Raw genomic sequence first — 72,089 nt, forward strand, 5'->3', positions numbered from 1 at the left:
GGAGAGGAATACTTGATATTATTTATTGACGATTTCTCCAGGTTTGTCTGGTTAGGACTTATGAAGCACAAAGATGAAGCATTCGAAAAATTCAAGTCCTTCAAAGCCTTGGTTGAAAATGAATCAGGTCACAAAATTAAGTGCCTCAGATCCGACAGAGGTGGGGAATTTACTTCAAATGAATTTTTCGATTTCTGTGATGAACATGGGATAAGGAGAGAATTCTCTACAGCTAGAACTCCTCAGCAAAATGGAGTTGTTGAAAGAATGAACAGAACAATCCAACAAATGGCTCGTGCTATGCTTGATGAATCACGAACTCCCGCAACTTTCTGGGGTGAAGCTGCACATGCTGCAGTTATTATTCTCAACAAGACAAATGTCCGGGTGAACAACACCCAAACTCCTCATGAGCTCTGGAGTGGTAAAACTCCTTCGGTAAAGCACTTCAAAATCTTTGGGAGCAAATGCTATATCAAGAATACTGATGAGCAGCTTGGAAAACTTGAACCTAGAGCAGATGAAGGCATTCTTCTTGGCTATTCTCCACATAGCAAAGCATACAAATGCTACAATAAAAGACTTGGCAGAATTGTTGACATCATTGATGTAGTGGTTGATGAGAAGGGATATATTCCTAGGCAAGTACATCATGAAGATATAGAAGAAGATGAAGGCTACCCTCAAAGACAGAATAATGAAGAAGAAGAACCCCAAGGAGAACCTCAAGAAGAACCAGAAGAGCAAACAAGAATAGAAGAGAAAACTCCATCTAGATATGTTCAGAAGAATCATCCAGAATCTCAGATTGTGGGGCAGAAAGAAGCAGGTGTACAAACAAGAAGAATAGTTGCAGAAGCCTCAAGCTATTTGGCATTACTCTCCTCTACTGAACCACAAAATGTGAAAGAAGCATGCAAAGATGAATGTTGGGTGAAAGCAATGGATGAAGAACTTGAGCAAATCGAAAAGAACAACACTTGGGAGCTGGTTCCTAGACCAAAGGATAAGAATGTTATCGGAACAAAATGGGTCTTCAAAAATAAATTGAATGAAAATGGAGAAGTAATTAGAAACAAAGCCAGACTTGTTTGTAAAGGGTATGCGCAGCAAGAAGGAATAGACTTTGAAGAAACTTTTGCTCCTGTTGCAAGACTTGAGGCCATCCGAATGTTCCTTGCTCTCTCAAGTTTTCAAAACTTCAAAGTATTTCAAATGGACGTGAAATCAGCCTTTCTGAATGGAGACTTGGAAGAAGAAGTGTACATTGAACAACCAGATGGGTTCATTCTTGGAAATGATCCAAATCTTGTATGTCGATTGAAAAAGGCTCTCTATGGTCTCAAACAAGCTCCAAGGGCTTGGTACTACCGGTTGGACAAATATCTTCATCAACAAGGCTTCTCAAAAGGTTCAGCAGATAGCAATCTGTATATAAAAATTGAAAATGACAAATTACTAATACTTGTTGTGTATGTAGATGACATTATTTTTGGCAGCAATGAAGAAGCTATGAGTCAAAGCTTTGCCTCGGTCATGCAGAAAGAATTTGAAATGTCCTTGCTAGGAGAACTGACATATTTCCTTGGTTTGCAAATCCAACAAAAGGAAGGAGGAATCTTTTTATCTCAAACCAAGTATCTCAAGCAGATTTTGAAGAAATATGGCATGGAAGATGCAAAACCAGTATGTACACCCATGGTCACAGGATGTAGTCTCAGTGCAAATGATGAATCTGCAGCAGTACATCAACCAACCTACAGATCTATGATTGGAAGTTTACTATATTTGACAGGTACCTGACCAGACATCATGCATGCAGTTGGAATAGTTGGAAGATTTCAGGCAAATCCGAAGGAGACTCATCTTCAGGCAGTAAAGAGAATTTTCAAATATCTTCAAGGGACTCAAAATTATGGCTTATGGTATCCTAGAGATACAGATCTTACTCTTCATGCTTATACAGATGCAGATTGGGCCGGAAGCGTGGATGACAGGAAAAGCACAAGTGGTGGTGCGTTCTTTATGGGTTCCAGACTGGTATCTTGGTTCAGCAAGAAACAGAGTTCGATTGCCTTGTCTACAGCTGAAGCGGAATATGTTGCTGCTGCATCTTGTTGCACTCAACTCCTCTGGATGATGCAGACTTTGCAGGATTTTCAAATCACTTGTACACCACCTATCCCCATCTTATGTGATAACACAAGTGCAATCAGCATCTCAAAGAATCCGGTTATGCATTCAAAAACCAAGCACATACCAATCAAGTACCATTTTCTCCGGGAACAAGTGCTTGAACAGAAAGTCAAGTTGGAGTATGTTCCTTCCAAGGAACAAGTTGCTGATATTCTTACCAAACCATTGCCCAGGGACACGTTTGAATACCTCAGGCAAAAGCTGGGGGTTGTTGATGCATCATCTTGTTGAACCTCTTCTTATTGGTGGTACAGGCTCAGGGGGAGCACATAATGCATTGTTGGCATTATGGAGAAGGAGATCTTGGAAATAGCTGCAATATGTCTCTATCTCTTTCATGGTGGTGCGTTGCTGCAGATCTGGTTCATATTCAGGGGGAGCATGAGCTTAGGGGGAGCATACCCTTTGCCCTTGATGTCAAAGGGGGAGAATGAAGCTGAAGTTTGTGAGGTTGCCATCAAGTCCAAAGGGGGAGATTGTTGGCATTATGTTTTCTGGTATGACTGTATGTTACAGATGTTGTACTTGATGGCAACTCCAGTGGTAAGGCTCTCAGTTTGTAAAAAATTAAGAAGGACGCAGACTATCGGTTCAGAAAGTGCGTCCCCACAGGTATACCATGCAAAACCCGCGTCCAGGGACGCCGACCAGCCGTTCAAGGGGTGCGTCTACCCAGTGCACACATTTCAAGGCAAAGAAAAGCACGTGGGGGTTTCTTGTGTGGTATCTAGCCGACGGTTTTGTGTTTCTATGGTGTCGGCTCGTGGTATTGTTCCATGTTTTGGGGAGGAGCTTACCTATATAAAGCAAAGGTGTTCATTTGGATTGAGCAATTGTCTTGGGTTGAATATCTTATTTGGTGAGATCTAGTCCAGATCTAAGAGGGCGAATCTTCTAATGGACTGTGATCTCTATGGCGCATGATCAGATCTGTAGATCTGACTGATTGGGTTTGTCTTGAAGTCTTCATATCATTTATATCTGAAGGGTCGCAGGATCAGTGAAGGGAAAGTGCGCCGGGACGCAGATACTGTAAAGGGCAAGTGCGCCGAGACGCAGCACAGTATAGAGAGACCTGCGTGTGGATGCAGGGAGATCAAGGTTCAGGTGCGTCTCTGAAGCAGAAGGACGCGGCGCGATAATGTTTTCAGGTGCGTCTCTGTAGCGAAAGACGCGGCGCGATAGTATCTTTGGGTGCGTCCCTGAAGCAACAGAACGCAGAGCAGTCACAGGAACAGTGCGTGGGCACGCAGCGGAGCAGAAGGATATCTGCGTGTGGACGCAGAGTAGCAGAAGGTTAACGGCGTCTGGTCGCAGGCCATTGAAAGAAAAACCGCGTCTCTGTTTTAAGATGTTCTGTTGATTGAATTTCTCTGTTGATAAGGTGTTCTGGGTTAGTTCTGTTATTGCTGATCTGATATCTGTAATGGTCTATATCTGTTATGTATTTGTTGATCATCTGATGCTTTATGAAAAGAAGTAGGGGGTTGTAGCTCCCTTCCAGCAGTAGACTGGAAAACGAGAAAGAGAGAGAGTTGTAGCTCTCCGCAGGTTGCAGCCTGCGTACTGGTAAAGGACTGCACCAGTACAAAATCATTGTAAAAGAAGTTTCTAAATTGAAAGAAGATAGAGACATATTGCAGCAGGTGGTTTTCACCCACATTGGGTTTCCACCTTACATCTTGTGTTCTTTGGTGTGACTATTTGTTTTTCATGCTCATTATTTTATGGTACTGATATGCAAAAATAATTCAAAGATCAAATAAGGAAGATTTATTCAAATTGCTTGATAATACTGATTCACCCCCCCTCTCAGTATTATTTTCAACACAATCTTCCATTGATTCATGAAACAGTTGTTATGGAATATCTATCTAGTAGAATTCGGCATGTCTAAAGATTGTAGAAGGTTCTAAATTGTAATGGGTCAGATCTAAGCATAGGGTCAAAATGGGCAAATCAAGAAAACATCCAATGTAAGTGAGATTTTTTTTAAAAATAGAAGTTTAAGGTACCCTCTAGATGCGAAATAAAAAGCTACTTGATATCAATTTGGATAGCCATATATTTTCTCCTCTGTTTTATTATGCTGTTTTCGGATACGAGGTTTCATAGCTGCTGTGATTGCAAAGAATGTTAAGAATGTTGTGCGGTGTAAGAATCTTGTCATAAAGCCCCCCAAATTCTTGTTGCAGTATTCCTGTTATATATGCTCCACTTATCATCCCAAATGCTCTCCATCTCCTCTCCTCCACATATTTCTTCAGTGCTACTTCAATTCTTTTGTATTCTTCTAGACCATTCGTGATTGGCATTGCTTCTCCCAAGCACCTTCCTAGCACCACTGCATCCTCAAGTGTAGAACATCCACCTTGTCGTAAGTCTGGAGTCATAGGGTGCATTGCATCCCCTGCAACACAGACATTTCCCTTACATAGTTTTCCGAATAACATTGCCCATGGCCACCTCATGTTGAGTGCGTTAATTTTAAAGTGTCTATTGAGTTTTCTTTACTATATCCAAAATCTCCTCTGGATAGTCTCGAAGTCTTTCCAATGCATTTTCCAATATACTCTTTGGATCACGTCCAATATCTGAATCCGCAACACATCCAATTAGGCATGCCTTATATTCTTGTTATTTTATGTCAAATAGTTCATAGAGCTTATGACTACTATATGAGGATTATAATATCAAGATAAAAAATTCAAACGCAACGCAGTTGTTCAAATTTATCTGAAAGGAATATAATAGAAGGTTTCAATAATTTTTGAAGAATCTATTTTTAAGATTGATGATTTCTTGCACCTACACATGATCCACAGAACAATTATAACAAAGGGTGCTATAATATTATACCACAAGGAATCGAACTCTGGGTTGTGAACCAGTAAACATCCTTCTCATTGCATGGAACAAAACCTGCCCTCAAATGTTCTCCCCAAAATAGCTGCGCCTTTGGCCCAAACTTATGTCCTTCAGGGTACGTTGCCAATCTCGTAATAACAGATCTCCCAAAAAGACTAGGGGCTGGAAGACCCAGCCATTCAGCGACTACGGAATTCCCTCCATCACAACCTATCAGTACCTATGAGTAGAAACAAATTCCAAATGGTTGAGAGAAACATGATAACATAGAAGATATATTTAATGATCAAACTTGCATTCAACAGACCCCTGTCGTTTTTTTCAAATAAAAAAGGACATATAGTACTCGTGTATGAGAGAAACCACCAGAGAAATTCGTGTCTGATAGAAACTAGCGCATATGGGTTATTAATATTACCTTTGTTTAGCAAGAGGGGATTCAATTCATTACTAAATTTACGCCCACGTTTTACTACTTCCAATGGGAGTCAGAAGTTTGGATTTAAGATGCTACCTTAGCTTTGATAAGCGTTCCATATCCTAGTTTTACTATAGTTAAAGAAGAATCTGTAGACTGTTGAATGGAAACAACTTTAGCATTGAATCTGATCGTTCCTGGAGCCAATTCTTTTGCAAGGGTATCTAGAAGGACACTCCTTTGCATGCATTGAACTTCATGATTTCCGTTGATAGACAAGAAAAGTAATTAGTATTACAAAGCATGTGAAAAAAAGATGACCAAAATAGTTAATGGGATAGAATGTACATCATGTCATAGTGGCAATGATGGAGTGCTGAAGCCATCTCCTAGATGCAGAAATGACCAGGAACAAAAATAAAGAATACAAACAGGTATACCCTAGACAAAGAAGCAACAGGTGAAGCATTAAAGCTGAAACAGAGAAGCAGAAGCATTAATATGAAAGAACCAACCAGACTAAAAAGTGAGGGATTTGAGACGAGAAGCATTGGATAACAAAATGGGCAAATCAAAAAGTCAACCGCGCTGATCAACGGCTGAAAATAGTTTTTGCTTCCTCTTCCTTCAGTTTTCCCTTTTCGACAACCGGATTGAAGAGCTCATTGTCTGAGTTCTCATATGGGTCTTTACCTATGCGAATTGAATACCTACCTACCTGCAACGAATTCATCTTTACCAATACCTACCTACTTGCAACGAATTCGTAACTATTTTTATGTGATCGAATGGTTCAACCTTTCTCAATCGTCTAACATATCATCTAAGGGTATCTAACGGTGACAAGTAGACAAGAAGGGGAGTTCATTTCAAAGGGAAACGCCTTACGGCGTAATTAGAAATGAAACTTCACGATTTCCATCTCCTAGCTATCCCAATACTCATAGAAACCAACAAGGCTAGGCCGTTGAAAACCATAGAAGAATATTTTGGACTTCCTAAAGAAGGGGGGAAAGACATACATTATCCAACACAACATTTTTGCATGTCCAATCTATAGCCAATTTAGAGTCATCATGACCTCTAATTTGGATACTTCCTACTTACTACATTTTGAAAAAGGGTCCATAAAGCTAAAATTTCAGCCTTTGTGTTTGAGCCTTTGCATGACCAATGTTGAATATGATCTATAAAGTCATCCATCACCTCTAATTTGGATACTCCCGGCTTGCCTGCAAAATGAAGAAAAGTACATGAAGCTAAAAATTCAACCTTTGTGTTTAAGCCTTTGCATGAGCAATGTTGAATGTGATGGCCTTATGGTAGATATTCCATTGGAATTGTTTGTCAAATTGAAAAAAATCAGTGAGAAATTTATTGTATTTATTCATTTTTTCTAACTACTTATTAAATGTTTCTTTATTTAAAAGAAAAAGATAAAATTTAAATAAATAAAAAATATAAATTATAATAATTCTTAAATCAAAACTAGCTCTTATATTCTAACTGCTAGTAAACGTTTCTCTTCATCTATTTAATTTGATGCCATGATCTGGTTCCTCATCTTGTCGTGAAGATGAATCACACTAATTGGTTTGAATCTGGAAACACGTCAATTAAAAGTCTCTTATATGATTTTTACAGAAATATCTCTTAGCACAATTTCCTAAGAGACCCTTAGGAGAGAATACCTAGCTAGAAGGTGAGACTATTTTGCTATATTTTTTTTGTTTTCATGTCATTTTAAAAAACCCAAAAAAATTAAACTTCTTTAACATATACCTTGTACACACAAAATGTAAATTTCTTTTTAAATCTAACTTTCAAATTTTAAAATATATATTAAAAATCAAATTTCTATTATAATCCATATATTTCAATTACTTATTACTAGCCATTGCACTGAACTAGAACTATCCTATACACCTGTGAGTGCAATGGCTAGTATTACTCAATGTGATAACGGGTGCGATACCCAACCTTATCCTACAAACAAAAAATTATCGCTAAAACATTTTGAACTATACATGTGTCAAGGAAGTTCGACGAACCGGTATCTAACTCTCGGTATATCTTCTACGTGAATTTATAAGATCACCGGGGGACAGACATGACGTTTCCTACGTGATTTCAAAATTCAGAACATTCAGACATATACATATATATAAACTCTACGCCACCCATCAGTCGTACCACCCTGGATTTCGCATGAACGGCTCGTCGGACGCCAACATTCCATGGATATAAAACAATTCAACTTAAGAACCAACCATGGACTCTGTAGTGATAAAAATCGACGATGACGGTCCAGAATCTGGTGAGAAGAAACGATCCCGCGAGCGATCAAAGACTCCAACAAAACTGCAGAGATCGCTGATATTCCCCAACATGGTGAAAGGTCTACTGTCGATGAGCAGGAAAATATTTTCTTTTCCCCTGCTAACAAAATCCACAAAGCAACATATTTTTCGCACGGGCTCCATCGAGGACGAATACAGTTTCGGGCGGCAGCTGAGCGACCAGCGCCAGCGGAAGGTGAGGATCTGTTACAGCAAAGAAACCGGCACTGCTTTCTGCTGCAAAACCATCAAAAAAATAAACGAACACGATCCTGAACCCTACAACGAAGTAGAAATGATGCGGTACTTATCAGAGTACCAGGGCATCGTCCAGCTTCATGCCGTCTACGACAATTCTCTAGAAGATTCCATTCATCTGGTCATGGAGCTGTGCGCCGGCGGAGATCTCTATGATGCCGTTGAAAAGGGAAGCAGGTTCAGTGAGAACCAAGCAGCGAGGATCTTTAAACAAGTTATAAAGAGCATTCAGTATTGCCATAAGAAGGGCGTTATGCACCGCGATATTAAATTGGAAAATGTTTTCCTAGCTGACAATAATGTTGTCAAGCTAGGAGACTTTGATTTATCTACATTTTTCAGAAAAGGTATATAGTTATATTCTTCCAAGGTTAAGTTTATTGTACATTTTTTTTTTTTTTTTTTTGAATATTTCAGATTCTCAGATTTAGTATTTGTTGGAAGAATCACTGCATTTTTATGGAATCTGTAATTTTCACACTGAAGATCTTAATTACTGGTTTGGAACGTTTACCAATACCTGCAGGTTTTGATGTAACTGAAAACCTCTTCAATATTTAACTTGTTTATATTTTTTGGATTTCAAAATATTCTCAAGATTTACAGAAAAATTACTCTAACTAATTTAATTGTAAATTCTTTAAATATTTAGAAATCCAATCAAGATGACCCAAATCAATTATTTAACCTCACCCAAAAATTACCTAACTAATTTGATTGTGAATTCCTTAAATATTTAAAAATCTAAATTCTATTAGCAAAATCAATTATTTAACCTCACCTATATCTATCCAATCTCAAAATATTCGGAAAATCAACTATAAAATGCGCCCTCCATTCTGATTCTCTCATATATTTAACGGGTGAGATGCTAATATGGCTGACAGAGAGCGATAATTCTCGTAGGTTCGCTCTATTACGAGAATGTAGGGAGCCTGTACTACAGGGCCCCTGAGATGGTGAAGTGCAGAGGTTACTGGGAGGCTGTGGACATATGGAGCGCTGGGGTCATGCTCTATGCAATGCTTTCCGGCGAATATCCCTTCGACTCGGATGAAATAGCTACGGGAGATTTGGATCTAGAAAGCCATGCTTGGTCTGAAATCTCAGACTCTGCCAAGAATCTGATATCCGGAATGCTCCAGAAAGAACCAGAAGATCGGTTATCTACGTCGGATATATTGGGTACTATAATTTTTAGATTTTTTTTTGTTGTTGTACACTTAGTTGATGTGGAGTAATCTTATAAGGTAGATTTTCACAGTTAATAATAATAGGTTGATGTTTGAAAGTTTCTTTTGAAATACTGTGTCATGTTGTTGAAGTGTGAGTAATCTTATAAGGTAGATTTTCACAGTTAATAATAATAGGTTGATGTTTGAAAGTTTCTTTTGAAATACTGTGTCATGTTGTTGAAGTGTGGTTTGCAGGGAACACGTCACTTATAAGAGACAAAAAGTTTAAATTAATCAATCAGCTATTATACCAATTGTTAATTGTTTAATTCTTTGTCATTGACTTACTGTGCAGAGCATCCATGGTTTGAAGAAGCTCAGTCTGTTAGCAACATTAGATTAGATGTTGCTATTCATGTCTTACTTTGATATTATCTATCTATTTTAAATAAGGATTTAGTATGAATTTAGAGATTTAATTTATGAGTCAATATTAGTTAGATGTTTTGTATAGTTATTTAATTTTTTTTCTATTTTAAAATTTTTGACTTACATAAATAAAATTTCAATTTTGATGATGAACAGATAATATACACATCATAGTAAGTATACATAATAATTTAATTATAAATTGATTAATTACTTTAGATTCACCGTCTGAAATGTGATAAAACACACTTTAATATTATTATAGCATACCACATATAATAGTACGAAGAAAGAAGAGAGTACAGATTAGGGCATCTTATAGGATTATGAAGAAAGAAAAGAGTGCATGTTAGGGAATCTGAGCAGATTTTGGGAATATATTAGTATGAAGATATAGTAGATTTTGAGAATATTTTTAAATATTATTTTAATATTTAAAGTGAAAAAGTTTTGAAAATATTTTAAAATCTTATAAAAAGAAATTTTTTAAATAACAATAAATTTAATTTTTAATTAAATATTTTATTTTATCCAAATAAATTATAAAATATTCTAAAAATTATAATGGAAATAAATAAATTTAACAAAATGCAGGTTACATAATTTCAGCCCAACAGCGTGAATTGTTTGTAGCCGAGTGTCTCAGATCAACCCAATTGTATCTGTGTCAAACTTTCACTTATATTCAAAGCCAATTATCTATACTCTTCGATATAAACTCCCCTGCAAGGATAAAATATACTTATCCCAAATTACCTGATCAAAACCTTTAATATTATCAACTTTATTTATTAATTTATGAATTTGTTTTTCAAATATAGTTATCCTTCATGTGCTTTTAGCTTTAAAATGGATTTTAGTTTTTTTTGAAATTAAAAAAAATATAATTTATATATAAAAATTTTAATATTGAGAAGAGGACGTAATTATTTCTTAAACTTAATATTTTGAAAGAAAAATTATAATTATAATTTTTGGTTTAATATTAAATTACTCATCATAGAGTTATTATATTAGTTACTCATCATAGAGTTATTATATAAATTTTTTAAAAGAAAAATTAATAATAATAAAATATTTAAATGTGGTTGTAAGTGCAAAAGTTGGAAAAATATTTGTATTTTAAGATATTTGATTCCATCTTTGTGTTTAAAAGATCTGATACATCATGGATTTCCACAAGGGTTAAATGGGTTAAATGTCTGGATATGTAGATTTTTAAAGTTAAATTTAGAAAAATATTTGCATTTTGAGATATTTGAATATATATTTTTGCTTGATAAATTTGAGACTAAAATAGATCTAGATTAATTTCAATCAATTATGAAATCAGTTAGTAAGGAGAATTAATAACTTTGCTCAATCTTTGAATGCATGCATTTCTTTATCAATTAAAAGAAAATAACAAGCCCATTTGGTCCCATTATCTTTGCCCCACTCTCGCCACAACTCCCTACCTCCCCCTTCCCTCCCTCTCTCCCTCCCTCAAATAATTATACCATCCAATTAGTTCTTTCCAACTTAGAGTGAATTGATGCACACTTCTAGTAGAGGTTTGGCACTTCAAAGTTTCACTACATAGAGGTAAGTCTCATGTTTTTTGTTTTTTAAAAACAAATAATTTTTTTTTACGGTTTTTTGAAAACAAATAAATAATGTTGCGCCCCTTTCATGCTGTATCTTTGCCCCATATACACAGAGATTTTCCCCTGGATCCTAAAACCAGGACTACCAGCTTGATTTTTCATTATATTCCTTTCAATGTTACAATACATATTTATACATGCCGAAGCATCCAATACCATGGACCGAAAACCATTGCATCCAAAACCATGGACTGAAAACCATAGGTAGGTTCGCCTATCCTAATATAGGGTCCAATTTTTTTTTTTCCTCGGGCGCTGCCCTGGACCCTGTAGAGGGGGGCTATCCGCACCCCTCAAACCCCTCGGACAGCGGGGGCTTCCGCCCCCCCTATGACCCCCCCGCTGCACAATCAGTGCAACGAAGGGGGCACTTGGCCCTCCCTCTAACCCCTTAGTTCACTACATGGGTTAGTCGTGGAAAGAATATAACACAACCCAACAGAAAGGCCCAAACACAGTCACATCAAAGGGTTACAATTTGTGATTGGTATGAGTAGGCAAGGTTAATGAGCCGATGCTCAAATTGTTAGCCTCTTTAATTGTTTTCACATAAACGTGGCTTTCATGTCCATCTAAAACCAATAGGTGTATGTTTTCAGGTGATACACCACCTGATATAAATGCAAAAAAGTGACAAATACAATTAAAAAAAAAAGCTCTTTAATTATCCATGCATGGGGATGTCCAGCCATGCACAAACCTAGTTTACAATTTTGTATATAGTTTTTTCAATTGAGTTTTACCCTTGGTTAGATAAAATCCTTGGATTGAAGCACCAATTGAATTGACAGAACATAGAATAATGATTCACTCCCTTCTCTTAGGCACAATATTTGGCATGTTTCGGCTCCCTCCCTTGGTAACTACCCTCATGCCACAATTCCTTCCTTCTTGTAACCCTGTTTTGTCACAGTTCCATATATGGTATGGAGCATAAGTGTGTTTCTCATATGCACTAGAAAGAGTGTCATAGAACTTAGACACAATTGTACGGTAGTAGAAAAATGTTTACTTGGTCTAGATTTTTTTTCCTAGTATTTGAGTAGCAACAATAAAGCCATTTGTCTACCGGCTCATAAAAACCAACTTCTTAAAAACCCTACCAGTGCTTGCGAAAATAAAACCCAATCAACATTAATCCAAACAACTGTGCATAAAAATCCAAACTGTTCATAATCACAAACAAATGTGCATAAAAATACAAACTATTCATAATCACAAAAAACTGTGCATAATTTAAATTACACTAACCTAATTTCCAAACAAAAAACATACATTTTAAAAACATCCAACACACATTTTTGAAACATCCAAAGAACGAGCTAAACTTCCCAACAGTTGGATTGAATGTGTTGAAAAACACAGAGTGGTAACTGGTAGGATAAGGTATCCTACTGGAGAGCCAACCATGAAGCCACTGCCATGCCTAACTGTTGCTGAAAACCTCACCATAACACTTCTGCAATAGATACAAATATTACCTGCAACATAAAAAATATAAAATGAGTTCCGGAGCACCCAACAAAAAAATTTACAAACATTTCATGGATAAAATTGGAAAAACACTAACTTATGCTCATGTATCCAGAACCTGCATGCCCACCACCGAACCAAAGGGAATCTCCAACATGATCCATCACAGTTCACAAGGCATGTATTCAACAAAGAGAACAACCCTAATTGTAAACCCTCGTTGAACTAGGCAAAACAACGACATGTGGATGTGTAAACCCACCACAAACTAGGAGAAGCAATGATAGAAGTAATGGTGAACCCCCCATGAACCAGGAGAAGCAACCATGAGAGAAAGTGTAAACCCCCCACGAACCAAGTGAAACAACCACGCGCACAATAGTAAATCCCCCACGAACCTATCCAAACAATGCCACCCATCCAACAACGCATATAAACATTCATAGGTCAACTAGAGAAGGAGTCTGGGCGAATGACAATCAAGGTAGCTTAGTTCCCACACATTAGGCCCTAAAAAGAATACACAAGGAGTTGGAAAACTGGAGGAAAACGCCATATCAAAAACCTTAAATGCGGTGTAAATGCCTCTCTTTAATGCACCCACCCACCACGACGCATGGCTCTAGCTTTTGGACAGTTGTCGTATGACTTATATGGAAATGTTCATGTAGTTTTCCCTTGTCATAGAGAGGGTGCAAAACAACTGGTGTCCCACCCCTAGTATGTTGCAAACCCCTTTGTAATTTCAAATATAACGATGAAAGTTGCTTATGATGAAAAGCGATATAATATATTGCAAACCCCTTTGTAATGTCAAATATAATAATGGAAGTTGATTTAGAGTGTTATAAGCTCGTTTAATTTGTTGAATATAATAATGTAAAGTGATTCAAATAACAACAAAAATATTATGCAAATGTCTATGGACTAAAATAATGTTAAAAATGGTTCGAGCATCTCAAGCAACCTTAAAATGTCCCTTATGATACAAGTTTATGATTCTAAAGCCATGGGTTGTAGTAGTTGTGACCAATCCATTTTATATCTTCTTTTATTAATATATAATGCTTATAATCTTCCATCATTAGATATTCAACCAACCTACCTAAACTTTATCTTGAAATGATCTATCTCCTATATTCCTTGGTTTTCACAAATAACCACATTTATGTCCATTAAATTTACCATGTCTTTACTTTCATATTGTTTAATAAATATGACATTTTATCTTTACACGGATATCTTTTACACCAACTAATTTACATATACACTATCGTGCACTCATTCTTCTACTTTTTTTATGCTAATGATATCATGCACCTACCAAATAAAGCATTGATCTTGATGTGTATGTATGAAAATATCATTTATTTAATTTTATTGCCCTTTTATATATTAAATCAATGCTTTCTTATTGGCCTTTTATATATTAAATCAATGCTTTCTTGTTTAACATTTCCCATTTGCAAAATTTCTAATATTATGGCTATAAAATCTACATGTCCTCTTCTCCATTTTAGTATGGACTAAATCTTTTTTTTATTTAACGAACATTTTTCATTTGCACAATTTCTAATATGATGTTTCAAAAATCGACATATTCTTTTTGCCAGGTTCACTTTTCTACTTTAGTATGCAGTGATTGAATTTTGCAACTTCGATATGGAACAATTTCTCGTGTAACAATTTTTACTATGTTAAAATTTTCTTTGATTGCTATTTGTTTTATCTAATTTTGCTTCATTTTTTATTTTTATTTTTTATTTTAAATTATTTTAAGTTATAATTTGGTAATTGTAAATACCTCACATTAAATATAAGCAAATTGTTCAATTTAAAAAAACTCAATTTTAAGTATTAATTTTAAATCTTCTTTTCATTTGACAATATTGAACCTTTTTCTTCATACTTAAAGAGTTATAGATATTATTAATATTAGTTCCAAATCTCCTTTAATTTGACAATATGATGCAAGAGCATCAACACTAGCCACTCATTTTGTTTAAGGCTCCAAAGGGAACTTGCAAATTTTAGATAGAAATCTTGTTTTCTCATTTTATTTAGAAGATTTTGTAATAGGGTCAAATGTCCTGATTCTGGAGTAATCTAGACTGTCAAGCTGTTAAGATAATTTGAGGTAAGTTTTTGTAAATATTGACAAATCTCCAACTTAGATAGCAAATAGTTTTGGACATGTGTCTAGTTATTTTTTGATATGTTAGGATATTTTCTTAGTTATTAGGATTATGTATGTAAGTGTGTACACAAGTAGATTAGGGGGAGGAAAGAAGAAGTCTGTGAAAGAAAAAAAGAATAGCTCAGTGAATAAGCCAATGTTCTTCCTTTGTAAGTATTCCTTTCAAAGTTAATAGAATTGACATTGCTGTGTCTTGATTGCCTGTCCAAATGTGGGTTACAATTTAATCTGTAGGGGAAGACGTCTTTGCTGCAAAGAACATATATGTCCTGAGAGTATAGTGGGACAAAATAAAGTAATTCATGTCGAAAGTGAGTGAGGATGTCGAAACAATGTCATTAGAGGGTTAATACCTTCACATCTAAGAAGTGGAACTTGTGTGTGTGGATGAGACTATCATGGTCATTGATCACCGAACGGGTCAATGCTTTTAATCCACCATTGGAGAGATTGAATTAGGAAACCAACTGTTGATGAGAATATTTGAAATCAGTAAATGTAGGAATGAAGAGGGCATGCACTCTATTCCATATGATCCTAGTGTCAGTGGGAGTTAATTTTACGTTGCATCAATAAACAAGGAACCAAATATAGCGAGCCTAAGAATATTGAAGGGACTAATGAACCTACACAAAAAATAATCAAGGAATCAGGGATCAAACCTTGTCGAAGTGTTTACTTTCACCAAATTGTAGTCAGATAGAATTAAGTTGGGGCGCATAGATAAATTAAAGGGCAACATGGGGATTCGGCCCCAACTTCCCAACCAATTGGCCTAGTCAACTTACAGACAAGTAGAGAGTGCACATAGGAAGTCACCAGGGGGAGAAGGTATGACCTCCAACCTCAAGTCGGGGCTGATCCCTGACTCACTCTGGTGGAACCCATGATGTATATATATGTTGGGCTCTGTGTTTATAGTTTGTGAAAGGAAAAGTTTTTTTTGCTTAGAGGATTCAATCTGGAATAGGCACATGAATTTTAAAGTTTTGTGTGGAGGTTTGAGCATCTCGAGGAGGTTATTTGAAAAAGAGTTTTAAGTTGAATTGGAATTCACATTAGGAGAGGATATACACCGCTTCCACTATGTCATTTGTGGTATGAGAGCGGTTATAACACTTTATGAATTGAGAAATAGAAAGACACTGAAGAATTTTTTTGACAGGGAGAGATAAAGAAATTTGTGGCCAATAGAAGATTTAGGAGACAGCGGTTGTAGTGAATGCTCAAGATGATAGGGACCCTAGAAGTGAAGAATATTTCCCAAGGGAAAGAAGGACAAGCCAATGGATTACATAATTAGTGAAGAAAAGAAGACAAATTACCTGAGAGGTAATGATTTCTCTGTTGATTTTAATGATCACTGAAAGCTTGATAATTTTGTAAAGAAAAAATTGAGAAGGAAAGATATGGAGGTGAGACAGAAGAATTGAGTGATCTCAGACAAAAGCTAACATGTACTCAAAAGGTACATAAATAGGAAAAGAAAGCTACCTAAGAGGAGGAACACAGTACTAGATTCTAAAAAGGAATGAGTCTAGGAGAAGACATTAAGAGAATGTCTTGGAAGAGGAAGTGCACAAAGGATTTTTTTTTTCTAGCAAGAAGCAGAGTTGAAAGGAGAGAAATAGATCCCAACCAAATGAAGAGATGGAAGAGATATTGAGAAGAAACCCTGCCAAGTAATTGGTTAATGAGTTTGTTTAATTTTGGAACCAAGCTAATAACTCTAGGAAGTAGCAGATGTTAATAGCGAAGCTACAACCAACAATATTTTTAGAGAATTATCAAAATTCTTTGAGAAAGTGGAAAAGTGACCCTTGCAGCAAGAGAGGTTGCTGAAGAATAAAACCCAGTTGTGGTTGGAGAGTGAAGGGGACAAATGAGATCCTCAAGACAAGAGAACCAAAAGAGTTCTCAAGATGTGAGCAGGGTGCAATAGAAGCCAAGGAGGAGTAAGGAGTGCTCAAAGAAGTTCCAGAGAAGGGGACCAAGGGAATACCAATAACCTAGGTTGAGGAGAAGCAGGTGAAGTGTTAAGGTAACAAGAAATGGAGAATACTTGTTACAGGGCCTTGTATGCATCTCACAGTGGGAAAGCGTAAGGTCAAAAGATGGGACGAAAGGAGATGGCTAATGATGGCCATAATCTAGGTTCAAAGAGAAGCCACATTAGAGGAGCAAAGGATGCCAAGAGAAATGACATGAGGATGAAATTAAGTCACAAGGAATTTGATAAGGAGATGGCTAATCTAAAGGAAAGGCTCAATTTAGTGAAGATGCTGTTAGAAAGAGAAGACCAAAGGGAGAGATGGAACCTGAGGGGGAGGTTCAAATCACTTGTTAGATAAAATAGTTTTAAGAGGAAAATCATTGAATTCAGAAATCTTAGGAGGAATATAAAGCACCTGTTGAGTGCACAACTGAGAGAAGTAGAGCTCAAAGAAGCTGAGCCTAAGGATGAAGCAATTTATTGTTTTGAACCAAAATAAGGAAAAACCCTTAGAGGGGAAGAAGATATTGAAGAGATACTTTCTGAGGGTCTCCTAGATTGTGTACAAAGTCCAAAGAAACAAAGGGAGATACAAAAAGAGGATGTTGATGAGATACTAATCGAATGTCTCTTGGGATGTGAATAAGATTCAAGACAAAATATGGTTCCAACAGCATTGGAAGGGGCTCAAGAGCCTCATGTTTTTAAAACTAATCAATTTTGTGTATGTGCAGGTCAAAAAGGTGGACAACTATTGCAAGCTACCACAAAGGAGGAGGAGATTATGAAATTACACTTAGGAGGAAATGGGAGAAAAGAAACCATAGGAAAATGTCCAAGTATGATGCTCATAGAGTATAATAAGGGAATGTCATTGTCAGAGGAATTACAACTTGAAAATGAGGAAGATAAAGAATAATGGTTGATACAGGAAGAAGCTTGCATGGATTTTTCATGAATAACTCAAGATAATTTTACTAACTTGGAGGAAGAATTGAGTTCCCTAGAAAGAAGAATAACAAATTTGAGGGCACATATCCAAAACAACAAATTGGAGTTGAAGGAAGGAGTAGATGAAAATTGTGATCAAAAGACTAAGGAGGAGGTGTTGGATAAGAGTTCTGTGACTCTTAGGTAAGGATAATCCAATGAGAAAACACTGGGTCTAGAGGAAAATTCAACTATGGAGCCATATATTTTTAACTCTTACAAGTTGTGTATGAATGTAGGTTTCATAAATGATTGAGGAGGACAATCATTTATCACTGTAAAAATAGTGGATAGAGTACCTTTCCAGTGCATGGAAGGAAGACATGATTTGGAATCCATCCACAGGAATAATGAAACTATATTGTCCCAAGAAATAAACCATATAATGTAGGAGGAGTTAGTGTTGGAAGAAGTGGAAGAGGCTACGTGGCCTTTTGTTTTAAAAATTGATGAATTTTATAACAATGCATATTTTATAGGGGACGTAAATGGACAATAAATCCAAAGGGAAAATGAGCATGATATGTAGAAATAAATGTGTAGATTAAAAAATTCTCATGAAATTTACTAAATCAGAAGAGTTGAAGCTACTCTACTCTTCCGCATAAGTTAATTTACCATCTAAAAAAAGAATCATTGACATGAAACAGGAAACATCACACATGCACAAAGATTTATCTAAGGGAAAGAAACTGCTTAAAATCCCTTACTATCTGTAATGCATTAATAAGAGAATAAATAAAAAATACAATGCTTGCTCAAGCCTGAGCACACCCTGCAAGTGTATAGTCTATACCTCTGCCTGCTCGTTTGAAGCTGGCCAACACTTAGCCAATTTCAAGCCTTCCCAAGATCCCAATTTCTTGCGTTGTTCCTCTGGTAATTAGGCTCCTATTAATTAGGAAATTCCCTCATCTGGACTGTGAAATTATTTTAGGTCCTTCCCATGACTGCATGCACCACCTGTACACATTGGAATATGCTACAATTAATAATACACTATCTTGGAATCTCCATCTCAACTAGGTAACTCAAATTCTCTAGATGCATGAGCTATTTTAGGTTGATTGATTAGTTATCTGGATGATCACTGAGTGTGGTTGAAGTTCCACTTGTTCCTCCAATAATTAGAGCTAGTTTAACTAACCATAACTCAATTTAACTAAATTAATTTGCTACAACCGAAATTAAATCAACCTAGGCTCCTAAAATTTAGGAACCCACTACACACAACTAAACTTCATGTCCCTAACTCAATTTAACTGACATAGAATCCTATTTTTTAGGAATCAACACAAGTAAACTAAACCTCACCTCATTAGCTTGAATTGAGTGTTCTTAACTGAGTGACAAGTTCCATGTCACCTCAGTTAACTCCTCCAAGTTTTTTGCTGATATGGAATTTCGAATTTCCTCAATTTAATTAAGGCAAAAATCAAAATTGAGACTTTTCTTGCTGCATTTTCAACACTCCCTCTCAGCAAGAAAGGGATTATCACCCACCCCTATCCTGCACATGTGGAATGTACTGCATGCAACACCTCTCGTAATTGTTTCTTCAACTAAGAAGCATAAAAAAAACAAACTGAATCAACTGTATCTGCAACTGTTTACTGGGAAATTTTTTCTACTGATGACTCTGATACTGAGCCTCCTACTTTATTTTAAACACTCCTCTACACTCCTTAGTATTTAGCTGACATTGATCCTCCTGCTACTGAACACTATGGGCCTTCGTAGCAAGGTAATGATCCATGAGAAGAATGCCTCAATGAACCCTGCCCAAATTTATGCAACTCTTGGACTAAGGATCTACATCGCTCCACCTCACTCCTGGAGGTATAGCTACATGTGCTCCCTCTACCCACTTGGCTTGAACTCTCCTCCTAGTTTAGGTCTTTGACTGGTCCTCTTCATCACCATCCTCCTGGTCAACCCAACTACCAACTCGTTGAGGCTTCCTCTTGAGATCTAAATCATGCTCTCTCAACCACAACATCTTGAAGCCCTACCTTGTTCCTCAAGGATGTGCATGCATCTTCCTATAAGGCGTAGAGGCTATTGATCCTAAAGCCAAATTTCTTGATTTGACATGAAGAAGATGCTCGCGATAGGCCTTTCCATCTCTGAAGACTACCTCATACCCTTTGTCTTCAATCCTCCATTTCTTCATTAGTTCAAGTTTCTTGGATTCATTGCTATTTTTGAATAACTCATTGAGAGTATTACACAAAGCAAAGGGAGTCTATTTTCTATGTACTTTCAAGACTATGTGGTCTCTCACACCCTCCATGATGATCCTCCTGACTCTAGCTACACACTTCTTCCAATCTGCTAAATTCTGAGCATCAACTACTGTCGGTTTCTGGATAACATTATCAATGAATTCCTTCAACCCATTATATTCTAGCACTTCCTCCATGCGGTCCTTCCAAGAAACATAATTCGAGCTTCCCTCAAGGGAATACTCGATTCTTAGTGCATAGAAGGCCATCCTACTAGCTTTGAAGAATTGATCCCGCAAGTTTGATCCTCCTGCAATAACAAGTTCGAAATCTCTTCCCTAATGTGATTCCTGCTCTGATACCATATATAGTTTAATGTGTAGATTCAAAACCACTCATGAAATTTACTAAATCACAAGACTTGAAGCTACTCTACTTATTTGCGGAAATCAATTTACCATCTAAAACAAGAATCATTGACATGCAACAAGAAACATCACACATACACAGAGATTTATCTAGGAGAAATCAACTACTCAAAACCTCTTACTATATGTATTGCATTAATAATTGAATAGAGAAGAAATACAATGCTTTCTCAAGACATAGCACACCCTACAGGTGTATAGTCTATCCCTCTACCTGACTGACTAAACTTGTCCAACACTTAGCCGATTTCAAGCCTTCCCAAGATCCTAATTCCTTGCGTTATCCCTCTTGGAATTAGGCCCCTATTAATTAGGAAATTCCCTCATCTGGATTGTGTAATTCTTCTAGGTCCTTCCTTTGACTGCATGCACCACCTGTATACATTGGAATATGCTATAACTGATAGTACATTGCCTTGGAATCTCCATCTCAACTAGGTGACTCAAATTCTATTCATGCATGAGCTAATTTAGGCCGATTGATTAGTTATCTGGATGATCACTGGGTGTGGTTGAAGTTCCACTTCCACAACTTGACCTTCCACTAGTTCCTCCAACAGTTAGAACTAGTTTAACTGACCATAACTCAATTTAACTGAATTAAATTGCTACAACTAAAATTAACTCAACCTAGGCTCTTATAAATTAGGAACCCACTGCAAACAACTGAACTTCATGTCCCTAACTTGAATTAACTGAGCTAGACTCTTATTTTTTAGGAATCATAACAAGTAAACTGAACCTCAACTCATTAACTCAAATTGAGTTTTCTTAACTGAGTGAAAAGTGCCATGTCACCTCAGTTAACTTCTCCAAGTTGTCTGTTGATATGGAATTTTGAATTTCCTCAATTTAATTGAGGAAAAAACAAAAAATTGAGACTTTTCTTGCTGGACTTTCAACATGATGGATTGATCCAAGGAAGTAAAATTGAAGAGGTAGATGATAGACAATCCTCAAAGGATGAAGTAGAGTCCCAAATATAGAGAGAAGGAAGATTGGTGCTAAGAGGACCCTGCAAACAATCCTCATAAGAGATCATGGCACTTAGTAGTCATGAGGAAGGTGGAGAAAAAAAAATGATTTGATACGAGGGAGAAGGATGAATTACACCTCAAATTCCACCAAGAAAGAGGCCTTGAACAATCAAGGAATGCAACGACAAGAGAGTAGTTGCAGAAAGAATTTTTGGCTGATGAAGATAACTCAAAAGACAGAAAGGGTAACCAACATTTCGATGTTGTACTGCTTAGAAATTAGTTGAGATTTAAATATTGGCTTGAGGAGTACTGCACAAAGCATGAAATTACGAAAATAGAAGTGATGAGACTGTTGTTGCAACTAGAGAATTTGGTTCAACAACAAAAATTATGGATACAAGTACTTAGGAAATGGTACAAGTAACAAAATCTATTGTGAAGGGAGATAGAGAGTACATATATGAAGAATATTGTAGCCCAGGATGATGAAAAAGGATAGCCAGATGAAAAAGAGAAGATAGAATAATTATCTCTCATAAGACAACCCTGGAGTAGGAAACCAAGAGTTTTGACCACCTGGGAGAAGACGTTGAATAACGAGATGGTAACTGAGGTCACAAAACATTTTCAGGAGAACAATGTCCATGACATAAGGATGTTGGTACAACAAGGAATACACAAGTAGACAAAAATCAAAGAACTGTGGGTAACTATGGAGTATGGCATCAACACATTAAGAATGCAACAACAAAATAATGTATGAGACCCTTGAACATTAGAGGTGACCATCAGATTTTACCAAGCAAATAAGAAACAATGACAAGGGATGAATGAACAACTACAAAGTAAGGTTTGGGACCCAGGAAAGTTGAAGACAACAACAACCCAACACAACACACAAAGTGGACAATTGCAACATTTTGTTTGGGATCCTAGAGGATTTGACCAATTGAAGACATTTGACCAGGAGGTTAAACTTTTTCCACCTAGGGTGTTTGATGCAGGAGCATCAACACCAGTTGGGTCATTTTCTTTAAGGCCCTAAATGGGACATGTAAATTTTAGATAGAAATCTTGTTTTCTCATTTTATTTAGAGGATTTTGTAATAGGGACAAATGTCATGATTCAGGAGGAATCTGGGTTGTTAAGCTATTAGGATATTTTGAGGCAGGTCTTTGTGAATATTGAGAAATACCCAACTTAATTAGAAAATAGTTTTAGACAAGTTTCTGGTTAGTTTTTGGTTTGTTAAAATATTTTATCATTTATTAGGATTATATATGTATGTGTGTACAAAAGTAGAGCAGATGGTAGAAAGAAGAAGTCCGAGAAAGAAAAAAAGAAGAGCTTGGTGAATGAGCCATCGTTCTTACTCTGTAAATATTCCTTTCAAAATTAATAGAATTGACATTGCCGTGTCTTTATTCCTTGTCCAAATGTGGGTTAAATTTTCATTAGTAGGGGAAGATGTCTTTGTTCCTAAGAACATAGATGTCCCAAGAGTATAGTGGGATCAAATATAGTAATTCACATCGAAAGTGAGTGAGGAGGTCAAAATAGTGTCATTAGACAGTTAATACCTTCACATCCAGAAAGTGGAACTTGTGTGTGTGGATGAGAGTATCCTGGTCATTGATCATTGAAGGGATCAATGATTTTAATCCACCATTGGAGATATTGAATTAGAAAGTCAATCGCGGACGAGAATCTTTGAAAGTAACAAGTGTAGGAATAAAGAGGGTCGGTACTCTATTTCGTATCAGTCCAGTGTCCCTGGAAGTTAATTTGACTCCACATAAACAATGAAGGAAACCACTATAGAGGGCCTAGGAAGATTGAAGGTATTGATGCACCTGCACAAAAAAACGTCAAGGAACCAGGGATCAAACCTTGCTAGAGTGTTCACTTTCACCAAATTATAGTCAGATAGAATCAAGTTAGGGCACACAGATAAGTTGAATGGTAGCGTAAGGATTCAACCTCGACATCCCAGCTAATTGGCCTAGTCAGCTTACGAACAAGTCGAGAGTGCGCAAAGGAAGTTGCTAGGGAGAGAAGACCTGATTTTCGACCTCAAGTTGGGGTCGACCCCCGACCCGCTCCTGTGGAACTCAAAACGTATATATATGCTAGGATTCATATTTATAGTTTGTTAAGGGAATTTTTTTTTTCTCGCCAAGAGGAGTTAATCTGGCATAGGTGTGTGAATTTTGAAGTTTTGTGCGAAGATTTGAGGCTCTCGAGGAGGCTTTCTACAAAGGGTTTTAAGTCGAATTGGAATTCGGATTAGGAGATGATCTCCATCATTCCGTTTGCGTCACAACATTCTTTCTTCTTCTTCATATTTAACTAATTATAATTTCCTGTAAACATCTATTATTTAATTTCAAATATTCTCTTATATAAAAAAGCACACTCCTTTGCACGCATCGAACTTCATGATTTCCGTTGATATACAGGAAAAGTACTTAGTATTACAAAGCATGTGAAAAAAGATGACCAAAATAGTTAATGGGATAGAAAGTACATCATGTCATAGTGGCAATGAGGGAGTGCTGAAGCCATCTCCTAGATGCAGAAATGACCAGGAACAGAAATAAACAATACAAACAGGTATACCCTAGACAAAGAAGCAACAGGTGAAGCATTAACGTTGAAACAGAGAAGCAGAAGCATTAATCTGAAAGAACCAACCAGACTAAAAAGTGAGGGATTTGAGATGAGAAGCATTGGATAACAAAATGGGCAAACCAAGAAAACATCGAATGTAAGTGAGATTTTTTTTTAAATAGAGGTTCAAGGTACCCTCTAGATGTGAAATAAAAAGCTACCTAATATCAATCCAGATAGCCATATTTTTTCTCCTCTGTTTTATTATGCTGTTTTAGGATACCGGGTTTCATAGGTGCTGTGATTGAAAAGAATGTTAAGAATGTTGTGCCCAATAAGAATTGGTGTAAGAATCTTGTCATAAAGCCCTCAGATCCTTGTTGCAGTATTCCTATTATATATGCTCCACTTATCAACCCAAATGCTCTCCATCTCCTCTCCTCCAGATATTTCTTCAATGGTGCTTCAATTCTTTTGTCTTCTTCTAGACCATTCGTGATTGTCATTTCTTCTCCCAAGCACCTTCCTAGCACCACTGCATCCTCAAGTGTAGAACATCCACCTTGTCCTGAGTTTGGAGTCATAGGATGCATTGCATCCCTTGCAACATAGTCATTTCCCTTACATAGTTTTCCAAATAACACTGCCCATGGCCACCTCAAGCTGAGTGCGTTAATGTTAAAGTGTCTATTTGAGTTTTCTTTAATATATCTAGAATCTCCTCTGGATAGTTTCGAAGTATTTCCAATGCATTTTCCAATATACTCTTTGGATCACGTCCAATATCTAAATCTGCAACACATCCAGTTAGGCATGCTTTATATTCTTGTTATTTTCTGTCAAATTGTTCACATAGCTTGTAACTACTATATGAGGATTATAATATCAAGATAAAAAATTCAAACACAACGCAGTTTTTCAAAATTATCTGAAAGGAATATAATAGAAGGTTTCAATAATTTTTGAAGAATCTATTTTTAAGATTGATGATTTCTTGCATCTACACATGATCCACAGAACAATTATAACAAAGGGTGCTACAATATTATACCACAAGGAAGTGAACTCTGGGTTGTAAACCAGTAAGCATCCTTCTCATTGCATGGAACAAAACCTGACCTCAAATTTTCTCCCCAAAATAGCTACGCCTTTGGCCCAAACTTATGTCCTTCAGGGTACGTTGCCAATCCCCTAATAGCAGATCTCCTAGAAAGACTAGGGGCTGGAAGACCCAACCATTCAACGACTACGAAATTCCCTCCATCACAACCTATCAGTACCTGTGAGTAGAAACAAATTCCAAATGGTTGAGAGAAACATGATAACATAGAAGATAGATTTAATGATCAAACTTGCATTCAACAGACCCCTGTCATTTTTGCTCAAATACAAAAGGACATCTAGTACTCGTGTATGAGAGAAACCACCACAGAAATTCCTGTCTGATGGAAACCATCGCATATGGTTTATTAATATAACCTATTTTTAGCAAGAGGGGAATCAATACATTACTAAATGTACACCCAAGTTTTACTACTTCAAATGGGAGTCAGAAGTTTGGATTTAAGATGCAACCTTAGCTTTGATAAGCATTCCATCTCCTAGTTTTACTATATTTAAAGAAGAATCTGTAGACTGTTGAATAGAAACAACTTTAGCATTGAATCTGATTGTTCCTGGAGCCAATTCTTTTGCAAGGGTATCCAGAAGCACACTCCTTTGCACGTATCGAACTTCATGATTTCTGCTGATAGACAATAAAAGTACTTAGTATTACAAAGCATGTGAAAAAAAGATGACCAAAATAGTTAATAGGATAGAAAGTACATCATGTCATAGTGGTAATGGGGGAGTGCTAAAGCCATCTCCTAGTTGCAGAAATGACCAGGAACAAAAATAAAGAATACAAACAGGTATACCCTAGACAAAGAAGCAGCAGGTGAAGCATTAAAGCTGAAACAGAGAAGCAGAAGCATTAATCTGAAAGAACCAACTAGACTAAAATGTGAGGGATTTGAGATGAGAAGCATTGGATAACAAAATGGGAAAATCAAGAAAACATCCAATGTAAGTGATATTTTTTTTTAAAATAGAAGTTTAAGTTACCCTCTAGATGCGAAATAAAAAGCTACCTGATATCAATCTGGATACCCATATTTTTTCTCCTCTGTTTTATTATGCGGTTTTTGGATACATGGTTTCATAGGTGCTGTGATTGCAAAGAATGTTAAGAATGTTGTGCCCAATAAGAATTGGTGTAAGAATCTTGTCATAAAGCTCCCAAATCCTTGTTGCACTATTCTTGTTATATATGCTCCACTTATCAGCCCAAATGCTCTCCATCTCCTCTCCTCCACATATTTCTTCAGTGCTGCTTCAATTCTTTTGTCTTCTTCTAGACCATTCATGATTGTCATTGCTTCTCCCAAGCACCTTCCTAGCACCACTGCATCCTCAAGTGTAGAACATCCACCTTGTCTTAAGTCTGGAGTCATAGGATGCATTGCATCCCCTGCAACACAGACATTTCCCTTACATAGTTTTCCGAATAACACTGCCCATGGCCACCTCAAGCTGAGTGCGTTAATGTTAAAGTGTCTATTTGAGTTTTCTTTACTATATCCAGAATCTCCTCTGGATAGTATCGAAGTCTTTCCAATGCATTTTCCAATATACTCTTTGGATCACGTCCAATATCTAAATCTGCAACACATCCAGTTAGACATGCCTTATATTCTTGTTATTTTCTGTCAAATTGTTCATAGAGCTTGTGACTACTATATGAGGATTATAACATCAAGATAAAAAATTCAAACGCAACACAATTTTTCAAAATTATATGAAAGGAATATAATAGAAGGTTTCAATAATTTTTGAAGAATCTATTTTTAAGATTCATGATTTCCTGCACCTACACATGATCCACAAAACAATTATAACAAAGGGTGCTATAATATTATACCACAAGGAAGTGAACTCTGGGTTGTGAACCAGTAAACATCCTTCTCATTGCATGGAACAAAACTTGCCCTCAAATGTTCTCCCCAAAATAGCTGCACCTTTGGCCCAAACTTATGTCCTTTAGGGTACGTTACCAATACCCTAATAGTAGATCTCCCGGAAAGACTAGGGGCTGGAAGACCCAGCCATTCAGCAACTACGGAATTCCCTCCATCACAACCTATCAGTACCTGTGAGTAGAAATAAATTCCAAATGGTTGAGAGAAACATGATAACATGGAAGATAGATTTAATGATCAAACTTGCATTCAACAGACCCCTATCATTTTTTCTCAAATAAAAAAGGACATCTAGTACCCATGTATGAGAGAAACCACCACAGAAATTCATGTATGATAGAAACTAGCGCATATGGGTTATTAATATTACCTTTGTTTAGCAAGAGGGGATTCAATTCATTACTAAATTTACGCCCAAGTTTTACTACTTCAAATGGGAGTTAGAAGTATGGATTTAAGATGCTACCTTAGCTTTGATAAGCATTCCATCTCCTAGTTTTACTATAGTTAAAGAAGAATCTATAGATTGTTGAATGGAAACGACTTTAGCATTGAATCTGATTGTTCCTGGAGCCAATTCTTTTGCAAGGGTATCCAGAAGCACACTCCTTTGCATGCATCGAACATGATTTCCGCTGATAGACAGGAAAAATACTTAGTATTACAAAGCATGTGAAAAAAAGATGACCAAAATAGTTAATGGGATAGAAAGTACATCATGTCATAGTGGCAATGAGGGAGTGCTGAACCCATCTCCTAGATGCAGAAATGACCAGGAACAGAAATAAAGAATACAAACAGGTATACCCTAGACAAAGAAGGAGCAGGTGAAGCATTAAAGTTGAAATGGAGAAGCAGAAGCATTAATCTAAGAGAACCAACCAGACTAAAAAGTGACCTACACCGCAAATTTTAAGAGCAAGCTTACCTTGATTCATGAAACAGTTGTTATGGAATATCTATCTAGCAGAATTCAGCATGTCTGAAGATTGTAGAAGGTTCTGAATTGTAATGGGTCAGTTCTAAGCATAGGGTCAAAATGGGCAAATCAAGAAAACATCCAATGTAAGTGAGATTTTTTTTAAAAATAGAATTTTAAGGTACCCTCTAGATGCGAAATAAAAAGCTACCTGATATCAATCTGGATAGCCATATTTTTTCTCCTCTGTTTTATTATGCTGTTATTGGATACCAGGTTACATAGGTGCTGTGATTGCAAAGAATGTTAAGAATGTTGTGCCCAATAAGAATTGGTGTAAGAATCTTGTCATGAAGCCCCCAGATCCTTGTTGCAGTATTCCTTTTATATATGCTCCACTTATCAGCCCAGATGCTCTCCATCTCCTCTCCTCCACATATTTCTTCAGTGGTGCTTCAATTCTTTTGTCTTCTTCTAGACTATTCGTGATTGTCATTACTTCTCCCAAGCACCTTCCTAGCACCACTGGATCCTCAAGTGTAGAACATCCACCTTGTCCTAAGTCTGGAGTCATAGGATGCATTGCATCCCCTGCAACACAGACATTTCCCTTACATAGTTTTCCGAATAACACTGCCCATGGCCACCTCAAGCTAAGTGCGTTAATGTTAAAGTGTCTATTTGAGTTTTCTTTACTATATCCAGAATCTCCTCTGGATAGTCTCGAAGTCTTTCCAATGCATTTTCCAATATACTCTTTGGATCACGTCCAATATCTGAATCTGCAACACATCCAGTTAGGCATGCCTTATATTCTTGTTATTTTCTGTCAAATAGTTCACAGAGCTTGTGACTACTATATGAGGATTATAATATCAAGATAAAAAATTCAAACGCAACGCAGTTGTTCAAAATTATCTGAAAGGAATATAATATAAGGTTTCAATAATTTTTGAAGAATCTATTTTTAAGATTCATGATTTCCTGCACCTACACATGATCCACAGAACAATTATAACAAAGGGTGCTATAATATTATACCACAAGGAAGTGAACTCTGGGTTGTGAACCAGTAAACATCCTTCTCATTGCATGGAACAAAACTTGCCCTCAAATGTTCTCCCCAAAATAGCTTCGCCTTTGGCCCAAACTTATGTCCTTCAGGGTACATTGCCAATCCCGTAATAGCAGATCTCCTAGAGAGACTAGGGCTGGAAGACCCAACCATTCAGCAACTATAGAATTCCCTCCATCACAACCTATCAATACCTGTGAGTAGAAACAAATTCCAAATGGTTGAGAGAAACATGATAACATAGAAGATAGATTTAATGTTCAAACTTGCATTCAATAGACCCCTGTCATTTTTTCTCAAAAACAAAAGGACATCTAGTACTCGTGTATGAGAGAAACCACCACAGAAATTCCTATCTGATAGAAACCAGCGCATATGGGTTATTAATATTACCTTTGTTTAGCAAGAGGGGATTCAATTCATTACTAAATTTACGCCCTAGTTTTACTACTTCAAATGGGAGTCAGAAGTTTGGATTTAAGATGCTACCTTAGCTTTGATAGGAATTCCATCTCCCAGTTTTACTATAGTTAAAGAAGAATCTATAGACTGTTGAATGGAAACAACTTTAGCATTGAATCTGATCGTTCCTGGAGCTAATTATTTTGCAAGGGTATCCAGAGGCACACTCCTTTGCACGCATTGAACTTCATGATTTCCGCTGATAGAAAGGAAAAGTACTTAGTATTACAAAGCATGTGAAAAAAAGATGACCAAAATAGTTAATGGGATAGAAAGTACATCATGTCATAGTGGCAATGGTGGAGTATTGAAGCCATCTCCTAGATACAGAAATGAGCAGGAACAGAAATAAACAATACAAACAGGTGTACCCTAGACAAAGAAGCAGCAGGTGAAGCATTAAAGCTGAAACAGAGAAGCAGAAGCATTAATCTGAAAGAACCAACCAAACTAAAAAGTGAGGGATTTGAGATGAGAGGCATTGGATAACAAAATGGGCAAATCAAGAAATCAACTGCGCTGATCAACTGCTGAAAATAGTTTTTTCTTCCTCTTCCTTCAGTTTTCCCTTTTCAACAACCAGATTGAAGAGCTCGCTGCCTGAGTTCTCATACGGGTCTTTACCTATGCGAATCGAATACCTACCTACCTGCAACGAATTTGCAACTATTTTTATGTGATCGAATGGTTCAGCCTTTCTCAATCGTCTAACATATCATCTAAGGGTATCTAACGGTGACAAGGAGACAAGAAGGGGAGTTCATTTTGATCGTTGTTGGATCCAATTCTTTTGCAAGGGTATCCAGAAGCACACTCCTTTGCACACATTGAACTTCATGATTTCCGCTGATAGACAGGAAAAGTACTTAGTATTACAAAGCATGTGAAAAAAAGATGACCAAAATAGTTAATGGGATAGAAAGTACATCATGTCATAATGGTAATGAGGGAGTGCTGAAGCCATCTCCTAGATGCAGAAATGACCAGGAACAAAAATAAAGAATACAAACAGGTATACCCTAGACAAAGAAGCAACAGGTGAAGCATTAAAGCTAAAACAGAGAAGCAGAAGCATTAATATGAAAGAACCAACCAGACTAAAAAGTGACCTACACCGCAAATTTTAAGAGCAAGCTTCCCTTGATTCATGAAACAGTTGTTATGGAATATCTATCTAGCAGAATTCAGCATGTCTAAAGATTGTAGAAGGTTCTGAATTGTAATGGGTCAGATCTAAGCATAGGGTCAAAATGGGCAAATCAAGAAAACATCCAATGTAAGTGAGATTTTTTTTTAAAATAGAAGTTTAAGGTACCCTCTAGATGCGAAATAAAAAGCTACCTGATATCAATTTGGATAGCCATATTTTTTCTCCTCTGTTTTATTATGCTGTTTTCGGATACCAGGTTTCATAGCTGCTGTGATTGCAAAGAATGTTAAGAATGTTGTGCGGTGTAAGAATCTTGTCATAAAGCCCCCAAATTCTTGTTGCAGTGTTCCTGTTATATATGCTCCACTTATCAGCCCAAATGCTCTCCATCTCCTCTCCTCCACATATTTCTTCAGTGCTACTTCAATTCTTTTGTCTTCTAGATCATTCGTGATTGTCATTGCTTCTCCCAAGCACCTTCCTAGCACCACTGCATCCTCAAGTGTAGAACATCCACCTTGTCGTAAGTCTGGAGTCATAGGATGCATTGCATCCCCTGCAACACAGACATTTCCTTTACATAGTTTTCTGAATAACACTGCCCATGGCCACCTCAAGCTGAGTGCGTTAATTTTAAAGTGTCTATTTGAGTTTTCTTTACTATATCCAAAATCTCCTTTTGATAGTCTCGAAGTCTTTCCAAGGCATTTTCCAATATACTCTTTGGATCACGTCCAATATCTGAATCTGCAACACATCCAATTCGGCATGCCTTATATTCTTGTTATTTTATGTCAAATAGTTCATAGAGCTTATGACTACTATATGAGGATTATAATATCAAGATAAAAAATTCAAACGCAACGCAGTTGTTCAAAATTATCTGAAAGGAATATAATAGAAGGTTTCAATAATTTTTGAAGAATCTATTTTTAAGATTCATGATTTCCTGCACCTACACATGATCCACAGAACAATTATAACAAAGGGTGCTATAATATTATACCACAAGGAAGTGAACTCTAGGTTGTGAACCAGTAAACATCCTTCTCATTGCATGGAACAAAACCTGCCCTCAAATGTTCTCCCCAAAATAGCTGCGCCTTTGGCCCAAACTTATGTCCTTGAGGGTACGTTGCCAATCCCTAATAGCAGATCTCCCAAAAAGACTAGGGGCTAGAAGACCCAACCATTCAGTGACTACAGAATTCCCTCCATCACAACCTGTCAGTACTTGTGAGTAGAAACAAATTCCAAATGGTTGAGAGAAACATGATAACATATAAGATAGATTTAATGATCAAACTTGCATTCAACAGACCCCTATCGTTTTTTTCAAATAAAAAAGGACATCTAGTACTCGTGTATGAGAGAAACCACCACAGAAATTTGTGTCTGATAGAAACCAATGCATATGGGTTATTAATATTACCTTTGTTTAGCAAGAGGGGATTCAATTCATTACTAAATTTATGCCCAAGTTTTACTACTTCAAATGGGAGTCAGAAGTTTGGATTTAAGATGCTACCTTAGCTTTGATAAGCTTCCATCTCCTAGTTTTACTATAGTTAAAGAAGATTTTGTAGACTGTTGAATGGAAACAACTTTAGCATTGAATCTGATCGTTCCTGGAGCCAATTCTTTTGCAAGGGTATCTAGAAGCACACTCCTTTGCACACATCGAACTTCATGATTTCCACTGATAGACAAGAAAAGTAATTAGTATTACAAAGCATGTGAAAAAAATATGACCAAAATAGTTAATGGGATAGAATGTACATCATGTCATAGTGGCAATGATGGAGTGCTGAAGCCATCTCCTAGGTGCAGAAATGACCAGGAACAGAAATAAAGAATACAAACAGGTATACCCTAGACAAAGAAGCAACAGGTGAAGCATTAAAGCTGAAACAGAGAAGCAGAAGCATTAATATGAAAGAACCAACCAGACTAAAAAGTGAGGGATTTGAGACGAGAAGCATTGGATAACAAAATGGGCAAATCAAGAAGTCAACCGCGCTGATCAACTGCTAAAAATAGTTTTCGCTTCCTCTTCCTTCAGTTTTCCCTTTTCAACAACCGGATTGAAGAGCTCATTGCCTGAGTTCTCATATGGCTCTTTACCTATGCGAATTGAATACCTACCTACCTGCAACGAATTCGTCTTTACCAATACCTACCTACCTGCAATGAATTCGTAACTATTTTTATGTGATCGAATGGTTTAGACTTTCTCAATCGTCTAACATATCATCTAAGGGTATCTAACGATGACAAGTAGACAAGAAGGGGAGTTCATTTCAGAGGGAAATGCCTTACGACGTAATTAGAAATGAAACTTCACGATTTCCATCTCCTAGCTATCCCAATACTCATAGAAACCAAAAAGGCTAGGCCGTTGAAAACCATAGAAGAATATTTTGGACTTCCTAAAGAAGGGGGGCAAGACATACATTATCCAACACAACATTTTTGCATGTCCAATCTATAGCCAATTTAGAGTCATCATGACCTCTAATTTGGATACTTCCTACTTGCAACATTTTGAAAAAGGGTCCATAAAGCTAAAATTTCAACCTCTGTGTTTGAGCCTTTGCATGAACAATGTTGAATATGATCTATAAAGTCATCCATCACCTCTAATTTGGATACTCCCAGCTTGCCTGCAAAATGAAGAAAGGTACATGAAGCTAAAAATTCAACCTTTGTGTTTGAGCCTTTGCATGAGCAATGTTGAATATGATGGCCTTATGGTAGATATTCCATTGGAATTGTTTGTCAAATTGAAAAAAATCACTGAGAAATTTATTGTATTTATTCATTTTTTCTAACTACTTATTAAATGTTTCTTTATTTAAAAAAAAAAGATAAAATTTAAATAAATAAAAAATATAAATTATAATAATTCTTCAGTCAAAACTAGCTCTTATATTCTAACTGCTAGTAAACATTTCTCTTCATCTACTTAATTTGATGCCAAGATCTGGTTCCTCATCTTGTAGTGAAGATGAATCACACTAATTGGTTTGAATCCGGAAACACGTCAATTAAAAGTCTCTTATATGATTTTTACAGAAATATCTCAAAATTCATTGTTACTTTTTCTTATTCTATATTCTTAGATAATTGATTATAGAAAAAAATAAGCACAATATCCTAAGAGACCCTTAGGAGAGAATACCTAACTAGAAGGTAAGGCTATTTTGCTATATTTTTTTTCATGTCATTTTAAAAAACCCAAAAAAAATTAAACTTCTTTAACATACACACAAATATTTCCATTATTATAAAACATTTATGTTAGTGTAAATTTCTTTTTAAATCTAACTTTCTACTTTTAAAATATATATTAAAACTCAAATTTATATTATAATCCATATATTTCAATTATTATTTCAGTTACTTATTACTGGCCATTGCACTGAACTAGAACTATCCTATACACCTCTGAGTGCAATGGCTAGTATTACTCAATGTGATAACGGGTGCGATACACAACCTTATCCTACAAACAAAAAATTATCGCTAAAACATTTTGAACTACATATGTGTCAAGGAAGTTCGACGAACCGGTATTTAACTCTCGGGATCTCTTCTACGTGAATTTATAAGATCGCCGGGGGACGGACATGACGTTTCCTACGTGATTTCAAAATTCAGAACGTTCAGACACACATATAGATAAACTCTACGCCACCCATCAGTCGTACCACCCTGGATTTCGCATGAACGGCTCGTCGGACGCCAACATTCCATGGATATAAAACAATTCAACTTAAGAACCAACCATGGACTCTGTAGTGATAAAAATCGATGATGAAGGTCCAGAATCTGGTGAGAAGAAACGATCCCGCGAGCGATCAAAGACTCCAACAAAACTGCAGAGATCGCTGATATTCCCCAACATGGTGAAAGTGTAACAGTCTTAACTTACAGCCCAAAGATCATCAATACCGAATATTTCACAAACAGAACTTTATATGAGATGACATACCTTGATCAATAGCGGAAGATGTAATGGCTGCCATCTACTTTGATCTGACTCCTGATTGTTCCTCTTCTTCAGAATTCGGTTTCTCTCCTCTTGCCCTCACTTTCTTTATGTGCTTCTTGATGGAGAAGAATGCAACTCTTGTGTGTGGGAGAGAGAGGACCCAATCCTTTATATATTATTTAACTCTAATCTGGTACGTCCATCATATACCAATTCAACGCTTAAGATCTAATGCTTTAGATTAGAAACTGCTTTAGGATAAAATCTAAATGCTTTAAGATTAGATCGGGTCACATTAAGATTAGAAACTGCTTTAACGTTAAAAAGCAATGGGCCTTTTGCTGTTTCTAATAGCAGTTTCTAACATTCTCCCACTTGACCCGACTATTCATAATATTAAGTGTTGAACATCATACTATGATAAATTGCTGAGAGTTATGGCGGTTGTGCACTATTAATTCAATGCATTCCCTTCCATATACTACAATACCAGCAATCCATCAATTCATACTCATAATTTATATAAAACAGCATAATGGTCCACATAATGTCTTATATCATAATGATTAAACATAATATCTTTATAAGACTCTTTCTTGTTTAAAATTACATAAAATACGTATTACTACATTAAAACAAGAAACACATGATTGTATATCAGAAACACATAAAAGAGCTCAGAATGTCACACATCAATTATCATTAATACAACCAAGACCCATTCTTTGAACATGTTCCTTAAATTGTCTTGGTTGTAACCCTTTCGTCAAAGGGTCTGTAATCATAAGTTCTGTCCTGATGTGCATGATTGACATTCTTTGTTTCTGAACCTCATCTTTCACAACAAGATACTTCAGTTCCATATGTTTGGCACCTTTAGAGTACTTGTTGTTCTTTGAGAAAAATACTGCTGCAGAGTTATCACAATAAATTTTCAGCGGCTTGCTAATGGTGTCGACAACCGCAAGTCCTGAAATAAAGTTCCGCAACCATAATGCATGAATTGTGGCTTCAAAATATGCCACAAATTCTTCCTCCATAGTGGATGAAGCAACGATAGTCTGTTTCGCACTTTTCCATGATATGGCACCTTGAGCAAACATAAACAGGTAACCAAAAGTCGATTTTCTAGTATCGATGCATCCAGCAAAATCTGAATCGCTATATCCAATCACTTCCGATTCATTGGATGAGCATGTAATCTTTCGTTGAGAGAAATTCCTTAGTCTCATGCAATATACTTAAATTATTTGCAGCAAGCAAGACGTCATCAACATAAAGGACCAGATAAATAAACTTGCTCCCACTGATCTTTCGGTATATACAATGATCAACCGTATTTTCCTTAAAACCAAAAGATGTAATAATGGTATTGAATTTAATATACCACTGCCGAGATGCTTGTTTAAGCCCATATATTGACTTCTTAAGTTTACACACCAATTGTTCTTTACTTTCTACAGAAAAACCCTCAGGTTGATCCATATAAACATCCTCATCAAGATCTCCATTCAGAAAAGCTGTTTTCACATCCATTTGATGCAACTCCAAATCATAATGAGCTACTAATGTCATTATTATTCTTAGTGAGTCCTTTTTCGAAACAGGAGAAAATGTCTCCTTGTAATCAACACCATATTTCTGAGTGTAACCCTTAGCAACAAGTCTAGCTTTATACCGTTTGATATTACCACTAGAGTCGTGTTTAGTTTTAAAAACCCATTTGCATCCGACTCTTTTACAGCCATGTGGTAACTCAACGAGATCCCAAACTTCATTCTGTTGCATGGATTTCAGTTCTTCTTTCATGGCATTAATCCATTCCTTTGACTCTTTACTTTCTACAGCATGTGAAAACGAAACTGGATCCTTATTGATTCCAATATCATAATCTGATTCTTGCATATAAACCACATAATCATTAGAAATAGCTGACCTACGATTTCTTTGAGGTCTTCTTAATGCTACTTGTTGTGGTTCATGCATATCAGCATTATGTAAGTCATTTCCTTCAGGAAGTACTTCTTCATTTATATGTTGTTCATTATCATCATGCTGTTATACAACAGCTGGAACAACATTTGGAGTAATAGCAGATGGAGGAACTATTCTAGGTAATGTAACATTTACCCTTGTTTCCTTTATTTCTACTATTTCTCTTCTAGTACTCCCACTGACTTCACCATTCTCAATGAATCTTGCATTACCAGTTTCTAATTGCCTCTCAACTTCATTTACAAACGTCTCAAGGACATTCACAAATATCAGTGTGTATTAGTTCAAGAAGCTGGCTGCTTCTAGTGGCTCCTTTCTTATTATGTTATTATGTTTGGTTTGTTTACCTTTAATACAATCCACACATAATTCTAGATCACTAAAGTCCAAATTTGACAAAATTTCATTACTTACTAATCTCATCATTCTTTCTTTGGATATATGACCTAGTCGTTTATGCCACAAGAAAGCAGAATTTTCATTCAACATGCTACGTTTTCATCCAACATTATTTACTACATTCAAAAAGGAATTCGCATAAGTGTCATTCAGTTTCAATTTATATAAACCATCAATTAGAATACCAGAACCAACATTATCAGCATTCTTATATAAATCGAAACAACCAGATCCAATCATACATCTAAAACCAGAAATATCCAATTTACTTGCGGAAATAAGGTTTCTAGATAATGAAGGTACATAAAGGGTACTGTATAAGTTTAATACATATCCACTTTCTAGAATTAGACGATAAGTCTCTTTTTACAGATACGACATTGAACACTCTTTAGTTCCTTCTTTTCCTCATCCTGCCCATTCTTAGCAGGTGCCTTTTTCTTCTTGAAATGACTTGATTTTCCTTTCTTTTCTTTACCAGCTTTATTACTCACAAAACTTACTGAGTGATTCACTTGATTTTTCAAACGTCCTTCTTCCTAAACAAGACTACTGGCCAATTCATTAACATTCCACTTATCCTTTATAGTGTTATAGTTAATCTGAAAAGGTCCATATTCAGAAGGTAGCGAGTTCAGGATGAACTGGACAAGAAAAGAATCCTCTACTGTAAGTCCCAGGGAGTTTAACCTTGCTGCAATATTAGTCATCTCTATAATGTGCTCTTGCATAGTTCGCGACCCATCAAACTTCATGGTCGTGAGTTCTGCCATAAGAGTACCAGCGAGTGACTTATCAGCTGAACGAAAACGCTCTTCCACAGACTGCATATATTCCTTAGCACTTTCTGTTTGTGGAATTGTTAACTTGATGTTGTTAGCAATAGTCATCTTAATAAACATAAGGCTCAATCTGTTACTGCGTTCCCATGCTTTATGGTGTGATTTTTCTGCCTCAGTACTATCTCTTGTAAGAGCAGCAGGCTTATCCACAAGGAGTGCCAAGTCAAGATCCTGAATACCTAAATGGAAATTGACTTGTTCTTTCCATTCAGAGAAATTAACACCAGTGAACAATGTAACAGATGAAGCATGTGTATTCATGGTAACTCCTGTAAATTAAAAATGAAATCACTATAAGCTCATAACTAACGCGATTCAGATGTAGACATAATAGTATAATATAGCACTCCTTTGGGTAGATACTATCTTATACTTAACATAATTAAATACCAAAACATAAGCAGGTAATAAATATATTCAATCAAATAGAGCTGACATCTTTGGATGATCAATATTTATTTAATCAAAATATCTATTAAACCTCATCATGTCAACTAGTTATAGAACAAGACTTTTCTTTGGGTAAGTTCTCAGGTTCTATCATTAGTGACGCCAGCTTTAATTGGTATTTTTATAACTGGCAATTTCTATCAATAATCGTTATGTCAATTATGCACTAAATGATTATTCTGATTTTGACCACTTTGGTGATTAACAAAATCATAAATCTCATGTGCATAAATGATTTATAACACATACTTGATGCGAAACAACATTCTGATTTTGACCACTTTGGTGATCATAAATCTCATGTGCATAAATAATTTATAGCACATACCTTATGCAAAACAATCAGTCATAGAGCAATTACTTTTATGCCCAAATTTCAAATTCAATCGAAACTGTAACTTTCCTACAGGAGTTCTACTCAACTCTGTACAAAAATGATTGCTTTGTTAGTCTTCTTACAGTGCACAAATTTGACTATCTACCAGGATTCAATAATTTATATTCACCGCATATTCATTCCAACATACACAGCGAACACACAATGATGCGGCAATTTTCTAGGTGACCTGGATCCATCATTATATGGCATCTCGAAAATACAAAGAGCATCGAAACCCAAGGATCACCGCGGAGCATAATTCAGAGTTCTAGTCCAAGCAAGAATTTGTGCAATGTATGGAAGCTAAAGGCTCCGACGTTATGGTTATGTGACATGCAATAGGGTTGTGACAACCGAACAATGATACAGTTCCAAGGATGAGTTTTCCTTCGAGGTGATGATTGTCGAATTAAATTGAGTGTGCTCCGGGCTATCAAACGAATTACAATGGAGAAGCTCAAGGCAATGACCACCTTAGTGACATGATAAGAGACAGTAACACGCGCACTGATCTATTCAACAGAGCACGGTGTATGGCGACCTTTGTAGCGAACAAATGACTGGCGCAACGACTGTTCTCAAGCTAATCCTTATTGAACTCGGATGGGAGCTCATAAACAAATACTGCAAGGACTATCCTCATCGAATGGTCATACACGCACTCGTATGCAGAAGATAACTATAAAAATTCAAGTCATTTCCTTGATGGGTGAATGTCGAAACATACATTAGCGATACGCTGCTGTTACCAGGCAAGACTCTTTGGAATCGACTTTAGCCGTTACTATGAATGGGAGAATACCGGGTGGACACAAGAAGGCGTGAATTCTCAAAGCCATTTGGAAAACAGAAATGAGGAAGCAACCAGTTGATGAGAAATCCTTTCCTCAAACATGAAAATTCATAGTGTTAAAATCAAACGAAGGAAACCCATTGTTGGGAACAATCAAAAAGCCGTTTAGGGTTTGGCGTGCTCTGGTACATACAGAACAACATTGATACCATTCATGAAACCCCACAATTTCCCGAAGGCTCAATCACATGAGTAAAGCACAAAACAGATCAATTGCAATCATAGGAAATATTCAGTTATTGATTGGCTCCGATACCAAATGTAAAAGTCTTAACTTACAGCCCAAAGATCATCAATACCGAATATTTCACAAACAGAACTTTATATGAGATGACATACCTTGATCAACAGCGGAAGATGTAATGGCTGCCATCTACTTTGATCTGACTCCTGACTGTTCCTCTTCTTCAGAATTCGGTTTCTCTCCTCTTGCCCTCACTTTCTTTATGTGCTTCTTGATGGAGAAAAATGCAACTCTTGTGTGTAGGAGAGAGAGGACCCAATCCTTTATATATTATTTAACTTTAATCTGGTACGTCCATCATATACCAATTCAACGCTTAAGATCTAATGCTTTAGATTAGAAACTGCTTTAGGATAAAATCTAAATGCTTTAAGATTAGATCGGGTCACATTAAGATTAGAAACTGCTTTAACGTTAAAAAGCAATGAGCCTTTTGCTGTTTCTAATAGCAGTTTCTAACAGAAAGGTCTACTGTCCATGAGCAGGAAAATATTTTCTTTTTCCCTGCTAACAAAATCCACAAAGCAACATATTTTTCGCACGGGCTCCATCGAGGACGAATACAGTTTCGGGCGGCAGCTGAGCGACCAGCGCCAGCGAAAGGTGAGGATCTGTTACAGCAAAGAAACCGGCACTGCCTTCTGCTGCAAAACCATCAAAAAAATAAACGAACACGATCCTGAACCCTACAACAAAGTAGAAATGATGCGGTACTTATCAGAGTACCAGGGCATCGTCCAGCTTCATGCCGTCTACGACAATTCTCTAGAAGATTCCATTCATCTGGTCATGGAGCTGTGCGCCGGCGGAGATCTCTATGATGCCGTTGAAAAGGGAAGCAGGTTCAGTGAGAACCAAGCAGCGAGGATCTTTAAACAAGTTATACAGAGCATTCAGTATTGCCATGAGAAGGGCGTTATGCACCGCGATATTAAATTGGAAAATGTTTTCCTAGCTGACAATAATGTTGTCAAGCTAGGAGACTTTGATTTATCTACATTTTTCAGAAAAGGTATATGGTTATAGTCTTTCGAGGTTAAGTTTATTGTACATTTTTTTAATATTTCAGAATCCAATATATAATATTTGTTGGAAGAATCACCGCACCTTTATTGAACCTGTAATTTTTACTTTGGGGATCTTAGTTACTGGTTTGGAACTTACCATTTTTGATGTAACAGAAACCTCTTCAATATTTAACTTGCTTATATTTTTTGGATTTCAAAATATTCTCAAGATTTACAAAAAAATTACTCCGACTAATTTAATTGTGAATTCTTTAAATATTTAGAAATCCAATCAAAATGACCCAAATCAATTATTTAACCTCACCCCTATCTATCCAATCCCAAAATATTAAGAAAATCAACTATAAAATGCGCCCTACATTCTGATTCTCCATATATTTAACGGGTGAGATGCTAATATGGCTGACAGAGAGCGATAATTCTCTTAGGTTCGCTCTATTACGAGAATGTAGGGAGCCTGTACTACAGGGCCCCTGAGATGGTGAACTGCAGAGGTTACTGGGAGGCTGTGGACATATGGAGCGCTGGGGTCATGCTGTATGCAATGCTTTCCGGCGAATATCCCTTCGACTCGGATGAAATAGCTACGGGAGATTTGGATCTAGAAAGCCGTGCTTGGTCTGAAATCTCAGACTCTGCCAAGAATCTGATATTCGGAATGCTCCAGAAAGATCCAGAAGATAGGTTATCTACGTCGGATATATTGGGTACTATAATTTTTAGATTTTTGTTGTTGTTGTACACTTAGTTGATGTGGAGTAATTTTATTAGGTAGATTTTCACAGTTAATAATAATAGTTTGAAATACTGTCATGTTGTTGAAGTGTGGTTTGCAGGGAACACATCACTTATAAGATACAAAAAGTTTAAATTAATCAATTAGCTATTATACCAATTGTTAATTGTTTAATTCTTTGTCATTGACTTACTGTGCAGAGCATCCATGGTTTGAAGAAGCTCAGTCTGTTAGCAACATTAAATTAGATGTTGCTATTCATGTTTTATTTTGATATTATCTATCTATTTTAAATAAGGATTTAGTATGAATTTAGAGATTTAATTTATGAACCAATATTAGTTAGATGTTTTGTATAGTTATTTATTTATTTTTTCTATTTTAAGATTTTTTGGCCTGCATAAATAAAATTTCAAGTTTGATGATGAACCAATAATATACACATCATAGTAAGTATACATAATAATTTAGTTATAAATTTATTAATTACTTTAGATTCACCATCTGAAATGTGATAAACCACACTTTAATATCATTATAGCATTCCACATATAATAGTATGAAGAAAGAAGAGAGTGCAAGTTAGGGCATCTTATCCCATTATGATGAAAGAAAAGAGTGCAGGTTAGGGAATCTGAGTAGATTTTGGAAATATATTAGTTTGAAGATTCAGTAGATTTTGAGAATATTTTAAAATATTATTTTAATATATTTAAAGTCACAAGAAAGAAAAAATTACAAATTAATGAGATTTAAATAAATTTTGGAAATATTTTAAAATTTCATATAGATAATCAAATTTTTAAATAACAATAAATTTAATTCTAATAAAATATTTTATTTTATCCAAATAAATTCTAAAATATTCTAAAAATTATAATGGAAATAAATAAATTTAACAAAATAAACATTAACGCAGGTTACAGGTTACACAATTTCAGCCATACAGCGTGAATTATTTGTATCCAAGTGTCTCAGATCAACCCAATTGTATCTGTGTCTCAAACTTTCACTTATATTCAAAGCCAATTATCTATACTCTCATTGGATATAAACTCCCCTGCAAGGGTAAAATATACTTATCCCAAATTACCTAATCAAAACCTTTAATATTATCAACCTTATTTATTAATTTATCATTTAATAAATAAATGAAAATACTTTAATATTAATTAAAAATGAAATATTTTAATATTTATTTTAAATAAAATAATATAATTAGAAGCACGGAAGTGTTGCAACATATTATAGAGTTAGTTACTCATCATAACTCTTAAAAGAAATAAAATTAATAATAATAAAATATTTAAATGTGGTTGTAAATGTAAAAGTTGGAAAAATATTTGTATTTTAAGATATTTGATTCTATCTTTGTATTTAAAAGATCTGATATATCATAGATTTTTGCTCTTATTATTGGAATATTTTCAATGGCCGGATGGAGGATCCTATTTATGATATATTTATTCATCAAAGTTATTATTATTTTTAATTGATGATAAATAATTGGTCATAAATTTGATTGTACAATTAACAAATATTCAATAGATATAACTATAAAGTACTTTCCCCCAATAGAGGTGTAGCAACGTGGAGGAGGTGGGTTAGCGGAGATGGGACCGTGAAGTGGTAGGTAGTGTCCACACGAGTGCAAGGACAAGAATAAGAGTGGGAAGTGGAGGGAGAGGACAGGGGGAAGGGCAGTGAAGGAGCAGATCACGAGAGTAGGCAAGTGGAGATGGGAAAGGAAGACAACGAGGATGGAAGGGGGGCCAGCAGGAGTGTGGGCAAGAGGACACTAGCAAGTGGCAGGACGAGGGAAGAGGACGCACAGCAAGAGCAGCCGGGAGCAAGCAAGAGTTAATGAGAGCTAGTGTGAGAAAGGACGGAGGGTCATCATTCCAAGGTGACGGCGTAGGGAACAATGCGGGGAGTAAATTTGATAGACAGGTGGTAGAGAAGTGCAAGGACAGAATGGGAAGGGGAATAAAACATAAAGGAAAAGAGACAGTAGGTAGTTGCATGCAGAGGGCGAGAACGAGAGCAGGAGAGAAGAAAGGTGGTCGAGGAACGACGACGCAGCCTGGGGATAGCAGCGGAACCAGCTCTGTTAGTCGGTATGTTGCTCTTCTGGCCCTGAACCTCTTAAGAATTAGGATGCCTTTCTTCATAAAACTAGGAAAAGTGTCCAGGATAGGTAGGGATAGGAACTCCTGGAACCCTGGATGGGTGAAGATTATAGATTTCTTAAGAAGAGATGAGAGAATGAAAACCCTAGTGTCGAAGATGGAGCCCAGAGAGAAAGGAGCAAGTAGAGGAAAGACGAGCAAACCTGGTAAGGATACTAGGCTGGGGAAGCTCGCTTTGGCTAGGTGGTGCCTACGGCTAGGAGAGGATGGTGCAGGTACCAGGAGTGGAGAGGATTCCACCATGGTAACCTCAAGAAATGAAATTTGAGAGATTGCGGCCCTTGCAATTCTTGTTGGGAACTCCTCGGGTAAAATAGAGGGAAAAAATAGAGAGTTACATAGAATAAAGAGGATAGAGAAAAGAGGAAAAAGAAGGAATTTACCTGGTGCGGCGAAGAATAGGGCCAAGGTCCTGCTGTTTAGACCCTCGTATAAATTCTCCATGGCCAAGATTCCCTGCGAAGTATAGAATATTAATTATGTTTACCCTGGTGGTGGTCTTGTGTGGATGCCTATGTCGCATTGTCTGAGTGACGAATGACAGAGAGAGAATAACCTGAGGGTAAAAGAAGAAAGGGCTAGCAGAACCCAAAACCATGAGACGATTGGGGGAAAGCTAAAAGGAACCTTAAAAAGTCTCAGATCTGGCCTTGAAAGGGATACCAAACATGGCACAGGTAAATGGAAAATTGTTTGGATGTCTGTACAACATCAAACTGATACTTTTTATGGTTATGTGATAGGTCTCACCACAAACTACGTCCAATACAGAGTGGAGGCTAGCAAAAAGAAAGAAGCAAACAGTAGCAGTGATGAAGACAACATGGAAAGAGATGGAAAAGAGGTGACCAGGAAGGGTAAGAGAGACACAGGCAAAAAGATTGCTGAGGGGGTGAGAGGCCCCAACAGAGAGCAAAGTAAGAGAGGGAGAAAGACAGGACGAGAACACATGAAAACCCTCATCGACGCATATATGGCAGGGAACCCAACGGAGGTCAGAGCCCAAATAGCTCGTTGGGAGCGAGAACTAAATGACAACATAAGGAACCAAGACATTCCCATGGAAGAATAGGACCGGAAATGGTTCATGACCCAGGGAACTCCCAAGGACGGCACACTCTCTTCAAACAGACGATCCATCAATACTGGGTCATGAAGAACGTGGTGGCCCGGGCTATGACTCTCAATAGGGAACAAGCAGCAAGCAGAGGTTTAGAGGTAAAGGAGGACACCAAGGAGAAGGACCCCATCAGAGCAGAGCTCCTTAGTGTAGGTTTTAAACGCGTACAGAAATTACCTGCATACGAATTCTAACAATAGAAAATAAACAATGTGAAAGCATAACACATAAAACACATATACACAGAGATTTTCCCCTGGATACCAAAACTGGGACTACCAGCTTGATTTTTCATTATGTTCCTTTCAATGTTATAATACATATTTATACATGCTGAAGCATCCAATACCATCGACCGAAAACCATCGCGTCCAAAAACATGTGCGAAAATCATGCACAAAACCATAGGTGGGTCCACCCAACCTAACATAGGTTCCAAAACCAAAATTTTCCGGGGCGTTGCCCCGGACCCCATAGAATGGGGTTACTTGTACCTGTCAAATCCCCTATAACTCCTCTCGCTACGCAATTGGCACAATGAAGGGGGGGCTCTACCCCTGCTCTAACCCCCGGTTAAATACATGGGCTAGTCGTGGAAAGAATATAAGACAACCCAACATTCTCCCACTTGTTGTTTTCTTTCCATAGGGGGCCACAAGAGACCTTGGTCATTTATCCAGCCTTGCAATGCCCATTGTTTCTCTACACCAAGAGAACTTCTCAGAGCTCACAGATTTTGTCAATGCATCTGTAGTATTCTTCAAAGTGTCCACCTTTACCAGCAACACCTTTTTGTCTTCTATCATATCCCTCACAAAGTGATACTAAACATCAATGTGCTTTGTCTTTGAATGATATGCAGGGTTCTTTGCTAAGAAAATTGCACTTTGGCTGTCACAGTCTATCCTTATAGCTACCTATACTAACCCCATACTTGAACACAATCTCTGCAACCAAACTGCTTCCTTTCTTACATGAGTGGCTGCCATGTATTCGGCCTCTATAGTTGATAGTGCCACTACATACTATTTCTTACTCATCCAACTAACTGCACCTCCAAATAGGTTAAACACATACCTACTTGTAGATATTCTTTGATCCAGATCTCCAGCTCAGTCTGCATCAACAAATCCATGAATATCCAACACTTTGTCCAATCCTGGTCTTCCTTGGTAGCACAAACCATAATCACTATTGCCACGTAAATACCTGAAAACCCGCTTCACTGCTGTCTAGTGCTCCTTCCCTGGTTTTGACATAAACCTGCTCAATACTCCCACTGCATGAGCAATGTCTGGTCTAGTACAGACCATCGCATACATCAAGCTACCAACTGCACTTGCATATGGAACGCGGGACATGTCCTCTTCCTCTTCTTGTGTCTTGGGACACTGTTCAGTAGATAACTTTACACCTATAGGAATAGGAACCTTCACTGGTTTACTATCTTGCATATTAAACCTCTGCAATATTGTCTCGACATACTTCCTCTGGTTTAACCAGAGCTTCCTCTTTGTTCGATCTCTTTTAATTTCCATGCCCAAAATATAGTTTGCAGCACCAAGATCTTTCATGTTGAATTTAGAGGACAAATGGGTCTTCAATCCTGGATAATTTCTTTGTCATTTCCAACCAGCAACATATCATCCACATACAAGACCAGATAAATAACATGGTTACCAATTAATTTAAAATACACACAGTGATCTGCTTTGCTTCTGGTGAAGCCAAGTCCCCGTATAAATGTATCAAATTTCTGATACCACATCCTTGGTGACTCTTTTAACCCATACAGAGACTTCTTTAACTTGCATACCAGTTCTTTCTTACCCTTCACCGCAAAGCCTTCAGGTTTCTTCATGTAGATTTCCTCTTCCATATCCCTGTGAAGAAATGTTGTCTTCACATCCATCTATTCTACCTCTAAATCAAAAGCAGCAGCAACATATAAAAGTAATCTAATAGAAGTTACCTTGGCAATAGGAGAAAAAATATCACCAAAATCAATTCCCGACACCTGGGAATAACCTTTTGCTACCAATCGAGCTTTGTATTTCTCCACCTTTCCTTCTACATTTGTCTTTTTCTTGAACACCCATTTGCTGCCAATGGTTTTTCTTCCATCCGGAAACTCCACCAGATCCCAAGCCTCATTTTTGTGCAAAGATGCCATTTCATTAACCATGGCCTCTTTCTAGAGTTTTCCATCCTCTGAATCTACTGTTTCCTTCACAGTTCTGGGGTCATCATCAATAATAGATAAAGCAAAATTTGAACAGAAAGAAGATGAACTATACCTTTCTGGTTGCCTTCTTTCTCGAACTGATCTTCTCACACCTAGATTTTGTGGCTTTTCATCTTCTGATTCCTTCTCTGCTGTGGAGTTTGATTCTTCCTCCTTTAGCTCAAACTCTATCTTCTTAGGTTCCTTTGGTAGGAATTCATGTTTAATAACATCTTTCACCTCTCTGATCACCACATCTTAGCTGTACACAACCTTCCTTGTTACTGGTTCCAAAGCTTATAACCCTTTAAACCATCCTTATACCCAATAAAGATGCACTTTTTAGATTTACTATCCAACTTGGTTCGTTTCTCCTTTGGAACCTATACATATGCATCACATTGAAATACCCTCAGATGTGAAAGAGAGGGTTTCTTACCAGTCCATACCTCTTGTGGATTTTTATCCTCCAACGTTGATGAAGGTGATCTGTTGACCAGGTAACATGTTGTCTCCACCGCTTCTACCTTGAATTCTTGTCCTAACCCGACACCACTGAGCATGCTTCTTGCCCTTTCCATCAACGTCTTGTTCATTATTTCTGCAACTCCATTTTGCTGAGGTGTATATGGAGTAGTCTTCTGCTGTGCTATACCACACTTCTTACAGAATGCTTCAAATTCCTTACTGCAAAATTCTCCACTGTTACCTGTCCTCAGCACCTTTATCTTCTTCTCTGCTTGGTTTTCCACTAGTGCCTTGAATTCTTTAAACCTGTCAAAGACTTCAAATTTCTTCTTAAGGAAATATATCCATGTATTCCTTGAGAAGTCATTTATAAATGATACATAGTACACCGACTTACCTAGTGATGGAACCTTCACAGGTCCAAACACATCACTATGCACAAGCTCTAATATATATTTCACCCTCTTACCACCAGAGGGGAAACTCACCCGATTTTGCTTCCCATATACACAATTTTCACAGAAATCAAAATCTAGAGAGCTATTACTCATACCTTCTACCATACCTTTACCATGAAGTATTCGAAGGCCCTTCTCTCCAATATGTCCAAGCCTTTGATGCCATAGCATGGTCTTCTCTCTAGAGACCACTAGATTTTCTGCTCCACTTTCAAGAACCATAGAATTGTTGCACCCATCAACAACCGTTCTACCTTGTAGCTTGTACAAAGTTCCAATATGAACTCCCCGCATCAATACCAGTGCTCCCTGAACCATCTTGCAGGTATCCTTCTCAAACACTGTTTTTACACCTGCATCATCCAACTTGCTTACAGAAATCACATTTCTAGCCAATGCAAGAATATGCAGAACACCCGAAGTGTTCTAACCCTTCCACCTTGCAACTTCAACTTTACTTTTCCACGACCAATGATTCTAGCCTTCCTATCATCCCCTAAGAAGACATCACCACCATCGTATTTCTCATACTCATAGAACCACTCTCTATGGGGAGTGAAGTGAAAGGATGCACATGAGTCAATCAACCATGCCTCATGATCTACATGTGTAATTGAAGAAGCCAAGTACACATCCCCACCTTCATCTGAGGTGGTTTTCACCTCTGTAGAAGGAGCACCATAAAATCCCTTTCCTTTATTAGGAGCTTTAGATTTACAGTCCCTTTTGTAGTGCCCTTCCTTTCCACATTTCCAGCACACCACCTTTACAGGTTTTCCTGGAGATTTCGATCTCCCTCTAGATTTAGATCTCTCGCTCGATGACTTATTTTTGTTTCTATTCTAGGACCATCCTCATACAGACAAGGCATCACCATTCTGGATCTCCATATTTTTCCGTCTCATCTCCTCTGTCAATAAGGATGAGACTATTTCATCAAACTGTAAGGCAGTTGCATTGCTACCTATTGCAATAAACAGACTATCTCATGTATCTGGTAGAGAACACAACAAACTAATGCACTTATCTTCATTTTAAATTTTAATATCAACAGATGCTAACTGACTTACCACAGTATTAAATGCATTTAGATTCTCTGTCACCGAGTCTCCATCTTTGATCCTCGGGTTATACAACTTTTTCTGCAAGAATAGTTTATTCACTAGAGACTTAGATTGGTACAAAGTCCCTAACTTGTCCCACAAAGCCTTCGCTGTAGCTTCCCCTGATACATTCAACAATATTGAATATGAGACACACAATCGTATTGTGCTCTTTGCCTTTCGATCCAACTTCTTCCATTCTTCATTTGACACTCCCATTGGTTTAGTACTCGGATCTACCGCGATCCATTGATCTTTATCCACTAACAGCTCCTCCATCTTGATTTTCCACAACTCAAAACTCTGACCATTAAATTTATCGATCTCTATCTTTCCCCTACTCGCCATCTTCTTTCACCACCATAATCGATCTCGCAGGTCTCCCATTGAACAGGGTCTACCATAGGCCCGACCGAAACCCCTCAGCAACAAAGGCTTCCCATTGAAGCCAAAACGACTCTGATACCAAATGTAGGTTTTAACCCCGTACAAAAATTACTTGCACGAATTCTAACAACAGCAAAATAAACATTGCGAGAGCATAACACAGAAAACACATATACACAGAGATTTTCCCCTAGATCCCAAACCTGGGACTACCAGCTTGATTTTTCATTATGTTCCTTTCAATGTTATAATACATATTTATACATGCCGAAGCATCCAATACCATGGATTGAAAACCATCGCGTCCAAAACCATGGACCAAAAACCATCGCATCCAAAAACATGTGCGAAAATCAGGCACAAAACCATAGGTGGGTCCGCCCAACCCAACATAGGTTCCAAAACCAAAATTTTCCGGGGCGTTGCCCCAGACCCCATAGGGTTTGGTTATGTGTACCCCTCAAACCCCTTATAACTCCCCTCACTACGCAAACGGCATAATGAAGGGGGGGCTCCACCCCCCCTCTAACCCCTCGGTTAACTACGTGGGCTAGTCGTGGAAAGTATATAACACAACCCAACACTTAGGGAGATAGCGGCCGTCCAGATCCAAACTTATCGAAACAACTTAACACTGGGGATAATTGAACAAACACTGTAGGACATGAAGAGGAGCAAGATGCTGGGCTCCAGTGCCAAATCGCTAGCCCCAGTAATATCCTTGGACGAGGAATGAATAGGAGGTCCAACTACAATTTTTTAAAGTTTCATGATGAATAGATTTTACTTGTTAAACTTGAATTACCGTATAGATAGTATAGATAATGTTGTTAGGCTGATAGAGAAGGACTTATTTAAATTTTGGACAACTTTTAATGTTGACAGGTGGCTACCTGGTTTCCTTTGGGTAGGTGAGGCCACTTAGAACAAATGGAAAATTTGATTTTGGACAGATAATATAAATAGCGAAAGTACTACCAAGTTCATAAAAAAAAAACTTTAAAGAAATTCTTTTTTATTTTTGGTTTTCTAGCATGTATGATATTACAAGAAGATATGCCACCATCAAAGTGGGAAAATATTAGTTTTTCCAATATCAATGCATCCATTGGTGTAGCATTTAACATTACGACACCACACACATAGGTATTTAAATGACTTTATTATTTTCTACTTCAATGATAACTTAGTAGGAGTTAAAAATTTGTTGTTCCCAAATGTCCAAGTTATTTGGGAGAAATCAATCTTAATTTTGTTGTGCTTGCATAGGTGTGCACTAAAGATTTTGAGTAGCCATCTCCACCTTGTATTATTAGATCACCTCCCACTTGCTGTAGTAGCTATAACAACCCTATATTTTTCTAACAAGAGGCAAATTTAGGGTATCCTCATTAAAAAATCTAAGGCATTTATGTAACCTATACCCTAAGACCATTATTTATTCCTTTGAACTACAATAGATGAAGAGGTTATAACTTGGAAAATTTATGAAATATAAAGGGTGCACCACGTATTTGAATGCCATCACATTGTAAACCTTCCACACATTATAGGTTTCATCTCAATCTTTCATTGCAAATTTCCTTGCGTTATTACAATAAATGTGCATTCAATGCACCTACCATGGATAAAATTCTATATATAACCACCCCCCCATTCATTTTACCATGTTAGATTGTCACAAACCTCCTTTGTTTCCTTGCGCTGTGTCATTTGGTAACATGTCCTTGTTGTCCAAGTTTGAGTTGTCTCACTTGGAGTTGTAATGCATGTGCCCTGTTTTAGGTTGGTGTTGCACACCTTCTTTACACATTCATTCTTTGTCAATAGACTACATGTTACCCATTTTGTGTGCAACAATTTGACTACCTGGCCCTTTTCCTTCCACCTTATACATATAAGTATGAAAAAACCCTTGCTTGTATAGCACTTAGTCATTTTTTTAATTCCCCTGCGATTGCATCATGATTTCACATCGCATGGTGATTCCACATCACATCTTTGCATTATTACTTTCTGCAACACATCATACTTTGATATAAATTGTCGCATTTCTTACCATCACGCTACAACTTTGAATATTAATATAAGTTTTAATGTTGCGTTTTAGTGTAAACCATTTATACTTAATTCAATGACATGTTGCGATGTGATACTTAATCATATTGCAATCCATTCCTACATCACATTACAAATTGTTTTATTAGTCTATATTATAGTGTTGCACTATGATACAAATTCTTTGCGCAATATCTGACATGACTTTGTAATAGGGCACATAGTGATGTCACCATCCATCATTGTGTGCATCACAATCTCACTTGATAGTTAATTTCTTACGTTGTGCTACAATGCATCTCCCATCCTCAGACTGCACTGACTTTTTGTGTTGTTCCTTAAGTCACTTGTTTATTTCTAATTTATCTCTCCTAATGAATATATTTGATATTATAGGTTTAGTTGATTTGGAATAATTCAGTATATCCTCATTTGAAAATATGGATCCTCCTAAGAGAAGGCTTGGAAAGAATCTCTGTAGGAGAAATTTAAGTAAAGTCCCATAGCATAAGTGTTGGCCTATGATGATACAAGGTGTTTTATTGATAAATCAATTTCTTTGGAATGGTCTAGAGTCTATCATATATTTGCTACGAAATGGTATCTTGATGCAAAGGAAGACATGAACATGTACTAGAACATCAGAAAATCATGGTTGCATAAAGTATCTTCTCATCCGACTGTGTTCCCATGTGGTAAGACCATAGAATGGGTGATAAATGCATGTGGTAAGACAAGTTTCCTAAACACCAAATTGCATTCTTAGTGTCTTAGTATAACAAGTTTAATATTAACATCAAACATATCTTAAGGATTTTGTGGCAAGACGACAATAAGTTAATAAGAAGACTAGAGAGTTGGGTTCCACTTATGCATACATGCTCATGTGATGGGGTCATCTTCAATTGGGCTGAAATTATTTCTATATTTACTCAATCCAATGTAACAAATTCTCAAAATACAAAATAAGGGAAGAAACCCAAATTCCACATGGATTCTTACCTACTTGATGACATATGTGCTCGATGTGAGCTCGAGATGATGGGGTGGAGGTGGACTCTCACTCTAGACATTCAAATAGTGCATATTTATTGTAGGGAATTGCGGGATAGCCAACATGTGGCATCATATACAAAGATAGTTGCTTTTATCTCACCACTATTGCATATTTTATTCAACCACAATTCATCTTAAATGCCATATTATTCCAAGGAAGAAGTGCAAGAATTTGTTGATTGGTTTAGTCCACATAATTCCATAAGATAATTTACTAATAAACTTCCTATCAAGTAACCATAGGAGTTGGTCCTATGTTAGCACGGTTGAATAAGGAGCCATGGCCTATATACCCCTTTTATGTAAGTATGTACAATATAAAGAACTATAAGGAAGCATGGGAAAAAGCTACTAACATAGATCATTTCAAGTTTTTAGATCTATGCTTCCACATATATGACCCTAGGGGTGTGGTCACAACACATTGCTCCAAATGTAAGTGTAAATGTTCTTACTCTTTGCAAACCAAGAAAGACAAAGAAATAATAAAAAAAGGCTACAATGGTATAGAATCCTTGCAAAGAACTAACAGATCCAATCATGTAGCAAGAGAATATTTTAAAGGAAAGGATGAAAAAGTTAAGAGAGCTACATATAAAAAGAAAAGAGAAAAATAAGTCCCTAAGATTGAAAAAGAGAGGAAATTAAAGGAAGGTCTCAAGGAAAGAGAGAGAAAGAGAAAAAAGAGAAGGAGGAGGTAGAAAAAAAGGCAAGGGATAAAAATGAAATATTTCAAGAGGAAGAAGAAAGGAAAATACAAGAATAGGCGTATCTCAGAAGAAAAAAATTGGAAAAAAAAGGCCTAGGATGAGGTAAGGTTGAAGAATAACAAGAATAAGAATCCAAAAAGGCAAGAAATGATGGTTTCCTAGCATGGATATTGATCCAATAGCCTCAAACTCCAAATCCTTAATAGGAGGCCATTTTCAAATTGGGGAGATGGGAATCAATATAAGTGATGATAATCAAGTGATGAAATTGGCTAGTTTCCATTTTGAGAGGGACACTCAGATTTTTTAGGAGAAAACACATTTCAGTGACCACAAAGAGAAACATAGTATCTAACACTATATATAATCCATTGGAAATAAGCTCATTTGATATAGCCTTTTCCTCGGAAATGGAAAGAAATATTAAACATTTGTTGGAAAAGGTAAAAGAACAAGACATGAGCCCAAAGGAATCACATCAAGAACTTGAGAGGCTATGGAAGGAATATTAGGCATTGTCACCTTCAATCTCTTATAATAAATATTATCATAGTGAAGATTCATAAGTGAATAAATAATTGGGAGACATTGTTAAGCAAATGTACCAAGAGCTTGGGACACTCTAGGAGATGGTTTCCATACTCATCTCAATTTAGAATGCAGTTAATGGGAAATGTGTTCAACTCAAGGACAACCAACCATTGATGTGATGCATGAATGGAGTACAAAACACCCTGATTCACTAGAAGCATTTATAAGAAAATATGAACTAAGTTGGGAAAGAGATAAAGCTGAAATCAAACTCGCCATTTGAGTACAAGAAAATAGTGGAAAGGATGCGATGAAAACTATGACTAACTATCAAAAACATCACATCATGATGGAGAGGCTAACAAAATCTCACAATTTTTTCTACATTAGAGCTCCAGGAGAGGTGAGGCTAGTGCAAGAAATTTAACATGAGGTATAAGCAATGATCCTTGCATGGAAATCAAAATTCACAGAAAAGGACACAAAGCCAACCAAAGAGGCATTGAAACAACATTTGGTGGAGCCCACTGAGCTTCATGCCATTCTTACTTCATTATTTCAAAGAATCCAAGCTAATTTAAGACAATGATGACTCATACATGTGAATACGAAGTCATCAATGAAGGTTTAATTTCAAGAAAATTCTTATTTGTTGCATAAAAATACAATTCTTGGCACACTCATATGATCCAAGGGTTACAAATCCAGGTAAAAACCATATCAATTTTGGGGTTAAGTCCATGTTAAGTGTTTATTTCATTCAGAAGATTATTTTGGAATTTTAATGTAATTATGTAAATAAAAAAATAGAAAACAACGTGAATTAGAAATTAGACATGAGGTTAGGTGAAGAGTCATGGTAGGTGAAAAGTCTCTTCACTTTTGTATAAATATAACCCTCTAGTAAGGAGATGGGATCTTAGTTTTTGGACTCTTGGAGGATTTTTGAAAGGGAGAATTTTGTAATTACCTCGAGGACTAAATTTTAATTTTATGCACACCCACTAATATTGAGAAGCTTTAAGGGACATGTCAAGGATTTTATATCATGTGTTATTGATTGTTGTAAGGCTTTTTATTTAACTTTGTTCATTAACTTATGATTGTTGTACATTTTTTGAAGGTTAACAAAGTATTTTTTTAACTATTCTCCCGTCATTTTGGGAATTTATTGCATACTTTTAATGTGAGTTTCACTAACTTAATTTAGTTGAATTTGATGTTTTATGTACTAATCAAACATATTAAAAATGTCTATGCAAGTGTTGTTGTTCCTATTCCCATGCCTTCCTATAACTACCCAATTTCATTCTTTAGCCATCCCATTTATTCCATATTCCATTCCATGTTCGACCATTAGGTGCCCCCTCTAGTTCTTGGCATTCCCTTTTCCTCTCCAAAGGTGTTTCCCCCTATTGTTTAATTAGTGGGGTTATATCCCCTCCAATGACTAGTACATTTTCCTTTGCACCATTCCATCATACCCACATCCATTCACCTTCCAAAAATCCATCATTATACCCCTCCTATTATTGCATTTTTTTTTTTTTAAATTAGTATTATATATATTATAGCTACATCTATAGTGGTTATGTCTATAATTGTTGCATCTACATCCACCTTAGCCCTGATCATTGCCTCGAGTTAGGTTGCCTAGTTAAGTGGTACACCTCCTATTACTGCATCCACTATTTTAGCAACGACTATTGCATCTACTATAGCTACATCTATAGTGGTACCCTCTATTGTTTTTTTAACTACATCATCCTCATACCCCGTCATTTCCTACAAGTACATTGTCCAACCAAGTGCTCCATCATTGAGCCAAGAAGGGAAAACTTCTTCATTTCCTCAATATTCAAAGTGAGATTAATTATTTGTACAAAATATTATTAAGAACATGATTGGAATTTAATTTACACTTTTTGATTTTTTTTCAATTGATCGATTGTTGTAATTGGTGCAGGGAGGCATGGCTAGGTCAACTTCTGAGTGACAACTTTTTCATGTGAAATTCAATTGAGGTGATTATTATGTTGTTGGAAAGGTATCTATGGGTAGAATATGAAAAAAAGCTGTGGAACTAAATTGGTAATTTTTTACCCCCAAAAAAAGTTATTTTATGCCTCAAAATGCTCTCGGAAGGTTTCAGATCCTTATTTTCCAAACTAGGTCCTACCAGTAAAAATGGCCTCGTGAGTTGATTCTTACACTTTTTTCACTCTAAAAGCATAAATATGGATGATAAATATATAATTAACCAATTCATATCACTTATGCAAAGTTTTATTTCTTCAATTATCCTCCTCTCAACCTCAATCTTAGCTCTTCGACATAAATTTGATTTCAATATCATTCTATGCATCTCTAGTAATCTATGTTTGTCCTCTCACAATTTATTTTCCATCTCTTAGATAGAAGATTAATACTTGAGATTCTAGGAAGTGGTGATAGATATTTTATCCTTATTTCATTTTTGCGTCATGGTTTAGATCCTTGCTTTCATGTTGACAAAGTTAAACCAATTGGGACCTTGGTTATACTTCTTACACATCATTTTGACTTAAGTGTGGAGGTATTTAAATTCCCAATAATATTCTTAGTGTCCCATTTACATATTACAGAAAATCAATAGTTACTTAAGTTAAGGATGATTTTAAGGTCACATGAAGACATGGAATGGGGAAATACAAAATTTACTATGCATTTGATTTGCTTCTCAATACCAAATTCAAATTCAAGAAATAATTGCCTATCCTTGAGACTAAATGTAATCGCTTTGAAAACATGGAAGATAATTTGAACATGTATGCATATTCCATGGCTTCCAATCAAAGGATGCGAGAGAAATACAATGAAAAAATGATGACACAATGATTAGATGATAGAAGCTATCAAAATTCAAGATTAGGAACCCATGAAATAATAATTTATTACACAAAGCAACTAGTTGTCACACCTTTCTTTAATATATGATTTTTAAATAAGTTAGTATAATAGGTAATTTCTATAGGATTTACCTAAGTAGAAACATCTAGATTTTTTTCTAAGGGATAGTAGTGAACCCAAGTATTGAATTATGAAAACATTATGTATGTTACTAGTGATATCAACTTTTCTACAACTATTTTTGATAATAGATTTCACTAGTTCATGTAAAAAAACTAACATTTCAAACCTAATAACAACGTTTCAAAGCAAAGTCGTTTGAAATTTCAAATCAATAACAATGCTTTACAGCGTGGTGGATTGAAAATTCATTATGTGGAGGATAATATTAATGAGCAATAGTTACCTAGAAACTTACATGTCAATGAAAACAAATCCTTTCTTATCAACAAGATTAGAGCCTTTAGATGAACAAATAAAATGATTGAACTACGAAAGGGTGATTTAATTCAAAATTTTAGAATAGGATGTGGATACAATGTGTTTGTTCTCCCTATCCTAGGGGATAATAGAATTGGATTACTTGTTGGATTATAAATATTGTTATCAAAATTCTCCATTTGAAACAACTCATTCAAAACAATTGCTTAAACTTTGACAAACTTAACTTTTATGTTTAAATCCAAGATATACTGACTATTTCTCAATAATTCATCCACTTAACACAATTGATAATATAGTTGGCTATATTAATAATTTAGCTTTTACCTATATTGGAATTATATCATTTTGTACTTTCTATTATTGTGTTTTGCTAACATAGTAGTACTTTCAATCCTTGTAACATTCATTGATCTAACACTACTAGATTTAGCCAACTTGGTAGCAACTATGCTAGGAGCCACCGTGACAAAAAAATCATAGACAATAACAATGAAATATGTAGTGGTAGTTCTAGTTCTAGATGAACCATTTTAGTAGAACCAATATTAGGACCCATGGGAAGAGATAGATATGAATATCCAATGGAAAATTAAAATACAAAGTGGTACTAAAATATCATTCTATATACATATTATCTATATATTAAAGTTGAAGCAACATGAACATGAGAATTTCAAGATGCAAAAGTCCCGGGAGAATCCAAGATTATAATTTTAGAAGAAAATCTTTTACTCTCATATCCATTGGTTGATTGAGATTGGGTTTGGGAACATGAATATTAGTAGTTTAGCTCATCAAACTAGTGTTGAAAATAAGCTAGTGCACACTAGTATAATAGGCATAACTCTAGGTAGATGCTAGACAATTGAAAAAATATATCTCTCTTTAAATCAATTTGTAGAGGTTCCTTGTCAGGTGCATGCTATGTAGGTTTAGATTATCCAATACATGGACTAGTAGGTAAAAAATCCAAAAACATCCCAGGTTGTGCTTCATTCATATGAGGATGACAATCCTTGTATAAAAGGTTATACCTTTAACTAAGAACCTTCAAGTTATATACTCGATGAATGGTTGAATCATTGAAATTTTAAAGTGCTCAATGGATCTAAATGGATCTCAACTTAAATATTGAGATATAATTTAATATAACTGCAAGTTCAACATATAGATGATAAAAAAACCAATCAATCTCTTTTCAATCTTGCTACATAATGAATTAAAAAAATTTGGTTTGATTTCACATTGTAGTCTATTCTTGTAGTTGCAATATCAAATTTCATACGATAAAAAAAACTCCACCAAAGCTACATTCAGTGCAACATTAGCACACACTTTTACAATAGCTCATTTTGTGACGTGTCCTCTATTGTATAGTCTTGTCTTTAATTGAGGGGAAGGCTCATTCTTGCTTTTAGACCTTAAGTGCTTGGCTAGTTTAGTTGCTTCTTTCTTCATTGTTGGATCAAATTTGTGTCATAATATGAATAAAAGTCCATTTCTCTTACTCCTAGCTAGGAATAATGCAATCTAAAATAATTAGCTTACTATATAGGTTTAAAACTTACATTTTCTATTAAAACGATTATTGGCTTTTGGAGACCACCTTTGTTGTTAAGGTTTTAATTATATTTGTTATCTAATAAACCTAGTTTTAATGGGAGGCATGTGGTGGTGATTCTTGTGGTGAATTAGAATAGTGAGAAATTTGAAATTAAGATTGGAAAATTCAATGGGAAAAACTTCAAGATGGATAATATTCTAGTACATAGAGAATAATGGGTGTTATGGATTTTCGTACTACAAATAATTTAGAAAGGAAGGAAAATAAAATAATTCTGCTATGCTTTTAATATTTAGTGTTACTATATGTCTAGAGAGAGCCTATATCTATGGTGTCATAGGATAAGCTAGATATTTGTATCTATCTAAGTATATAGTAAGCAAAATTTTCCTTTCGAAAAAGATGTACCTTATAAGTATAAATGATTGAGACATGGTGACAAAGAAAGTAAATTCCTTCACTACTATCGTAACTCAACTGTTGTTTTTTGATATTGAAATTTTAGATGAAAATAAATGCATTAGTTTATTGTATTCTTCTCCAGATTCATGTTAGAGTCTAGTTTTACTTATCAAAAGTAATGTGACTACTTTAAAGTTTGATTATATGATATAATTCTTGCTATTAGTGGAAATGAGGTGGAAAACCATGGATAGTTGGAACATGGATGACTTATATGTAGGAGGATATTTTGATAGAAATAAAAATAATTCCTTGGGTGGAAGATAGGTTGATATAAATCTTGAAGAAAATCCTTAAGGAAATGTTGGAAATGTGGTAAAGTGTTGTAGTGGCTACAACCACCCTCCAAATTTTTTCATTAGCTTCGTTTTGGAGCCTCCCTACCAACCATCCTAGTAGCATGTCTTGCATTGTCAAGTACATAGGCTTCATCGATATTTCAGTGGCTTGCCTGCCTGTGCATGTCAATTTTCTTCACTCCTTTCACAGGTTACCATTCCAATATTAACCTAGTTGTTGGCTGAGCAACTCCCTCAAAAAATTGCGCAATTATGGAGTGGAACCAACCTTCCCTCCATAAATTGCACAAATCTGTTGGGCTCAAAAATTGCGCAATGCAGTAAGACAACCTTCCTTGGGAAAATTGCACAATCTGGCCCAACACTGCAGCTCAGCCCAGAAATTGTGCAATTATGGCCAGTAGTCACCTGCTCCTCCTAGAAATTGTGCAATCCCTCTGGGATAGCCAGCCAAACTCCTCCCACAAATTATGCAAAATTCTCTCTCAGTCAAGCAGGCTGTTGCATGTGCCTTCAGGTTGACCGGTTCCACTCGAGACCCAACAAACTTGATTTACATGCATGGGCTGCTTTTTCTCGAAATAGAAAAAGAAACATGAAAAAAGAATCCCTAGATTTTAGGGATCTATTTTTAGTAGTTGGAGGTTACATGCAAAGATCATTTTAGAAACTTTCATCAAAGTGTCGCTTTTTCCCAGATTTGTCACATGCATGTCATGAGTCTCAAGCTTATTTATTCAAAACTTCAAAGCTCATTATTCACATCGATATTAGAGCTCTAACATCCCACAACACATCTAGGAGTCTTCGGCACATACAACTTAGCTATTTCAGGGTAAGTCTTCTTTACTTGTATTTTGCAGCATTTCTGTTGCTTTTTGTGTTTGTCTTGTGCGAGTGTTGTATGCTTGATTTCTGTGAATGATTGCTATCGTTTGCATGCAAGTTAGCCTGTAACAATACTATTTCAATTTTCATTTGCATCTCACTGTTGTCACATGCATGACACTTTTTTGCACGAACGGTCGCCGATTCGATGACTCGTTTCACACACATGCATGTTTTTCCGTTTTTTGAATCTTGCATTTGTTGTTTGCATACATGATCATTCACTCTTTCCTACACTAAGTTTCTCCATGCATTCATATATTCGTATGTTTTCAGTTGTTTGTTGGCAGGGTTGGGCAACCTTGGCCTGGACTCTGGCTTGCCCGGAAAACATTGCGCATTTATGAGAGGGAAGGATCTGCCTTCCTCCCAAACAATGCACAAATATGGCTAGAAAGTGTCCTCCAGACTTGCATTGTACAATTCTGAGAGGCAGTGTCTGATGGCCCAAAAAATTTCCCAATGCAGTCCCTGGGCCTGCATGACTTACCAACTGAAATTGCGCATTGCAAAATATTAGCACCTAGTAGGCCAGTATAGATTGTGCATTACACAATTCCAATAGTCAACCAACCTCCCAATAGATTTCTGATAGTCAGTCTCACGGCCTCCCAGTGAAAATTACACAATCATTGCCAACAATCTCCGAGGTATGTTGCATGTTCAGTCCTTAAGTTTCTTTGGTTTTAACTGACAAATTTATTGCCATGCATGTCGCCATGTCTCCAGATATAGTAGGTGTTTTTCCATCTCTCAACAGTTCAGGATCAATGGCCTCCAAGAGAGCAAGGTGAAAGGACACCGACGAAAGATAAATTGGAGATGCAGTTGGGCGAGTGTCTATGAACTTGCCAATTTATGAAGACACCAAGCTGATCGTAGACAAAGACATCAAGATGAAATGGCAGGATATCAATGATACATTCTAAGGCACATTTGGGGAAGATCTTGAAGACCGCAAAGTCTATGTCAACATTCACAAGTCCGACTTGTACCAGATTGCATGAAAGTATCCCATGTTCCCATGTGCGAACATGATACATTGGATTGTATCACACATTGATTCCGAGATGATGGTATTGAGCAGTGTCAGCGAGACAAAGATTACTACCTTTAGGGCAAAGGAATATCAACAGATGTAACACTTGTCGAAGCCAGTGATCACGATGGAGACACCCTTCAGCATATCTAGTAGCAATTCAAACTCCAGGGATATCTTGAAGAACTGGGTGAAGGAGGCAACCAAGTTCAAGATGACACCCAACCATATTTACAAGACGAAGATACTATGAAAGGCATATCAGTACTTGGTCATCTTTGCATGTTTCTTATACGACCAAGAGAGCATGAATACCTTCCTGCAGAGTTGGGTGATCGCGTTGGACCAACTGGCCAGTGAAGGCAAAGAATGAAAGGTACGACATGTTGGCTCACAGGCTGAAGGAACAGGTAACAGGAGCTCGAGAGTCACCCAAAGGTCAACAAGCAAAAATATACATGTCTGCATACATCTTGGATGCAATCTATTCCCGTTAGGAATTCCCGAGCTTGAAGTGGACATGGACATTAGCAGAAACCTCTGTGAACACTTATTGCAAACTATTTTCCGAATACTGCTTCCGAGGAGTCATCACACAGTTTTCAGACCATTTTGTCACCCCAGTGTACAAGATGATATTTAAGCAGGATCCACCTTTCATGTCGAAGGCAACAATGGAGGCACTGATTAACATAACAGATTGGTATGCCTCACATTTTGGAACATTCATACCAATGTACAATGCGGAGAAGCCTCCACATGTTTTACCGAAGTTTTCCATGGACAAGCTCGTCATGCAAGAAGTGTCTACCACATCTTGGCATGACTATTAGCTAGACTTCATCGGAAGAAGAAGGCACCCTGGCCCACTCTTTTGTTGCGGATTGGGTTGTACGAGATACAAAATCTCAAGCATTTGGATGCCAAGATAGAAGAGTTCAAAAGATTTACTTTCGGTACCAGAAGCTTCAATCCGCACGACCCACATTTCTTTGTGAAGGATCATTGCACGAGAGTGAAATTCCCTTGGATCCACGGGGTGTGCAGTTGGGTTGAGGATCCATGGAGATATTTCCACAGCTTCTCTAGGCCCAATGAACTGGTCGACATCGCTGTGGAATGGTTAGCAAAGTAGTGCGAAGTAGCATCTAGGAGAGAAATAGTAGCAAAAATAGCAGAGGATAACATACCTGTGCATGACAAAGGCAAGAGGAAGATTGTCGACAACGTAGAGATAGAACAAAGCTGTAAGTTCAGAGCAGACCCACTTGTGGAGAAAGCAGATTTGGAAATAGAGGCGAAGAGGCGACAACACGACAAGAGGAATACGCAAAGGCAGAGAGATAAACAAAGGATGGAGGAAGCAATGAAGGAGTTGCACGAGTTGAAGGAGAAACTCTAGAAAGAACAGACCCTGCATAGACATGAGAAGGAAGTGTAGAAGGGATAAACACAATAGGGGGTGCAACATACAAAAGTTGATGAAAATGTGCCCATACAAGTAGTAGACTCATCCGAGTAGCTGGCATAAATAAGACAGGGTGAGCAGTCGTAGGAGCAGGATTTTGCTCAAGAGATTAAACGAGCACTTAAGCAAATGGATACGGAGATGGAGCAGCTAGAGTTAGAGCAAGACATCGACCTCATGCCTTACCACCAAGAGGTCAACCCACGAGCTTCACTAGATCCAGAAGCAGAGCAAGTCCTAAGCGACCAAGGAGATACTAAGATACTCTAAGACAATCCCGAAGAAGACATGCATAACATATCATTCGACGAGTCGCAACATAGAGTTGTGCAATCTTGCAGAGTGTCTACTCTAGATTTCCACACATATCTTGTGTAGTTTTAGGAACAGATGATTGTATCTAATGTGTGCAAGCATCTAACAACATTAGATGATGCTACCAGAGCATATGCCGAAGCCACTAGCTCGAGTGTTCACTCCTTGATAATAGAGAACGAGTGAATGACTAAGGAGTTACAGATGACCAAGCAGGGAGGAGAACTGGTTACAACATCCACCCAAACAGAGTTGAAGAAGTTGATACTGGATGAAGTATCGTCCCTTGAGACAGTCATGCATTCGTTATATTCCAGATTTGGTACTGTGCATAAGGCAGTTATCCATCTCAATGTTTGGCAGCAAAAATGTGCTAGGAGAGAACATAGATTGTCAAACTTGCATACTGTTGTTGACTGCATGCAAAAATGGACAATGAGATACAGGGTAGACCCATTACACTTGCCCAAGATGATGAAGCCCATGGTGGTTGAGTTGTAGGCACGCATCCAGAGTTAGATACAGAACTATGAGGAACTCTCGCAAGGAAAAGACAAAGGGTCAATTATGACAAGAGTTGGACTCATACTTTGAATATTTGATGCGCATATCCACCATCGCAGACTTGGCGACCATTGTAGACACCATGCATCAGTATGTCACTGGTCCGATCGCACTTAAGACAATGATGCGCATGTTATCAGACGTGTTGGAAAAGGAGCCAAAACAATGTACCTGGATGAAATAGAGGCAATAATTTGTTTCCAAAAAGATGTCACCACAGAGTACATGGACACCATTGCAGATTACGAAGCTTGGCATCAGTTTTCCACCGTCGACCATCATGAGGATGTCGAAGAGTTGGTCTTCCCACAGTTGTCCGAGTCATAGTGATGTCTTGCATGGCTTGCTCAAGCCTATTTCATCTCACATGGGTGGTGGGCTCCAGTATTGTAGCAATGATGCTGCAACTCCTGGGACTCCCTTCTTTACTTTTATCAACTCGGTTGTTCGTAACAAACTTGGAAGCGATGGTGCTATATGTACAAGTACTAGCTCTTGTCATAGGTTGTCACTTGATCAGCTGGCACAAGTTCGCTAGGAGCTTAAGCCAATTTCTATGAGCTCTTAGAAGAAGCTTTTAACTGTGATGGATGAAATTTAACTCAAAAGAGGCTAGTCTACTTGCAGAAAGAAGATGAAAGTTGAAAGGAAATGCAAACCCTAGCAAACCCTAGTTTTACCGACTAATCCTACTAGTGTAAGAAAAGAGATGAAAGCTACAGAAATGGATGCTATTGACTCTTGGAAAGGTAAAATGCATGTGAATAAGCTACCTCTGAAGTAAAATCTGGAAAAAGCATCTTTTGTATTTTTGAGTAATCTTGCAGAATTATTATGCATGTGCTTTAATTTTTTTTGACTATGTAGAGGTTGATTGGTGAAAGGAAATGGAGTGGGCGATTGCAGGAGGTTGGGAAGGTGAGAAGAGAGCCTAAGGTGTCCCTAACACCCTTCTAGAGAGTTTCAAAGTGATTAGATGTCGAAAAACTGCTCACGTGAACTTTTACAGGAAGTCTGCAGGGGTTCTACAAGATATTCTATAGGAAGTTCTACAGGAAGAGCCGAAAGAGGATTTTAGAGGATTGATGGAGAAAAAATGGTGGGAAAGTGGATGAATGAGGATGTGAAAGCAGGCTCGACCATAAGGGAGAGGAATTATCTCTCTATCTGATAGTGCTCCCCCTAGGGTTGGAGGTGGAAAAGTTGAGTTTACGGACAATACTTTTGTTAACTCCTCCTGCAATACTGGATAGAACATCCTAGATAGAGGGCATGCCTAAAATAGCTTCCTACTCCCACCGAGGTTGAATGGATGGTGGGGGCCCCAGGGAGGATTGATGGATAGTTATATTCTTCTTCTTGTCTTCACTAATCTGATAGGATGTGATCGCTCATCTACGTAATATAGACCCTCAGATGGGACAATCGGATGGGAGGAAAGCTAGAAGTAGACTATCTTCCATGGGTCGGGCGGGTTGTTCCATTCCTACCTTTTGTTTTGGACCGGCCTAGCTTTCTTTCCTCCGGCTATAGCTAGAATGAGATCCTTGCCCCCGGAGGGACAAGCGACTTCGCACCTTGTGAAACTCATTTCCTAACGGTGTTAGGGCTAGAGAAGCTAGAAGGCTCTATAGATGGGTTTTTGGGTGCATGGAGGATGGATGAGGATGTGAAGGGGTCTAGGACCTGGTGAATGAAGCTAAGGAGTGATGAATATGGTTGGATTTTCTCAAGGATGGAGAAAGAAATGTTGCACAAGAATGTAGAAATTAGGTCAAATTGGAAAAGTGTGGCGAATGAAGGGAAGGAATCTGGAATTAGGGGTTGGAGCAGGTTGTATGATGGAGGAAGGGTAGGTAGGAATGTATCACAGGTGTTCTGCACACTATTTTTCAAAACTGATCGAACCAATACTAGAAAAACTAGAGATCTATCTATTTTGACCTAAACTGACCTAAAAACCGGAAACATGATGAATTGAAGTTTATAGACAGGAAATCATGAAAGATAACTATGGAAACTAAGCAAGAACATATCTAAACATGCAAGTACAAATGGTATCAACTTTTCCAACTCAAAATCTAACACTAGCAGTTGCATTGGAAGGCAAAAACAATGTTTTTGTGGTAGCAAGTCTGCCTTGGTCTCAGCTCATGGTCCCAAGGAGGGAGAGATGATGTCATGCGGAAAGAGTCAATTTTGCAGACAAAACCGACCTCCCTAGAAGCTAAGGCTTTCTAGTGACAAACAAGACAAATAAACACTACCTTTCTCTAAATATGCATTTAGAATACAAGTAATCAGGTGATTATAACATACCTTTAGTCCAACGCTTTGTAGTAGTCCAGCCTCGCCGATCCGGATGAGCTCCTCCTTCTCTTCGAAACCTGCATTCACTAACAAGCCAAAAGATTAAATAACACCTGATAAACTTATAAAATAACACATATTCATCATACAGACCAAGGAGTATATGAAACAAATCATGAATAACAATCTATTGAGAAAAATGAGTTTATTTGCATTAAGTGGAAACAAAAGAAACCATTACAACCTGAGCCTTGGTGTTGTGCAGGTCCCTCCTAGGGTCCAGCAAGAGTTTTCCTTTACTTTGATTAGCTCACCCACTTCCAAATAAGGCTAGGAAAGGATGGGAATCTCTCCTCTCAAGCTCTATAAGGGAGTCCTAATTCCAGCAGCATCTACCCTTAGGAATGTTCAGCTTTCAACCTCCCCTCCCTCTGGCCCAATGCCTGTATTTATAGTGCTTTAGAGGAAGTTAATCAGGTCCACCATCAATGGGATAAGCCCCTCTTTGGATGGGATAGCTCCCCTCTTGATGGGATAAGTTCCTCTTTCATAGGGATACATGAACCATCTGGAGGCGCTCAATACACGTCAAACAAGCTTCTAGAATGCTCTAGAAATGACCACAAGTAACTTTTTTAGAGTGAAACTTGCGCCTTTTGACCTTTACAGGAGTATGCACCCACCCCTTTACAGACAGAGCGTACAAGTACGCATGGAATGTGAACTTGAGGTCGTACACGCAGGTAAGGTTAAGAGAAACTGCGTACCCAGAGTTATATAGATTTTTAAAGACTTTCTCTCTTTCTTGGAGTTTGACATGAAGAGCAGAGGTATGAGACTTGCCAAGGAGGATAGTATGACAGTTGATGGAGCCATACTAACTGCAAATAGTCATGGTGACAAATTTTAGTGTAACAGATTGCCCCCTAAAGTGCGAAGCCTGTAGTAGATTAGGGTTTCATATCATATAGGAAGGGTGAAGTACTTTATCATTTCAAGGATTATCTTGTGGAGAGCCCAGTCGGAACCTACAAATATTCAACACAAAATACATATATAAGATCATATCATCGCTGAGGTAGGCATTCCCATACTCAGATTGAAAACTTTAACTAAGAAACTAACTACTGCTCTGATACAGGAATGATTTTGCAGTACATCATAATCATAGACTTGTGTAGACACAATATGGACGCAGCCATCTGTTTATAGTTGGTCTACTTATACAATGAATACAAAACTCCTCGCAGCCTGGATGGTGGAAACTAGATCCAGGGTCTTCATTTCTACTTCCCAAAAAGGTACGATTCTATCCATGTGAATAAATGAGTTGATGCCGAACATGGTAGAAACCACTTGATTACCAGTCAATGATGTAAACTGTTAACAAGTGTGAGAGAGACCACCAGTAATGTCAATGGTTCTCAAAGTACCCAGTACAATCCATGAGATGTGAATGAATGAGTTGATGTCGAACATTTCACGGAGTCCTTCGATCGAAAGTCAATGATGTAAACCGTCGTCAAAGGCGAGAAACCTGCCATTGATGCATGCAGATTCCAAGGTACTGACGATTTCTAGGTCATCTCTCTAGATAATGTGCTGATGTCGATAGAAAGCGACTTGTTGCAGGCAAGCCCACAACACGAAATCATAGATCAAGTTGAAGAAATGTAGCTATAAGGACTGACTCAGGGATGGTCGAGATGGATGACGGGTATTTGCAGATGAATGGTTTATTTGCAGTGACCTCTTGAACACATAACGACACAACAGATGGCTTGGTGACATTTGACCCAAAGTTAATACCCGGCTGAAGACTTTCAATGTGGTTTGATCAACTGTGAGGCAAAGGATTTCCCAACCCAGGTGAATGCAAAGTGTCGTGTTGAAGAGTGGTGATAAGGCTTCTTCTGAGACAAAGGATAACAAATAGGCTCATTTTTCTCTCTTTTCCCCCACCATTTCTGGCAAGTACCTCTTTATTTTTTACAAGCTTGAGGAGGATAACATATGCTTGATTATAAGCTCATCCTTCGGATGAGTCCAACTTAGTTTTGATTCAAACCCTAAGAAGGAGTGGTCCGTTCCTGTTTGTAATCGAACAGGTCCTCTACTGTGAAATTTTAATGAGTCCAGTATAGGAGAAACTCGGCGTTTTTCAATTTTAGAGAGTCTGAAAAAACATAAGAAGACTCCAGGTTGGACTTTTTCGTAAATTTGTGTCTACCAAGCCCGAAAAAGTACAAAATAATACTTGAGAGAACCGCTTGATCTTGCGACCAAGGAGTACTTTCATGATTAGTGTCTTTGACCTGAAAAGTAAAAAGCGATCAAGGACACGTCGTTTTATTCCAATATCGAGTTTGAAACGACAAAAACCCGGCAACCTTTTCCTATTATTACGGTCAGAAAAGGGCTATAAGGGGACCGTCTTTTAATTCCATTTTAATGAGTGTAAAAGAAACGCTCGACAATCTTTTCATATTTTAGGAGTCTGAAAAGGGCTTAAAAGAGAACTCCAAGGTTTCACTTTTTCGTAAGTTTTAACGAGTTCGAAAAAATGATAAAAATGTACTCATGGTTTTCACTTTTTCGTAAGTTTTAATGAGTTCGAAAAAGGGATAAAAATGTACTCATGGTTTTCATTTTTTCGTAAGTTTTAATGAGTTCGAAAAAATGATAAAAATGTACTCATATGGCCGACTTTCAATTTAATTTACGAGTAGGAAAAGACGGAAAGAACTCGGCATTTTCATTTGTTTTACGAGAATGAAAGATAGCAAAATAATCTCGGTATTTTCATGAGTTTAACGAGACTTGAAAATAACTGAAATTGACTCGAGATAGGTTTCATTTTTACAAAAGCTTGAAACAGAGAAAAAGTATGCTTCAAAGTAGTTTCATTTTTACACAAGCTTGAAACAAAGAGAAAACTGTGCTTGATGCCCCCTAAGCATAATTGCTAGAGTGCATGCCCCCCCAGCTTCATTTCATTCAACTAAGTACACTGCTGGTAATTATTAGCTGGATGGAATGAAGGTTCATGTACGAGATCATTTGAAAGACTCGACCTAAAACTGTAAGAAAATTATGCAAAACACTGAAATAACTAACCTAAATATACAACTTAACATTTATGAGATCTAGTCAAACTCTCGACTCAAGTAGAGGAGGATTTGTTTCTTTTTTTAACGAGCTTGACATAGGAAAAGAACTATGCTCAGATTCAGTTTCATGTTTACGCAAGCTTGAAACGAAAAACTATGCTTGTTATAAGTTCGCATGCCCCCAGCATAATGACGCAAATCAAGGTACATGCCCCCCAAGCTTCATTTCATTCAACCAGGTGGATGAAATGAAGGTTTACTTTCGAAATCTTGGAAAGACTCGTGGGAGTTGTTTCATTTTTTAGTGAGGTTGACACAGGAAAAGAACTATCCTCAAAACCCTTGTTTCATTTTTTAAACGAGCTTGACACAAGATAAGGAACTATGCTCATAACTACTCTCTACAATCTACCTAACAAAAAACTCTATTCTAAAAACCTTGATTCATTTTTTAACGAGCTTGACACAAGACAAGGAACTATGCTCAAGATTCCTTGTTTCATTTTTTAACGAGCTTGACACAAGACAAGGAACTATGCTCAAGACTCCTTGTTTCATTTTTTAACGAGGTTGACACAGGAACAAAACTATCCTCGTACCTGATTCATTTTTTAACGAGGTTGACTCAGTAACAGGAACTATCCTCATACCTGATTCATTTTTTAACGAGGTTGACTCAGTAACAGGAACTATCCTCATACCTGATTCATTTTTTAACGAGGTTGACTTAGTAACAGGAACTATCCTCGTTACATCCAGTTTGATTTTTTAACGAGGTTGAGATAGGAACAAACTATCCTCACCCCTGATTCATTTTTTAACGAGGTTGACACAGGAAAAGAACCGTCCTCAGAACCCTGTTTCATTTTTTAACGAGGTTGACCCAGGAACAAAACTAGCCTCGTACACACTGATTCATTTTTTAACGAGGTTGACACAGTAAAAGGAACTTTCCTCACTCACACTGATTATGGCTTCCAACTGGAAGAAAGACATGTCAATGGACTTACCTTGATCATGGCTTCCAAGAGGTCTTCATCAGAAGGAAGAATAGTTCTCTGGAAGGAACACATGTCAAGGGATTCAAAAGGGATAAGAACATCGTGTTCAAGTAATCCCATAGAGTTTTCCATGTCAATTACCGGATCTAAATCAAAGGAAGATGAGCAAACAGTGAGAGGCTCACTTACATCGGTAATTGGAAACATGGGACCAGTTGCCACATAATTGACCCATGGCAGGGTAGATACCACTTTAGAATCAGGAACATTTAGGGGTGTCATATTATTGGTAGTTGAAACAAGACTAGGGAACGAAAGCTGGTCTACAATCACAATACTGCCATTGTGAGGGAAAGACATCACGCGAAAGAGTGTCGATACAACAACTTTCATTGCATAAACATAGTCTCGCCCAAGGAGTAAATTGAAATCCAAGGGACCTCGAACTACCATAAGATCAATACAGACAATTTTACCTTCCAAGGTAATAGAAAACTTAGGAAGGATCCCTAGAGGTTCACTAACGGTTCTGTTAAAAGCTTTCAGATTCTGCGTAATAGGCGTAAGCTGAGGGGAACCCAAAGCTTTCCAAACAGTTGAGGATAAAATACTAACAGAAGCACCTTCATCTACCTGAGTACGATGTATGTCCCTACCACCAGCCTTGACAATGATTTGGAAAGGGATGGAGGAAGGAAGACGAGGTTCTGTCAGTCTATTCCAATCAAAGGAAAAGACCTCAGTACTTGGAGGGGGTTCTGTAGAAACAGGTGAAATGCCCCCCGGCATAGAAGAATCTGATGTAACAAGAAGAACTTGAGCGGTATGAAGTTCACTCTCTAAAGGGAAAGTGGGATCGACCGAATGTGAAATTGAATCGACCACTTGATCAACTAATGGATCATCAACCTGAGTGACATGAGTTTCACTCTCCAATGGAAGAGTGTGATTGACCGTACTTGGAATTATATCAATCACTCCGTCAGTTGACGGTAGGTTGGGAGAAAGTTTACGGTAACCAGTTGGAAATTCTTGCTGTGGAACAGTAAGGTTTTCCAACAGTGTTGAAGCTTCATCCATGTGAGGGCAAATGTGAGTTTGATGACTCCCTTTGCATAAATTACAAGGAAACCTAACTTTACCCTTTTTCCTAGGAACCTGACTATCACTGGTTGATGGATCAACAGAAAGTTGATGAGATTTTTCTGACCATACTTCCAAGACCTTTGGAATACCAGGGCAATTGACAAGGAAGTGGTCACCCTTACAAAGCTTGCAAGGGTATTTGGGTTTACGATGCATGTCGGAGTTTTCCTCAACACAACTAACACTTACAGTCGTGGTTGGTTGGTCGACTTCTTTCTTATCTTGCTTTTTCTTCTTCTTCTTCTTCTTCCCTTTCTTCTTCTTCTTAGACACCTGGTTACTAGCATCAAGGCTTTTACCAAGCGAAGAGGAAGAAATGGAGGAAGAAAAATTAGGCGAAGAAGGTAAAGGGTCAACAGAAGGTTGGTGATGTTGAGATGGTGAACTCTGTTGAGGTGAAGCATTCGGTTGAGGTGGAACAATTGGAGTACTTTGGGCCAACGAAGTTGAAAATAAACATATCGGTAATCCTATTGTAAATCCAGGTAATGACAAAGTAGCCATATAAGGAGGA

At 37.1% G+C, this 72,089-nt stretch overlaps 1 protein-coding gene and 5 pseudogenes across 1 annotated transcript; 2 read left to right on the forward strand and 4 right to left on the reverse strand.

Moving 5' to 3' along the window:
- Positions 1–4,280: 4,280 nt before the first annotated feature.
- On the reverse strand, positions 4,281–5,755 carry LOC149229429 (monooxygenase 2 pseudogene; annotated as a pseudogene).
- A 1,998-nt stretch (positions 5,756–7,753) lies between these two features.
- LOC149229430 (serine/threonine-protein kinase PEPKR2-like) lies at positions 7,754–9,683 on the forward strand. The gene is made up of 4 exons (XM_089381036.1): positions 7,754–8,426; positions 8,606–8,613; positions 8,967–9,264; positions 9,610–9,683. The coding sequence occupies exons 1-4, from the start codon at positions 7,754–7,756 to the stop codon at positions 9,681–9,683; spliced, it is 1,053 nt and encodes a 350-aa protein (XP_089237162.1).
- Positions 9,684–24,453: 14,770 nt separating this feature from the next.
- Positions 24,454–26,091, reverse strand: LOC149229431 (monooxygenase 2-like; annotated as a pseudogene).
- A 273-nt stretch (positions 26,092–26,364) lies between these two features.
- On the reverse strand, positions 26,365–28,399 carry LOC149229432 (monooxygenase 2-like; annotated as a pseudogene).
- A 43-nt stretch (positions 28,400–28,442) lies between these two features.
- LOC149229433 (monooxygenase 2-like) lies at positions 28,443–31,400 on the reverse strand (annotated as a pseudogene).
- Positions 31,401–40,710: 9,310 nt separating this feature from the next.
- On the forward strand, positions 40,711–42,046 carry LOC149229434 (calcium-dependent protein kinase 19 pseudogene; annotated as a pseudogene).
- The last annotated feature ends 30,043 nt before the right edge of the window (positions 42,047–72,089 follow it).

The sequence above is a fragment of the Pinus tabuliformis genome, chromosome J (genome assembly GCF_031772625.1).
Source record: "Pinus tabuliformis cultivar Carrire ecotype Pingquan chromosome J, CPIR1, whole genome shotgun sequence".
NCBI classification, from domain to species: Eukaryota; Viridiplantae; Streptophyta; class Pinopsida; order Pinales; family Pinaceae; genus Pinus; species Pinus tabuliformis.

What these genes read in the sequence shown, in the direction of transcription:
- LOC149229430 (XM_089381036.1), top strand. Translation starts at nt 7,754, where the DNA reads ATGGACTCTGTAGTGATAAAAATCGACGATGACGGTCCAGAATCTGGT. An exon ending in ATCTACGTCGGATATATTGG is followed by an intron (nt 9,265 to 9,609) that starts GTACTATAATTT and finishes CTTACTGTGCAG; the next exon opens with AGCATCCATGGTTTGAAGAA.